A 71,743-nucleotide genomic window follows, 5' to 3' on the forward strand; every position below is an offset into this window, starting at 1 on the left:
AGTGATAGAGCACTTGCCTCGAATGCACTGGGTTTAATCCTCAGCACCACATAAAAATAAATAAAGATATTGGGTCCATCTACAACTAAAAAAAAAAATACTAAAAAAGAAAATAGCTCAGTGTGGAAAGGGAAACCCACAGAGCACAGAACAAGATGCCCAAAACACTGAACCCTAGGGACTGTGACTCCAACGACTGGAAAGGAAAATCTCAGAAGCAGGAAAAACACAATAACTGCAGCTGCCTCACAGAGGGCTAGTGTCTCTCCCTAGATGGTCAAGGACAGCTGTTTTTCTACTCTCCCTATCACCTGCAAAGCCACTCCAAGAGGAGGAGCCATGTGATGGGAACAGAAGGGAGCACATCCTAGGTGACCCAGAGGACACAATCAGGGGAAAGCTCCTGAGGAGGGACTAGAGGAGCTGGACAGAGGACAGAAGATGACCAGCTGCACTGAAGACCCCCACACCTGCTCTACACAGGCCTCCCCAAGGCTGTGCAGGCTGGGCTCTCCCACTCCAGGCCTCATGGGTCGTTTTCCTGGTTTCTTCATGATGGCTGGAGTGTCTTGGGGAGAGGACATAGTCAGGAAGGGTCCAGAGGCATCACCTCCCGTGGGGTTCCACTCCAGTTTCTAAGCCTCCCAGCCCCAGATCATAGATGTTGTTATGATTTAAATATGAGGGATCCCCAAAAAGATCCTGTGGTAAACAATACTAGAACATTCAGAGGTACAATGACTGGCTCCTAAGAGCCTTAAAATAATCACTGCATTCATCCACTGATAGGAATTAACTGGGTGGTAACTGTGGGCAGGTGGAGTGTGGGTGGAGGAGGAGGGTCCCTAGGGGTGAATATTTTTGTCCCTGGTGAAGGGAAAGCTCTCTCTGCTTCCTGTTGGCTGTGTCCTAAGCTGCTTTTCTTCTCCACACCCTTCTTCCCTTATGTTCTGCCTCATCTCAGGCCCAGAGCAACACAGTCAGCCATCTATGGGCTGAAACCTCTGAAACCATGAGCTCCAGATAAACTTTTCCTCCTCTAAAGTTATTCTTGTCAGGTCTTTGGGTCACAGCTGTGGAAAAACTGACTAAAACAGATGCTTTTACTGTGAGGTCCCCCAAGGCTATGATCCCCCAATTTGCAGATGTTTTTAATGTGTGTCCCTCTGAGGCCATGATAATCTAGCCCACACTAATCAGCCCACCATTCCCAACACAGACCCCTGGTCAAGCCTGTGGAGCCTGAGAGAGGAGCAGAAGCCACAGCCCCTGCAGCCAGAAGATCTGCAACTAGACCTTCAAGGGAATTCCCTACCCTGGCTTTTGGCAGGGCTAAGGGGAGTACCTGGAGACATGGCTCCCATCACTTCACAAATACACAAACCTCCATTCCCCTCCATTTCAGAAGTCTGGTCACCTCCAATGCTCTCTGTGCAGTGGGAGGCATGAAGGACACTACAGCCAAGACAGACCCAGCAATCTCCAGCCAGTGACCACTTTTCTCACCTGGACCCTCTGCAGCTGATGTTGTCCCCCTCTCCTTGCACCAAAGGAGCCAAAAGAAGAACACAGCACCAACAACAGCAGCCACAATGGTGGGCCATCGGCTCCAAAGGAGCAGTGCAGTGCCTGAAAGAAGGCTTGTTACACTCTGGGACTGGGGCTCAAGGCTTTCCCCCTCTTACCACCCTGGTCACTGACTCACCTGGTTGGGAACCCCTGCTGGGACCCCCAGGCTCACCACAAGACACAGTGCCATTAATGTGATTCCCGCTGTGTCCCAATTGACAGCTGAACCTCTGCTCCTGTCCTTGGGGAATCCTGGTGGACACTCAGGTCTGGTAGGTCCCATTCCCATAGGACTGGATACTCCCAGACTTCTGTGTGTCCTGGCTCAGGGGTTCCCCATCCTGAAGCCAGGTCAGAGAAATATTCTAGGGATAGAAGCCCCAAGCCCAACAGGTCACAAAGATGGTGTCTTCCAAGACCTCATCACAGGTTACATTCACTGTTGGGGACACTGGAGAAGAAAAGGCAGAAAAATAGAACAAGTCAGGGATGTTTTCAAACCTCTCTCCCCTCTAATAAAGGAAGAGGGAACAGGGCTAGTTCTCTCCACTCTTCTTCTGTCTATGGCCAAAGTTCTCATTGACTCCTGACCTTCTGCAAGTCTATTCTCAGTCTAGGGCCTCAATCCTTTGACTGGCAGGAAGATAGGCCTTGGCTTGTGGCCTCAATTCTCACTCCCAAATGTTGATGCTGAAGAAGGGGTGCTGGGGGTTCTCCTGGGTCATGGGTCCAAGAGGGAGCTCTACATGATAAACAGGCTGGTAGGCAGACAGGTAGGTGAGGATTCTATTCCTGCCTAAACCCCTGCTTCCTAAGGTTCAGGTTGCTTCCTGCTCATGGCCCAGATAGTTCATTTGCTGCCAAACCCTCCTGTCTTTATCCAGAAGCTTATCATGACAGGACAATCAGACTACAACACACTACAGGGAACACACGTGTCCCATAGTACAAAGGGTCCCCTGGAGCTTCAGGAATGGGAGGTACCTGTAGTTTCATTGAAGGCTATCCAGGAGTTCAGATGTCTCCGGAGTCTTCCACAAACTGTTCCCTGCACATGGGCCCATTGAGCCTTGCTTTGAATGCCGTCTGCATCCAAGGAATTCTTGACTTTCATAGCCAAGATCTCAGCTGAGGATGGTTGTACCATCCAGCTGCGCGTCTCTGGGTGATAGGAGAGGAAGGGCTCCCCATCATAGTAGAAATTCCAGAAGCCCCTGGTGCGGTTGTCCTCTCGGATTTCACAGCCCCAACTCTCCTGGAGGGAATGAGACCCTGTCCCGGCCCAGTAGTCACTTTTCCATTCCCTGGTTACTCTGCCTTCCCTGCCCAAGTATGAAACTTCAGCCCTCAGGGGACCCCTTCCTGGCTCCCCTCGATGTCTTCCTGTGCTGAGCTTCATGGAGAACACTGCTTGCCTCCCCAACCAAATGCAGTGAGAATAGATTAAAATGGACAGACAGGAAAGTTGGGCTCCTTCAGGCTCTAGTCCCTGTATAGGAGGGCTGAGAAATTATAAGACACCAGCCAGGCGTCACCAAAGTCAGGCCACTCCTGTGCAAGCAGAGAGAGGAAAAGTAAAATAAAAGAAAGAAAGAACTAGCTGATAGTGAGACATCTATTTCCTGGTACCTAGACCCCCACCAAGAAAGGCACAGCAATCTGATTGGACCAAAGAGTTTATGAAAAGCTTGTGGTCACTGAGTTCCTTATCCAGGACTGGGTAGAGGGATAGCTCTCTTAACCCCGCAGAGGCATATAAACCCCTAGATAATAATCATTCTTGGGTATCCTACTCTTGGAATTCCTCCTCTTGGGGAGCTCCACTTTCTTTCTATGACACTAAAAAATTCTGTTATTTGCTCTCACTCTTGTGTCTGAGGATTTCATTCTTCAAATTTGCAAAACAAAGAACCCAATCCCATGCTCTATGCTACAAAAAGGGACAGATCTCTGCTCTCTGTTCTCATCCTTCATGGAGAAATCCTCATATCACCCTTGCCCCTGCCCACACTCACCTCCTTTCTCCTCTTTCAGGAAGTTAATATCTGCTAGGGTCCTTTTAAGATTCTTGCCACTCTCTGTCAAGTCCTGGGTCTCTGTGTCCCAAGTCTCTGGTCCCAGGACTGTTTCTGCCCATAGTGCACAGGGCACTGCGCTGCCTCTCTCACTGTCATAGCTCAGGAAGGGCTGATCATCCAAGCGACCCTGAGCAAAGGACCTTGGGAGCACAGATCCACCTTGACATCTCACTGTGAGGCTGTAATGAAGACTGTGGGCTCCTGGGGAAGAAACAACAATGAATGACACTTCTTCCTGGAAATGACTGCACCATCCATGTTCAACCCAAAGCTTCTGCTCTCCTGACCACCCTGCGGATTCAGAAAATACACATAGACAGCTGGACCTGGTGGTGCCCACCTGTAATCCCAGCGACTCAGGAGGCTGAGGCAGGAGGATCACAAACTCAAAATCAGTCTCGGCAATTTAGGGAGGCCCTAAGCAATATAGTGAGTCTTGGTCTCAACATAAAAAATAAAAAGGGTGTGCTGGGGATGTGGCTCAAGCAGTAGCACGCTCGCCTGGCATGCGGTGCGGCCCGGGTTGGATCCTCAGCACCACATACAAACAAAGATGTTGTGTCTGCAGAAAACTAAAAAATAAATATTAAAAAATTCTCTCTCTTTCTCTCTCTCTCACTCTCTCTTTAAAAAAAAATAAATAAATAAAAAATAAAAATAAAAAGGGCTTAGGATGTAGCTCAGTGGTAAAGCACTCCTGGGTTTAATCCCCAGTGCCAAAAAAGAAAAGAAAAAAGAAAAAGAAAGAATAAAAATGCACATGGACAAAAAATAAGAAGAAGAATTTCTTTTTTTTTTTTTTCCTGCTGACACAACATCTTTGTTGGTATGTGGATCGAACCCAGGCTGCAGGCATGCCAGGCGAGTGCGCTACCGCTTGAGCCACATTCCTAGCCCCAAGAATTTCTAATACAACAAAACTAGGACACTAGAGAGAAAGGAGAGAAAAGTGAGGGGTGAAGGGAGGGGAAATGGAGATGGGCAGGCATGTAGGCCAGGGCTCAAGGCAGGGGACACAGGCTCCCTAAGAGTACCTGAGGGAATCCAGGGCAGAGGCTGGCCTGCAGGGGAAAGGCAGGAGTAGGAGAGCCAGAGGTGCAGAGCAGAGCTTGCCAGAGGCAGGCGAGGGCCCAGGAGGAACCCAGCATGGAAGGACTCATGGCCAGAGGGGCTGCGGAGCTCAGGCAGTTGCAGGGGAGATGAGAGGAGATTCTGCCTCTGTGCAGGCCCCTCATGGACAAGGTAGAGCTGGAGGGGCCAGAGGGGCTGAAGTTAGTAACCAGAAAGGAGTCTAGAGTAGGATTGTTACCTAGAGAGAAGTGAAAGGTCTTGAGTCTAAAAGCAAGAGTGGCATAATGAGGCTGCAGGTAGAAAAGTTGGACCTTCTACTAAAACCATACAAAAATATTAACTCGGGGCTGGGATGTAGCCCAGCGGTAGAGTGCTTGCCTAGCATGCACAAAGACAAAGTCCTGGGTTCCATCTCCAGCACTGAAAAAGGAAAAAAGAAAGGCCAAAAGCCAAGCATGGTGGCACACATCTGTAATTCGAGTTATTTGGGAGGATGAGGTAAGAGGATCACACGTTTGAGGCCAGCCTCAGCAATTAATTTAGCTAGACCTTGTCTCAAAATATAAAATAAAAAAAGGGCTGGGGATATAGCTCAATGGTAAAGAGACCTGGTTTCTATCCCCAGTACCACCACCACCACCATCAGCACACACACACACACACACACACACACACACATAAAGAAAGAAAAAATTTAGTGCAATGTGACTCTAAAACCTAAACTTAAAAACTAAAACTAAAAATTCTTAGAAGAAAACATTGGGAATAATCTCCATGACTTAAGAGTTTGACCATGCTTTCATAGATAGAAAAATGCACAGACTACAAAGAAAAAAATTTTGATAAATTGGACTCACCAAAATGAAATATGTCTGTACACAAAGAAGACTCATGCCCAGGTGCAGTGGCACACACCTGTAATCCCAGTGGCTCTCGAGACTGAGACAGGAGGATAGCAACTTCAAAGCCAGCCTTAGCAAAAGTGAGGCCTAAGCAACTCAGTGAGACCCTGTCTCTAAATAAAATACAAAATAGGGCTGGGTTGTGGCTCAGTGATTGACCAGTCCTGAGATCAATCCCCAGTACCCCCAAAAAAAACAAGACCCACAAAAAAATGTTCTATTGGGCATGGCTGTAATCCCAGCTACTTGGGAGGCTGAGGCTGGAGGATTCCAGGTTGGACATAAGCCTCAGCAACTTAGTGAGACCCTGTCTCAAAATAAAATTTAAAAAAGCATTGAGGATATAACTCAGTTGTAGTGTCCCTGGGTTCAACCTCCAGCACCATACACACACAAAAAGCACCCCCCATGGAAATGGTAACCCCTAAAATGGGAACAACTATTGGCAAATCACATATCTAATGAGAAACTAATGTCCAGAATATACAAAGATCTGGGGGTGTAGCTTGGTGGTAGAGTGTGTGCTTATCAAGCACAAGACCCCAGGTTCAGGGCTGGGGAGATAGCTCAGTTGGTAGAGTGCTTGCCTCACATGCACAAGGCCCTGGGTTCAATCCCCAGCACCTGCAGGCTGCAGTGTGGAGGGCTCTCAAGGGTGAGGTTTAGGCCACTGAGATAGAGGGCCAAGAGCAGATGCCAGCACTGGAGCGGGGAAGGAGGATGCCATGCTGACAACAGCAGGGAGGTCGCGGTGCCCTGCACTGTGCCAGTGGCTGTCAGCATTAGGGCCCCTGCAATGGGGATGGAGAGAAGACTGACTGGAGCTCAAGCTCCATCAGAAACTTAGGGCAATCTGGCTGGGAGTGCAGCTCAATGGTAGAGCACTTTCCTAGCATGTGTGAGGCCCTGGGCTCCATCCAGCACCACAAAAGGAAAAGAAGGGGGGTAAAGGGAAGGAAAGAATTATCACAATTTCAATGTTATTCCACACAGAAAAATTTTTAAAAGTCCTAAAATTCATATGAAACCACAAAACACCCCAAATAACCAAAGTAATCTTCACCAAAAAGAACAAAGCTGGCTGGGTGCGGTGCCACATGCCTGTAATCCCAGTGGCTGAGGAAGCTGTGGCAGGAGGATCCTGAGTTCAAAGCCAGCCTCAGCAATTTAGCAAGGCCCTAAGCAACTTAGCGAGACCCTGTCTCAAAAAGGACTGAGAATGTGGCTCAGTGGTTGAGTGCCCCTGGGTTCAATCCCCAATACCAAAAAAGTAAAACAACAAAACTGGAGGTGTCACAATACCAGATTTCAAAATGGTTACAAATCAGCCAGGCATGGTGGTGCATGCTCATAATCACAGTGGCTCAGGAGCCTGAAGCAGGAGAATCACAAGTTCAATGCCAGTCTCAGCAACTTCTCCAGGCCCTAAATGGGCCCTTAGTGAGGCCCTATCTCAAAATAAAAATAAAATTAGAAGGGTTAGGGACGTTGCTCAGTAGCTAAGCACCTCTGGGTTCAATCCTCAGTACCAAAAAAAAAAAAAAAAAAAAAAAAAAAAAAGACATACAAGTGACCAACAGATATATGAATAAATGCAAATACAAACTAAAACAAGATACCACTGCACACCTATAGATTGGTTATTGTCAAAACATGAAAAATGATAAGTGTCAGCAAGAATGAGGAGAAAAGAGATCACTATTGGTGGTGTAATTTAGTAAGTCATTTTGGAAAACAGTACAGGAGGTTCCTCAAAAAGCTAAAAACAGCTGGGCAGAGTGGCACACACCTGTAATCTCATAGATTTGAGAGGCTAAGGCAGGAGAATTGCAATTTCAAGGCCTGTCTGGGCAATTTAGGGAGACTTTGTCTCAAAATAAAAAATAAAAATAAATTTAAAAAAAAAGGAGAGGAGGGTAGTAATGTCATTCAGTAGTAGAGTACTTCTGGCTTCAATCCTCAGTACCCACACTCTACACACACATACACACACAAATCTAAAAACAGAATTACTCTATGATCCAGCAATCCCACTACTTCTACTACTGCATGTATACCCAAAGGAATTAAGATCAGCATTCATTGCAACATTATTCACAATAATCAAGACATGGAAACAATCTAAGTGTCCATCAACAGGTGAATAGATTTTTAAACTTTGGCATTAACCAAGCATGGTGGCAGGCACCTGTAACCCCAGCTATGTAGGAGGTTGAGATGGGAAGATCACAAGAGCCCAGAATTTCAAGACCAGTCCAGGCAAAATAGTAGAATAGTAGAACCTAGTCTCAAAAGCAAACAAACAAAAAAAAAAAGCAAAACTGATACACATACAAGAGAATACTATTCAGCCTATAAAAACGGGTAATTTTCCCTTGGGATAACATGGACAAACCTAGAGGAATTAAGTAAAATAAACCAAGCAAGGAAAGAAAAATGCTTTAACCTAAATGTAAAATATTAAAAAGTTGAAACTCAGAAGAAGAAAGTACATAGTGGTTAACAGAGGCTGGATTTGGAGTGTGAGAGTAAATAGAAAAGGAGAGACATTGATCAAAGGACACAAAGTTTGTTAGATAGGAGAAGTAAGTTCTGATGTTCTTTCTATAGCACAGCAAGGTGACTCCATTTAAAAATGTGTTCTACTGAGCTATATCCCTAGCTATTTTTATTATTTTATTTTATTTTTAAGACATGGCAATACTTAGTTGCCTAGGCTGACCTCGAACTTGCCAACCTCCTTCCTCTGCCTCCTAAGTAGCTGGGATTAGGGGCCTGAGGCACAGTGCCCTGCTGGGAGAAAAGTTTTTAACTGGGAAGCTCACAGAGGCAAGAGGAAAATGTCCTTTATAATTCCGGTTTAAAGGCTGACCATGTGCTTGCCTAGGGTATACAAGGACCTAGGTCCAATTCCTAGCACCATCTATATGCACAAATGCTGTGGGGACTTCTCTCTCTCCCCATTGCTTCCTTACTATAGGCTAAGGAGGGAGAGCTGGAACCAAGGAATTTCTGGTAGCCAACAAGCTACAGGGGGTGCAAGAGGGGAGAAGACCCCCCTCCCCCCAGGCAGCAGGAGTCCAGGGGACAATGAGGTGGAACTGAGAGAAATCACAGGAAGAATCTCTTGACCCAGAAAGTCTTCAGCCTCTAATCTCCCGAGCATTGGGTGAAGCCACAGTCCCCACAGCGGCTGTGGCCATGTCCCTACCAGCTCCTGGCAGGAGGAAAGGAAGACCCCCAACTCCAGGTACTGAGGACTCCAGGACTTCGGATGCCTGTAAACTGTTCCCCAACACGGGTGGGAAGCGATCCCCATGAATATTGCTCAAAGGAGCAACCTGGGGGACAGCCCCGGGAGCTCGCAGCGTCAGAAGTAAAAAATAAAAAAATAAAAGTGCGAAAAGCAACCACAGGGCAAAGAAGCGGCAAGGTGCAGCACGGATCTAGGTCGCCGGACAAGGTGGCTGGGGGAAACCTTGAAAAGCGGAGTTGAGATTCGGTGGCAAAGTGGCTGCGTCCAGTCCAGCACCACACCCCTCCTCCACCCAGGGATCGTGCACCTGAGCGCGTCAGCCCCGGAGACGCTCAGCTCTCGCTGGAACCAGCCCGCAGCCCTGGAGTCTCACCGCTCTGAAGGTCCGCAAGGAGCCTACTCACCAACTGCGGCACTCACGGGAGCACAGAGGACAACCAAGGCCGGGAGCAGCCGGACTCCACTGAGCCCCATACTGCGCGAGTCTGCCACCCCTTCAGCAAACCGGACTGGTGGCGAAGAACACAAAAGTGCTCGGAAAACCGCGTGAGCAGAGCCTGTGGTTGAGCGGAGGAACACTGACTGCCGCAGTCTGGCTGGGCACAGAATCAGGAGCCACTGAAGCAGGAATAAAACTTTATTTTGAAAATGCCGCCATTTTGAAAATGCCGCCATTATTTTGAAAATGCGTCAGGGAAGCAAGCCGGTCCACCCAGGGGTTGGTTCTACCGGGACTGGGCGCCGGCACCTCCCCCGGAATTCCCTCCTATTGTCCTTCCCCAACCAATGGGAACTCTCCAGGAGTCCCATAACCTGAATCCCGTAGCAGGCCAAGGTGAACAGCAGGAGTCCAATATCCATATGAATGTATATCTTAACATAATCATATCATCTCAATGGTTAGCTGGAGTCACCTTACAACCAAAAGTGCCATGCAATTTTACTTGGCTGTAGCTCCTAGCAACTGACCTCACTCTGTCACTCTGTTACTTAAGTAGCAACTGCGCAGAGAAGAGTGTCTGATGCGTTGGGCTTCCCCTCTCACGTACTTTTTAAAGCATTTTTTTTTCTTAAAGAGAGAGATAATTTTTTAATATTTTTTTTTAACTTTTCGATGGACACAACAACTTTGTTTTATTTTTATGTGGTGTTAAGGATCAAACCTAGCGCCCCGCGCATGCCAGAGGAGCGCGCTACAGCTTGAGCCACATCCCCAGCCCCATGTCTTTTCTTGACAGGATTCCTGTACATCCTTAGAGGTACTTGAGGAACAATGGAGGTGTAGCTCAGTGAGTAGAATGATTAATTACCTCGTATGCACAAGGTCCTGAGTTCAATCCCCATGACACCACAAGAGAAAAAAACAAAGTGCTAAGGAAGAGGGATGAGGGTAGGCAATCTCACATCTTCATTCATAGTTGTTGTTTAAAAACCTACCTAATCTTTTTTTCCTTTTTTTCACAAATAAGTATCTTAAGTCTACTGATGGAGCCTTTAGGCAATATCTGGACCTTGATCCTGGAGGACCCTGATCCTGGAGGCAAATTCTGAGATACAAAGTTCTGAAAGTAGACAGAATCAGAGCAAGTTATCTAAAATGGCCCATATGCTTTGGAGAACATGAATGCAATTGGCCAAGGCTTGAAGCATCTCTTTCAGCACCACTGCACAAGGTCATCAGTGTCCACACATGAAGCTGAGAAAATCTGGGCAGATGGAGGACCTGAAACGGATCTGGAAAGTCAGACCACATGTGCTGAGATTGATGGTGTTCCTGTCCATCCTACAGCTCTGAATCTGTCCTGCAGCAGATCCAAGTGCCACCAAAGATGAAGAGGGCAAGGAGTTTGCATAGTAATGGGGGGCCAGAAGCCTCAAAAACTAATCTCCTTAAATTATCAAATTAACAGGAAATCTGGGCAGGAGATGGCAGCAGCTATACATTCAAGCCCACCCAGGTCTTCATCCATAACTGATGCTCCTACCAACTCCACTGTGATGGAAATAGCTTGTGAGGCTGCTGCATGTCTACCAGGACAGGAGGCAACTGCCTAAAGAATCAAGAGATTCAAAGTAAGCAACCTCGCCAGACTTTTAGTCTGGTGGCCTCTACCACAGATGGCAGCCTCCACACAGACTCTATAAATGAAACCAGACCAGCACAAGAAGGTTGCCATTGCTGATCTGTAGCAGAAAATTCTGAAGCTCACAGAACAAGTCAAGATTACACAAACAAGCTGAGTGCAGTAGTGCACAACTGTACTCTCGGCAGCTTGAGAGGCTGAAGCAGGAGGATCATAAGTTCAAAGCCAGCCTCTGCAGAAAGGTGCTAAGCAACTTAATTTTGAGGCACTGTCTCACCAAGTTGTCCAGACTGCCCTTGAATTTACCATGTCTCTGCCTCCCAAGTAGTTAGAACTACAGGGGTGGGCCACCATGCCTGGCTATTATTAATTATTTTGATCAAGATAATTTATTTTGCACAGGAGGCACTGGAGTCCAGGCCCATTCTTGGAGAGTTTATTTTCATTAATGGAGGTCACAAGAAAGACCTTTGCTGCAGAGTGGGAGAGAAAACCCAACTCCCCTGATACCTGGTCCCAAACCCTTTCCTCTGTGATATCTACCCTCCTTCCAGGGCTTCCCAGGTGAGCCAGCTGCAGCACACTCTTATTCTGCTTATCCCCCACACCCCTCCCCCCCCAAAAAAAAGACTTTTACTGCTTTAATAATTACATACAAGAGCTGGGGTTGTGGCTCTGTGGTAGAGCACTTGCCTTGCATTCATGTTCAATTCTCAGCACCAATATAAATAAATGAATAAGATAAAGGCCCAATAACAACTAAAAAAAAAAAAAACAGGTTGGTTCCAGGGCATTGAGGTGACTGCCAGAGAGAAAAAGCTTCAGAGGAGGCCCTGCAGGTTTGGGGCCCCTGATGTGGGCCACTGCCCAAGAACTGGGACTCTATTAAGCTTAAAACAAATGTAAGGAAATGAAGCAAAGTTCTATATTTCCCATGATGACAACTCCAGACAGTTTTATTTTTGTTGTTTCTCTTTTATTCTTCTTACTGGGGATGGAACCTAGGCAGGCTCTACCACTGAGTTTTAATTTTGAGACAATTTTACTAAGTTGCCCAGGCTGGCCTTGAACTTGTGATCCTCCTGCATACTCCAAAATTGCTGAAATTACAGGTATCTGCCACCAGGCCTGGCTTCCTAAGGTTTAAAATATATATATATATATATTTGGCATATATATATATATGTATATATATATATATTTGGCATATATATATTTGGCATATATATATATATATATATATATATATATATATATATATATATATATATATATATATGCCAGGCATATGCATGTAATCCTAGGAGGTGGAGGCAGGAGAATTGTGAGTTCAAAGTCAGCCTCAGTAACTTAGGGAGACCCTGTCTCAAAATAAATCATAAAAAGGGGCTGGGGGTGTGGCTTAATGGTTAAGCACCCCTAGGTTCAATCCCTGATACCAAAAATTTAAAAATAATTTTAAAAATATATTTAGCTGAAGTGGTGCATGCCAGTAATTTCAACTACTCCAGAGGCTGTGGCAGGAGGATAGCAAGTTTGAGGCCAGCTAGGCAGCTCAGCTAGACCTTGTGTCAAAATAAAAACTAAAAGAACTGGGGATGTAGCTCAGTGGTAGAACGCATTGGGTTTTGAGTCTCAGCCCAGATGTACCACTGAAGGGTCCCCAGGTCCCCCCTCCAGTTCTCTCATGATAGCACCTGCTTTATCAGTGCTCTGTGCTCCCCAGTTGCTGAACTCCTGGTCACCTTCTCCAGAAATTGAACATGACAATGGACCAGATGGTTGTTCCTGATTTTTCCTCAAAACCCAATTCAAGCTCATCAACAGTGCCAACATTAGGCTGACAATCATGACATGGAAAATCAATCAGGTGGCCATTGCAGAGATCCTAGAGCTCAAGGCATCAGACAGTTCAGCATCACTATTACCCACTTAAAAACATGCACTGGCTGGCAGCTGTTTGGTTTGCCTCAGGGCTGTGACCTTCTCCAGAACCTGCAGAAGATTTCCCTGGGAACTTCAGTGCAGAGCCAACTGAAGTGGTCCACAAACACTTCTCTTTCTCCAGCCTCAATATCCATAGTCCCTACAAGCCTCTGAGTGATGATGGACAGTACACTACCTAGAAGATTCAGACCTCAGAGTGTCTGCACACCCTGGATTTTATGGTATTCCAAAAAAGAGCTGACAGTAGGGTTGGCTGTCAATTTACTTAGTTAATAACAGATTGGACCCAATGGGTTTCTGTCCTTCAATTATTCTTCAGATCACCTCTGTCTAGTGTGTGACTTCAGCTTTAATAATGAACTTGATGGACTTTTATAAAAGCTTGTCTGGACTTTTTCATCACAAGAGACTTAACCAGGGATGTTTCAGGAAACTGAAATAGGATGAGAATTTGCTTGAGAAAAGATTGTCAGATCTGTCATGTTATTTTTCAGTGTTCCCAGCCTGCCCTTGGAAAAGAATCCCATTAGTTCACAAACCTTTTCAATTAAAACCTGTGTTGAAAAGATGTTTGCACTCATTTCAGCTTGTGTTGTTTCCTTTTTCTTAGCATTACTTTTTTTTTTGGTGGTGATGCTCGAGATTGAACCCAGAGCCTTGTGCATGCAAGGCAAGCACTCTACCAACTAAATTACAATCCCAGCCCTAGTGTTACATTTTCAATCAGCATTTAAGGACATTCAATTAGGCTTCTTGGCCAGCCACAGTGGTGCAGGCCTGTAATCCCAGTGACTTGGAAGACTGAGGTAGGAGGATGAAAAGTTCAAAGCCAATCTCAGCAATTTAGTGAGGCCCTAAGTAACTCAGTGAGACCATGTCTCTAAATAAAATACAAAAATGGGCTCAGGATTGTGGCTCAGTGGTTAAGTGCCCCTGAGTTCAGTCCCTGATACCAAAATAGATAAATATGGCTTGTTTTGAAGTGTTTTGTTGTTTGTTTGTTTTGGTGTTTTTTGTTTTGTTTTGTTTTGTTTTTTGCTTTGAAGATACTTTAAAAACTCAGATATCATGGCATGGGACTGGGGTTGTGACTCAGTGTCAGAGAGCTTGCCTAGTATGTGTGAGGCACTGAGTTCCATCCTTAGCACCCACTTCATAAAAGTAAATGAATTATAATAATAATAATAATAATAATAATAATAAACCTCAAGACATGCTTGAGTCCTCCATAGTTAAACATTAAGTATTTAGGAACAATTTCTCTAGACAGGATTTCAGATCATTTGTTTGTGGATTTTTAAAATGTCAACAAGATATGCATGGCAATATTTTTTATATATTTTCATTACCTAAGCAACTGAAGAAGACTATTTCAATAAAACATATAAAAAGGCTGGGGATGTAGCTTCATGGTTAAATGGCTAAATGCCCCTGGGTTAAATCCCTGGTACCAAAAAAAAAAAAAAAAGGAAATAGATTGTAGCATTGTAAACACTTTAGAAACATGTTGAAATATTATAAAGTAACATAGTAATTTTCTTAAAGCATTCAAATGTTTCACTTGGTAACCTAATAAAATGTATACAAAGAAACTACTTAGCATGGAAGAAATTTTGTTACTTAAATGTAAATATCAAGACTCTGATACATTCTTCATAAATATCCCTTGCTGTACATCCATGTTCCTTATTATTCTGTTTCTTAAAGAAATTTCAATTGTTTTCTGTTATTTAATCATTGCTACGTATTTGCACTTTTTCCATTGGAATGATATTGGCATACATTTGAAACTTAGTCAGTGCCATCATTATTTGTATTGGAATGTGGCAGCGGCTAAGAAAGCCAGTGGGACCTTCCTTTTGGAGATGGGAAACTTTTTTCTGGTGATACTGGGGATTGAGCCCAGAGTCATTTTATCACTGAACTACATCTTTTTGGTTTGCTGTTGTTGTTTGAAATGGAGTCTCACAAAGTTGCCCAGGCAGGCCTCAAACTTGTGATCATCTGCCTCAGCCTCCCAAATTGCAGAGATAACAAATCCCACCCCAGTAAGACAGAGATGGAAAATTTTGTGGGAAGTCTATAAATGGGTGATCATTATAATTTCCTAGAACAGCGAGATGACTTGATCCAAAATATTTAGAAAGGAGAATGCAAAAAACTAGAAAAATTACCTGGACCTCTCAGCTATCAAAAATAAAAGTGGTGAAGATGACAGGGAAAGGCTGGGGTTGTGGCTCAGAGGTAGAGTGCTAGCTGAGCATGCAAGAGGCACTAGGGTTCAATCCTTAGCACCACATAAAAATAAAATAAAGGTATTGTTTCCACCTATAACAGAAATATATATAGATAGATGATAGGGGAAGCCTCCTTCAAACAAAATAGTCCACTGGTAATAAACGGATACGTATTTTCTTTCTTCCTTTCTTTTTTAAAAAATCTTCCATTTATTTATTTATTTATTTATTTATTTATTTATTATGTGGTACTGAGGAACAAACCCAGTACCTCACACATGAGAAGCAAGAGCTCTTCCACTGAGCCACAATCCCAGCCGCTAAACTGGTAAGTATTTTTATACATGAGTTGCAAATATTTAAGATTAATAAATGGCATTTAAAGCCTAAATGAAAAAAGAGGATATCCCTGAAGCTCAATCCCCAGTACTCCCCAACACACACACACACACACACACACACACACACACACACACACTGAAGCTTCTGTTTCAGCAGGTGTGAATAGGACCTGAAAATTATATTTTTAAGAAGTTCTCATGGTTGTGTGTTACGTGTGCTGCTAGCAGATGGAACCCAGCACTCCATGCAAGCTAGGTAAACACTTAGCCACTGAGCTACATCCCCAGCCCTGGTAGATGCATTTCTAATAACTCCTGGGACCACACATTGAGAGCCACTGCCCTAAACCCATCAGACTTGGTTTTGGATGTCAGAAGAGGACTGGAAGCCTGTGTTGGTGCATACCTGTAATCCTGACCACTAGGGAATCTGAAGCAGGAAGACCTCCAGTTGAGGCCAACCTGGGCAACTTAGCGAGACCCTATCTCAAAACTTAAAAAAAAAAAAATGAAAGGGCTGAAGCTGTACCTCATAGTAGAGTGGTTGACCAGTGTAGGGAGACCAAGCTATCAGTTTCCAGAGCCACAACAAGAGCTAGAAGAAGGCTATGAGGCAAAGAAATAGGACAAGCTATATTGGACTTGGCGCATCCTAAATAATGCTGCAAGGATAAAGTGTTGGCTTCCTGGGGGTCCAGGAATGGCAGAATACCCAAAAGGGAACACCCTCGGAAAGTGACCCAGGAACAGAGCTTTTCACACAGCCACTTGAGCTCCTGCAGCTCCATAGACTGAATGCTTTATCCTCAGGTCCTCCCACCTTTTGTGACATTGACTTTCAGGTCTTGCTATACTGCCTCTCTACTGTTTGGGGGAGCTGTGGTATTACCAGAGGAGCTTTGAGAGTTTCTGTTTATTTCTTGGTTTGTTTTGTGGTGTGCTCTACCAATGAGCTACATCTCTAGCACTTTTTATTTTTTACTTTGAGACAAGGTCTTACTAAGTTGCTCAGGTTGTCCTTGATCTTGTCATTCTTGTGCTTCAGCCTCCTGAATCATTGGAGATATAAGTATGTGCCACCACAACCAGTTTGAGAGTCCTTTTGACACAGAGATGGAGTGCCAGTCTGATGAGGATGAGCAAACTTATAGGAATAATATCATGGGCTCATGGCAGCTGGCTTCAATCACTTGTTCTAGCTGCATGTGGTAGTGCACACCTGTAAGCCCAACTACTCAGGAGGCTGAGGCAGGATGATAGCAAGTTCAAGGCCAGTCTCAGAAACTTAGCAAGGCCCTAAGCAACTTAGTGAGATCCTGTCTCAAAATAAAAAAAGGGCTGAGGATGTGGTTCAGTGGTAAAGCATCTCTGAGTCAATCCCCAGAACCAGGCAGGTAACAACCAGGTATCCTAAAGGAGCACACCTAGGGCTCTTTTCTGCATTTCACAGGCACTAGAGGGCGCCCTGAGCTTATTGAAATCACAAGCTCTGTGGGAAAGCACCCAGAGTGCCTTGCAGACCACACTTTTAAGGTTTGCTCAAAATTTCCTTCTGTAAAAAAACTGCATTCATTTAATAAATTTTTAAAAATTATTCTATCTTATAGTGAGTAAAAGATTTGTAAAGAAAGCAAATTCAATTAAAAAGAAAAGCTGAGGGCTGGGGATGTGGCTCAAGCAGTAGCGTGCTTGCCTGGCATGCGTGCGGCCCGGGTTGGATCCTCAGCACCACATACCAACAAAGATGTTGTGTCCGCCAAGAACTAGAAAATAAATATTAAAAAAAGATTCTCCCTCTCTCTCTCTCTCTCTCTCTCTCTCTCTCTCTCTCCCCTCTCAAAAAAAAAAAAAAAGAAAAGCTGAGTAAAAATATTAGTAAACATCCTTGTTTAAGGAATGCTCATTCTTAAACAAATTTCTTTTATCATAATGAAGTTAAAAGAATTCTTTATATCCAAGTTTTGTTTTGTTTTTGGTGCTGGGAATTGATCCCAGTGCTCAACAACTGACTACACCCCAGTTTTAAATATTTTAATTTGGGTTTTTTGGTTTTGTCTTCCTTGGAATTATCTTTTATTTTCACTTTGTTCAAAATTCAACAGATTCAAAAAGAAATTCTCTCTCACCCTTGTCCCATCCCTGACAAGCAGCCACTGATACCAATTTATTTTTGTGACTTCCAAAGGCACTTTATGTATATGTAAACAAATATAAATAATAGTGTAACATGGAAACCATCCCAGGAGGGAATATTAAGAACTGCCTGTTTTTTGTTTGTTTGTTTATTTTCTTTTGTTTTTGTTTTTTATATACTGGGGTTTGAACCCAGGGACTTGTGCATGAGAGGCAAGCACTCTACCAACTGAGCTATATCTCCAGCCCCTACACAATGTTTTTAAACCCATTTGAATTACTTCTTTTTCTTTCTCTATTTCTCCCCCATGCTGCTTTTTCAATGCTGGGGATGAACACAAAGCCTCACACTTGCTTGACAAACACTCTACCACAAAGATATACTCCCAGCCCCAACTTCTTTTTTCTTTTATAAATCATGCTACAACATATAATTTTACATACAGTCATTTTGAAGGTGTGCAAGTATATGTTTAACACATTCCTAGAAGTGGGATGGCTGTCTCAACTATAATATATGAAAGTATCAGCTGGGAGTGGTGGCAAGTGCCTATAATTCCAGTGGCTCAGGAGGCTGAGCAAGGAGGATCATGAGTTCAAAGTCAGCCTCAGCAACTTAGCAAGGATCTAGTCAACTCAGTGAGACCCTGTTTCTAAATAAAATACATAAAAGGGCTGGGGATGTGATTCAGTGGTCGAGTGCCCCTGGATTCAATCCCCAATACAAAAAAAGATAAAAAGAAAGTGCCTGTATTGGTTTAAGTTTTTAAAGTATAAAATTATGTAGAGATACCCTTTGGGAGTCATCTGTATGTAGATATTTAAAATCCTGAAAGTGAAGCCAAGCATGAAAATGCACACCTGTAACTCCAACTACTCTACAGGGTATGGCAAGAGGATGTCAAGTTCTAGAACAGCCTAGGCAATTCAGAGAGACCCTGTCTCAAAATATGCTGAAGATGTGTTCATTCTTAGCATACCCCTGGGCTCAATCCCTACTACTGGGGGGAAAAAAAGAAACTTAGGGGGACAGGAGGTGGTGTAGCTCAATGGTAGAGGACATTTTTAGCATATTTGAGGGCCTAGGTTTAATCCCCAGAATGAAAACAAAGCAAAGAAATAAATGACAACCACACACACACAAAAAAAAAAAAAACAATGAGAGTGAAAAAACAACTCATGCAATGGGAGAAAGTATTTACAAATCATACTTCAGACAAAGGTTACTGTCCAATATATACAAGAATTCTAACTTTCCCTTCACAAAACAAGTAACCGTATTTAAAAGTTACCAAGGAGGAGAGATTCAAGATGGTGCATTAGAAGATATCTGCATTTCCAGCTGCTCAATGGATCAGGATTCAAGAAGTAACAGTACTGCTTCTCAGTGAGGTGGGTGAAAGAGGAAATTCACTCAAATTCAATATCAGTCAGGCTCTTAGAGACTCAGAAAATTTTGTGCAACACAACGTACAAATACATTGGAACCAAACTGCTTGTGTCAGTGGCCCTGGTTCACCACAGCAGGGAGGAAAAACACAGAGAAAAACATTTGGCACAGAAATACTGGAGATCAGAAAAGCAGTATATATTTAGTTGACCTAGAAGTTGCCCAGTGAACAGGTGTTTGAAAAGAATTCTCTGTTTCTCAACTGGCAAGCAGACTGTTGAGGTGGGAAGCACTTTGAGGAGGCCATGCTACAGCTTGCTGCTGCCAGAGCCCAGGAGATCCTAACAATTATCTCTATACTGTCCAGATGAGTACCCACAGTGTGCCCTGGGTTCTACCTAGAACAATGAGTGAAATAGGCATAGAGAATACTGTACCTAGTGGGATTCAAGTCATAAATACAGAGAGATGTGCAACTCACTGTGCCATTGAGTCTGGTGGATCATGTGACCAGCTGAAGAGGGTTGGGAACCTGAACAGGTGGGCATGAGCACACTCAGGGACTAATCCTGGAAAGGCCATATTTGTGGGCAGCTGAGTGTGTGTAGGGTTGGCTCTCCTGCCCCACAAGTAGAGATCTTGGGAGGCTCCAGAGATCCAGACTCCCAGGAGAAATCCACATCTTCCTGGCCATAGAGTGTGTTGATCTAATCTCTCCAGAGCAGATAACATCCAACCAAGTTCCTGAACAGACCCAAGCCACAGACACCAGATCTCCCCAAATGTAACTCTGTAGCAGGCTCAACTCTGGGAATGTATTAATCTGGTCTGTGAGAGAAAGTTCCAAGCAACAGTCCTTCCCATTCCAAAACCCCCTATACTGATAAGAAGCTGAGAGCTATTTCAACCAGCTTCAGTTTTAGACCACTCCTGTTGGCAACTTTGAGAGCAATTGAAAAAGAGGAAGGGGTTAACAACACCCAGAGCTTGGTCTCTGTCTCTTCATATAGCATCAGAAGAAATGAAAAGAATGACACTTGGTCATTGGTCACAAAGGCAGTGACCTTCCATACTCATCAACTGTTTTGACCACCTCAGTGGAGAAAATTCTTTCAGTTTTCATTAAGTTCTATCTTTTTGGGGGTGATCTTGCTGTTCTGATTATTTTGTGAATATATTTCCCCATACATACTTGTTTCCTTTATTCTTAGTTTTAGCATTTTTAACACTATTTATTTTCCCTTGACTTTTGAGGGTTAGGGGTTTTTTTATTTTAGTTTTGATTTATTTTCATTTGTTTATGTCTCTTGTTTCTCTTTTTTCTCCCCTCTTCTCTAACAGGCAAATTCTCTTGTTCTCTTTCTCTGTCCTTTTACTATTTTCTAATTTATTTTTTCTCATCCTTCTTTATAACCATCACTTGCTACATCTCTTCTATATTCCCTCTGTTCACATTTTGAGCATTCTAAACTTTTCTTTACTATCCTCTTATATTTTCTTCTCATACTGAACAGCATTTTCACCATCTCTTACAATATCTTATTTATACAACTCCTGCTCACACCATTCACCTTGTTGCCTTACTTAGTACTGTGGATGGCATGGTCAACACTTGTTGTTGATTTAATGCCAGACCTATTTATATTTCTGCTGTTGTCAATTCAATTGCAATATTCCCTTTTTTTTTTTTTTTTTTTTTTTTTTTTGGTAATTAGAGTTGTAGATGTCATAGGAGGCACCAGGTATTGATTTTAATGCTTGTTTAAGTTGATGAGATACTTGTTTTCCCTTTTTCTCTGAGGGACTGGGAATCTACAGGGACACTACAGTTCACAGGGTAGATGTTCTGCTGCTGAAATAAACACAGCAAAGAGACAGCACACCTTGGTACACACAAATGAATCACACTAACTTTAGCAATATTTAGAGCAAAGAATATAAGAGGAAACAATCCAGTTAAACACCAGATGCCATGTGTGAATACGTAGGGGTATGCTATGGGGCATTCCCTATAGCAAAAAGAGAGAGAATGAACACAAAGCTGTGGGTGCCACATTGATGAGGGTTCTCAAGCTAGAGCACTCTAGGACACTGTGGCAAGAGAGGTTGTGGCCTAAAAAGGCCCACGCATAAGAGTGAAAGAGAAATCCATCCCAACACATGCATAAAACCCAATTAAGAAATAAAATAAACATGAAAACCAAGCTAACACAACACCTGCTAAAGTTCATAATTCACCAGAAAATAGCACTAAAGATATTCAGGTGGATGAAATATCAGACAAAGAATTCAAACGAATGATTATAAAAATGATGAATGAATTCAAGACAACAAAGGAAAACCACTGAATGAATTAAGGAAGTCAGTGAAGGGTATGAAAGAGAAGTTCAACAGGAGATAGAGATATTAAAAAAGAACCAAACAGAAATCTTGGAAATGAGACAAATTAAGTCAATAAAATCTTCTGTTGAAAGTCTAAGACAGTAGACCCCTCTGAAGACAGAATCTCAGAGCTCGATGACAAGGTGGCAGGCCTCAAACATTCAGACAATATTACAGAATAGAAAGGTGACCAGAATATACAAGAACTCTGGGACAGGGCTGGAGTTGTAGCTCAGTGGAACAGTGCTGGCCTAGCATGGATGAGGCACTGGGTTCGATTCTCAGCACCACATATAAATAAATAAAGGTCCAGGGGCCAGAGTTGTGGCTCAGGGGTAGAGAGTTTGCCTAGCAAGTTGAGGCCCTGGGTTCGATAGTGGTCGATTTAGTTGTCAGTGGAGATATATATATATATATATATATATATAGAGAGAGAGAGAGAGAGAGAGAGAGAGAGAAAGAGAGAGAGAGAGAGAGAGAGAGAGAGACAGACAGACAGAGAGACAGAGAGACAGAGAGAGACACAGAACACACAATCTGGGACAACATTGAGAGACAAAATTTAAGAATCTTTGGAATTGAAGAGGGTTAGGAGAGGCAGGCTAATGGTGTGGATAACCTCTTCAGGAAATAACATAAAAAATTTTAAAACATGAGAATGAGAAAGACATCCAATACAGGAGGCGATGAAAACTCAAAAAGGACCATCAGAAAGGAAACTCTACAGAACACATTATAAATAAAATGCCTAACATACAGAGCAAGGATAAAATGGTAAAAGCCTCTGGGAAAAATGCCACATTCAATGTAACATTTAAGGGCAGGTCTATCAGAATTATACCTGATTTCTCAGCACAAACTCTAAAGCCCAGGAGGCTTTGAATGATGTGCTCCAAATCCTGAAAGAAAATACCTGTCAGCCAAAATGGTAAAGCTCTCCTTCAGAATTTAAGTGGAAATAAAATCTTTCCAAGATAAGCAGAGACAAAAAGAATTCATGAGTATTCAGCTGGTGGTATAGATGCTTATTGACCTTTCCCACAAACAGACCATATATGAGCCCACAAAGCAACCCATACCAAATAAAAAAAAAAAAAAACTTGATATAATTTCTTGCAACTTATTTTATCATAATGGAATGAAATTAGCAATCAACACCAAAAAAAGACCTTCAGAACCTATAAAAACATGTGGAGATTGAACATTACACTTTTGAATGATGATGAGTAATAGAAGAAAGAAATTTAAAAATTCTTAGAGTCAAACAAGAATAGTGATACAACATACCAGAACTTTCGCAAAACTGTGAACTCATTCTACAAGACAAGTTTATAACTAAAAGTGCCTATATTAGAAAATCAGAAAGATCCCAGATAAACAATCAAAGGATGCATCTCAAGACCCTTGAAAAACAAAAACAAATCAATTCCATAACCAGTAGAAGGGAATAAATAATTAAGAACAGAGGTGAAATTGATGAAATAGAGAATACAAAAACAATAAAAAGGATCAATGACATGAAAAGTTGTTCTTTGAAAAGAAAAACAAGATTGATAAGCCCTTAGCTAAAAAACCAAAAGAAAAGATAGAAGACCTAAATTAATCAAACTTGAAATGAAAAAGGAGAAATGACTACAAATATCACAGAAATCCAGAGGATTATTAGGGAGCAGTTTTGAATTGGGTATTCCAATACATTGGAAAACCTAGAAGAAATGGATACATTTCTAGACACATATAACCTGCCAAAATCAAATCAAGAAGACATAGAAAACTTACATGGATCAATAACTAGCAAGGAGATAGAAGCAGTAATTAAAAACAAACAAAACAAAACACCTGGGGGCTGGGGTTGTAGCTCAGTGGTAGAACACTTGTCTCAAGTGTGAGGCACTGAGTTCCATCCTCAGCACCACATAAAAATAAATAAATATATAAAAATAAATTAGTAAGTAATTTTTTTTTAGTAAATAAATTTATTGTGTCCATCTATAACTAAAAAAATATTTTTAAAAAACCCCACTTGTTATGATTTAGATATGAGGTATCCCCAAAAGCTCATATGTGAGACAATGCAATGATTTTCAGAGGTGAAGTGATTAGAGGGGTATGAGCTAAGCAGTGGATTAATCCAGAGGTAAATGTAAGCAGTGACTACCTGATTTAGGGCACAGGGGATGAACCTTAGGTACCTACATTGTATAAATGAATCTTTCTCTCTCTCTCTCTCTCTCTCTCTCTCTCTCTCTCTCTCTCTCTCTCTCTATCTTTATCTCTCTCTCTCCCCCCTCACTCCCTCCCTCCCTCCCTCCCTCTCTGGTGCACTCTCACTACCTTGCTCTCTTGCTCTCACTCTCACTCTAGCTCTCTTGCTCTCATTCTCTGGCTCTCACTCTCACTCTCACCCTCTTTCCACTTCCTGGTCTCTGTGTCCTGAGCTGTTTTCCTCTTCTGCAGGATGCCACCTGTGAATTACTTGAGGGTCTTCACTAGGAATGGAAGCCAAGGAAATTTAGGTTTAACTTTGGGAACTATCTGTGGCTCCTCCCACTCAACAGATTGCCCAAGGCACAGAATCTTATCTCTGCTCTACTAGAGAGATCCCTCACAGTAGCTCTGGAGATGGGCATTACCTGTTCGGAACTGAATAGACCTTGTACCTTTTTCAGCAAGAAACGTTCCATGGAAAACCTTTGATATTCTGCAAGCTGTATACGGGGTAAAATTGGAGTTCATAACCCACTAGAATCAAAATGTGAAATACGATATATCAAGAACTATGTAATGGAGGGGTAAGACAAGATAATACAAATGGAAGAAATGATTTACAGTAGAAGGGGTAGAGAGAGAAAAGGGGAGGGGAGGGGAGGGGGGATAGTAGAGAATAGGACTGACAGCAGAATACATCAGACACTAGAATGGCAATATGTCAATCAATGGAAGGGTAACTGATGTGATACAGCAATCTGTATACGGGATAAAGTTGGGAGTTCATAACCTGCTTGAATCAAACTGTGAAATATGATGTATTAAGAATTGTGTAAGGTTTTGAACGACCAACAAGAAAAAAAAAGAAAAGAAAAGAAAAAAAAAAAAGAAAACCTTTGATATTCCCTGATATATAAATAAAGAAAGCATGGGCTCCATTTTACTTTTTTTTTTTTTTTTAAGTATGGAATCAGCTAGCCCATCCTGACTCCCCTCCTCCCGCTTAAAAAAAATTATATATCTATATATCTATATCTATATATATCTATATATCTATCTATCTATCTAAGATAGATAGATAGATAGTGTTCTGTGGTGTTTTCCCTTGCTCTATTTTTCTTAGCCTTTATTCTACATCTAGGCCATTCCACCTAGAGGAACCCCATTTCCACCCCCACCCCCAACCCCACGCAGGTCTTGGACAGGCTCCTCCATGCCCTTCCACCATGATGTTCTGCCACATCTAGGTCCCATAACAATGGAGTGGGCCATCTATGGACTGAAATCTCTAAAATCATGAGTAACAAATAAACTTTTCCTCCTCAAAATTGTTCTTGTTAGAACTTTTTGCCACAGTAACAAAAAGGCCAACTAAAACATTATCCAACAGAAAAAAAAAAAAAAACAGGAACACAACGATTCTAAGCTGAATTCTACCAGAATTTTAAAGGTTTACTCATGCCAACTCTCCTCAAATAATTCCAAAAATGGAATGGGAATAAACACTTCAAATCCATAGTATGAATCCAGTGTCATCATCGACCAAAGCCAGTATCACTACAGATCAATATCTCTGATGAACTTAGATGAAAAATTCTTAATAAAATATTAGCAAAAGTGAGGGGGCAGGGGATTAGCATGGATGGTGGAATGTGATGGACATCATTATACAAAGTACATGTATAAAGACTTGAATTGGGAGTCAACATACTTTATATACAGAGATGCAAAAATTGTGGTATATATGTGTATTAAGACTTGTAATGCGAAACAACAACAACAACAAAAAAAAAAAAACAAAACAATAGCCTTACATTAGATTAGGTAGAGGGAAGTGAAAGGAGAGGAAGGCAGGGGATGTGGGGATAAGAAAGATAGTAGAATATAACAGACATTATTACTGTATATATGTATGCATGTATGTGATTCTACAATATGTATATTCAGAAAAATAAGAAATTATATCCTATCTATGCATGATACATCAAAGTACATAAGTGCATTCTACTGACATGAATAATTAATTTTTTAAAAAGACAAAAAAATCAATAACAAAAAGTAAAATATTAGCAAATTGTATTCAACAACATATTAAGATGATTGTACATTATAACTAAGAAGGATTTATCCAAGTGATGGCACTAGTTCATTGGTCTCAAAACCTATGACTGATGGTTTAGATAATGTTAAAAGGAAATATACTAAGAACACTGAGTAAATTTACTTCAGCTCTAGAAGGCAAAAAAAATTATTTTCTACCTTTCAGATTGTGATAAATATTTCTATGCAGATGATGTGAAATTACGATTATATATAAGGAATGGAGGTGACAAAAAGAAATAAATTCTATATTAGGGTGACTACCACTTTCTTGATTTTAATTCTTGAGTGTCATGAGTATATCATGTGAATTTTTTTTCTGATATAAAATTTCTCTTGTGGGTATTTAAATATTTTTCATTGATAAAAAAATTATCAAAATTTTAAAGATTGGGTATTTTCATACATTTAAAATTTGAATCTATTTGAGTGTTATTTCAGCAGAATTAAACTTTTATTTTACATTGCCATCATAATTCATAGGTATGAAAAATTAATTGATTAAAAAATTAAAATTCCTATTTAATTTTGAGTACTGAAGACTGTAAACTTTTCCTAAAATACTTTATAAGTGAAAATAAATTGCTAGTTTATTACAATGTAATTTGTAAATAAATTGCTAGTTTATTACAATGTAAACATTGTAATTTTGCCCACATTAAATGGAAAGTATCTGAAATTTAACTTGATTTTATCTCTAATAGTATTTTTCAGTAAAAAACACAATACTGTTAGTATGAGTTAGCATGAGTTTGAAGTCTATTTCATGCCCTTGTTTCATTTTTTTATTAGTTACACATGACAGTACAATAATTTTGACATATCATACATTTGAATCAAATGGGGTATAATTTCTCATTTTTCGGAGTGTACAGGTTGCAGAATCACATTGGTCATCCAATCATATATAATACAGCAATATTAGTGTCTATTTTATTCTGCTGCCCTTCCTATCCCCCTTCCCGTCCCCTCCCCTCCCATCACTTCTCTCTACCCAACCTAATGTGACACACTTCTTTTTCCCCCCCTCACATCATCATACATGTATTTTGTATAACAATGAGGGTCTCCTTCCATCCTCCATGCAGTTCCCCTTCTCCCTCTCTTTCCCTCCCACCTCTCTTCCCTATTTAGTGGTAATCTTCTTCTCATGCTCTTCCTCCCTATCCCATTTTGAGTCACCCCAGCCCTTATTTTAGAGAAGACATTCGCCATTTGTTTTTTTGGTATTGGCTAACTTCACTTAGCATAATCTGCTCTAATGCCATCCATTTCCCTTCAAATGCCATGATCTTGTTATTTTTTAGTGCTGAGTAATATTCCATTATGTATAAATGCCACATTTTTTTTTATCCATTCATCTATTGAAGGGCATCTAAGTTTGTTCTATAGTCTGCCATAAACATTGATGTAGCTGTGTCCCTGTAGTATGCTCTTTTTAGGTCTTTTGGGTATAGTCCGAGAAGGGGAATAGCTAGGTCAAATAATGGTTCCATTCCCAGCTTTCCAAGGAATCTCCATACTACTTTCCAAATTGGCTGCACCAATTTGCAGTTCCACCAGCAATGTATGAGTGTACCTTTTTCCCCCACATCCTCGCCAACACTTGTTGTTGTTTGACTTCATAATGGCTGCCATTCTTACTGGAGTGAGATGAAATCTAACCCTAATCCTCAAAAGAAAATTGGGGGTGTGGTTGTTTTATAAATTACTAATTCCATGTTCGATAATTTTCAGTGTTCCAAAATTACAAAACATGCTTGTTTTTTTGTTCCCCCTTTCTCTCTCTTTAAAACACACTTATTTCAACTGGAGAGAAAAACTTTCACATTTTCACATGTTTTCTCTGACTTTGGTTGTTCTGAATATATTGCTAGCAGTTGTCTTAATGATTAAAAAAAATATTATCTCCATTTAATTTTTTTCTTCCATGTCTCCTTTCTAGTGGCTACTTTCTTAGTTTTTTGTTTGAATATCCCATGTTAGATTACAAATGGTTATGTTTAGTTTTAATTTACATGCACATGTATTATTAATTTTAAGTGAAAACTGATTAGCTTCAAGTGAAAATGCTCAGCTCTGATGAGAACTATCCATGTACAATTGATAGTAATCAGCTAAGAAACAGATCAACAGAAATCTCATTGATTGAAGAATGGTGGCATTAAATCTGGTTTCTTACTAGCAAAATAAAAAACAAACAAGAAATAGTATTAAATTGTGCTAGAGTTTCTTTAACTTATAACCAAAAGTACACTTCCAATATTCAAACTCTGTGACATGACTTCTTATGCCAAGACTATGAACCTACCTACTCCCTGTAACAGGTAGAAATTTTAGATGGCTTAGAAGTACTCACATCATATTCAAGTTGAAAGTTCAGGTTCAGGTGGAGTTTAGCAGCCATTGGGTGTTGCTCAATAAGCACTCACTCAATGGGGACAGACCAAACTGGAGCAGAGAGGGAGGGGCTATGCTTAATGGAAGAGCCAAGCCTTGATACTTTCCCAGCACACTGCCCTCATTCAAGTACAGCCTTGCTGGCAATGTCACCAGTAACCAGATTAGATGAGCTCTTTGCGGATTTCAGCCACTTCTGCTCTCAGAAGCAACTTCTACACTAAAATCTCTCAGGATCCAAACACCCTCACACATTTCAGCCATTCTAATCTGCTCTTTTTCCTGCCATTGACTCCAAGATCCAGCAGGTCTCCTTTCTTCTGGCCATATCCCATAACTGCCCTAGCTCTCCCAGGGCAACTCAGGAGCCCCATCAGGCTGCCCCCCATGGGCCAATCAAACACCAACCAGTCTCCCTTAGGGCATCTGCATCTCTGGGCCCATTTGACCCTCATATCAGACAGGTCTATAAGTGCACTCTACACCTTTCCAACCACTATAGACCACTCCCCCCCACACACACACAGACACACTTGCCCTACTTCTATTAACTGCATCACCACCCTTGGTCATGTCTCACTGACCCTTTCCCCTGCTCCTCTGGCTTCTCCAGGCAGCTCCTAAAACCATTTTTACAGCTTAACAGTCACTACCTTGGTACCAACTTTCAACTACCTTTATCCTAGAATCCTGCAAAGACTTCTTCCTAAATACTGTCTCTATCTCCTGTTGTCACCATAATGCTCCAAGCCAAGCCACAGCAGCTGCATTGTTGACTTTAACGTAGGATACCTCTACTCTCCCATCCAAGCCCACAGGTGCCACAACCTGCTGTTTAGCATCACCCTCTCCCCCATTTCTCTGGTCACATCTCTCCTAGGCTGGGGTCAAAGCAGGCTGCCCTGTCTCCTTACCCTGACTCAACAGGATATTACTGCAAAGCAATCTCCCTGGGGACTGCTCCTGCCTCTGCCTTCCAACCATCAGACCTCCTCTCCACATCCTTTAAACAATCCAAAGAAGGTAATAGTGGTGGTGGCACAACCTCATGATTGTACTAAAACCACTGATTACACACTTTCAAAGTCTGACTTCTGATAAATGAATTACATCTCAATAGTAATAGTAATAACCATGCTTACCAGAAAGCTCCTTGTGCTGAAGTTTGCCTTGTCATTAAACACCCTTTCTCCCTCCACTCTCCCTCTGGACTCCTGGACTCACAAGAATACCAGGGCCTTTCTCTGAGTTCACCTTGGGCGCCAATGCCGAGTTCCTGAATATAAAGCGAAACCACTGTTCAGCGTGGTTTGAAGTTTTTGGCGCCAAACTTTACCGAATTGCTGAAGATCACGTCATCCCCACTTGGATGAAAGAAAATCAAAACTATTGGTTGTCATAAAAGCAGAGTGAAGGCGCTTGTGGGTGCCTGGGGGTGGGCGAGCTGCATCTGGGTTTCAGTTCTGGGGCTGCTTGGCAGTTAGGGGAGTCTGCGGGCTGCGAGAATCAGACCCCGCGGCTGGGGATATCCGCAGTCCTGAGCGGGATGTGGAGTCCCACACACTTCAACTAGCATCCGCCTGGATTGTGGTGGGTGGATCTGAAAAGCTGAGGAGCCCTCCCACTCCCACCCCCCTTTGGGTTCTAGGATCAGATCACTTCCAGGGCTCCGTTTCCCGCCAGGAGCAGAATTCCCTCCTCAGGGCGGGACTGATTGAAAACCCCCAGATTCAAAGGAAAACAAAGACTGATTTCAAGGAAAATCCTCTCAATGTTCGGACCCTTCAGTGAGGATCCTAATCCGGACCCCACGGTGTGCTCTCGGGGAAGACTGAAGTGACTTTCACTGAACCTTCCCAGGAAGAGCGAAGACAGCGCCTCAGCGCCTCAGCACCCTGGTGAGGAGCCCAGCCCTGTGTCTCTTTATTTTGGCTTGTCCCAGGTGGACACAGTCCTGTGTCTTGGCAACCAGCTTTCAAAAAAACAAGATGAAAAGGAACAGGGAGAGTAAAGAAAAGAGGGTCCTGGATAGAAAAGTTGAAATGCTGAAGAAAGGAGAGGAGAGGAAGAAAGGCGGGGGAGGGGAGGAGGATTTAAAAAGCAAGGACAGCAGGAAGGGGAAAGAGATCAGAGATGAGGGCTGTCAGGTCCCGCCCTTACCTGCCTTCCCCCAGGATCAAGCCTCTGCTTCCAAATCAACCCCTTTAAGATTCCAGAACAGGATGCAGACCCTGAGCCTTAGGGACACCCCCCAACCCCCCCTGCAGAAAGGGCCACAGCCCTCCTCCATTTATCATATTTAAAATGAAAACCAGCTGGTAGTGATGGCACAAGCCTGTAATCCCAATGATTTGGGAGTTGAGGCAGAAGGATTGCCAAGTTCAAGGCCAGCCTCAGCAATTTGAGAGGCCTTAAGCAACTTAATGAGACACTGTCTCAAAATAAAAAACTAAAACGGGCTGAGGATGTACTCCATGGTAAAGGACCTCTTGGGTTAATCCCCATTGTGTGTGTGTGTGTGTGTGTGTGTGTGTGTGTGTGTGTGTGTGTATGCCTATCCAAAAAGAAATATAAGGAAGGGTAACAGAGTTCTATTTTCCCATGATTATGTTTCTTTAAAATGTCATATTTGAAATGTATTTATTTGGTGGTTAAGAACACAGCACAGCCTGAACCAGGCCCTGGGTTCAATGCTGAGCTCCTCCCAAAACAAGTAACAACAACAACAAAATAAATAAAAAAATAAACCTCCCAAATCCAGAAATTATGTGGAGCTTTCTATCAGTTGACCTTGGGCCCCAATGCTGAGTTCCTGACTACAAACTGAAACCACAGTTAGGCGTGGTTTGGAGTTTTGGCACCAAACTTTACTGGATCACTGAAGATCATGCAGACTTCAAGCATGCAGACTTTTCCTACTCAAGTGTAGAGGGCTGGGGATGTAACCCAATGGTAACATGCTTGCCTAGCATGTATGAAGCCTGGGCTTAATCCTTAGCACTTCAAAAACAAGTATCTTCAAAAGTTCTTTATGTGTCAAGCCCTGTTGCTAAGCTACATCTTTTTAAAAACTGAGTTTAATTCTGATATCAATAATCACAATAAACTTTGAGTTTGGATTTAAGATATGATGCCCTCCAAAAGCAATAAATGAATAAAAACATAATAAATGATTGAAAATTCTAAAATATATTATTTTGTTTCTTAACACATTAAATATCAGAACTGGATACAGGTTTAAAGAGTACCAAAGAGTATAAAGGATGTGTTGAGCTCCCTGCTACACTGCAATGAGAGATGCAAACTTCTCTGAATTTAATGGTCAAAGTAGGAGGTATGGCTCCTACTGCCTTGGTATTCTGTTCATAATGGAAGAATATGCTAATTGTCAGATAGAAAGAAAACATGTGTTTTATTATTTCCAGCTTTTATTTTTACCCTTAGTCCAGGGTCATCTGTTGTGAACACTTTGTCACAGCTGTTCTCACTCTCCCACCCCCATATAAACATGGCTGTTAATAAGATTGCTGCACCTTTGGACAATAAGTTACAAACACCATAGTTTTTTTTCTTTTTTTTAACTTGGGATTGAACCCCAGGGCATTTAACAACTGAGCCACATCACCAAGCCCTTTTTAATATTTTTATTTAAAGACACGATCTCACTAAATTGCTTAGGGCCTCTCTAAGTTGCTCATGCTGGCTTCGAACCTGTGATTCTCCCGCCTCAGCCTTCTGAGCTGCTGAGATTGTTCAGGTGTTCACCACCAGGCCCAGCCCACCATAACTCTTTACCTCCAGATTTGTATGGGTCTATCTCTTAAGAACATAGGTTTGTTTTATTTTCTTTATACAGAACCAAAATACAAATTTCAAGGGGGTGCCAACCTTCTTAAATCAACGTTACTAAACCATAGTTTGCATGCAGTAAAATGCATGTATTTGAAATGTACAGCTTCTTGAGTTTGGGTACTCATACATTCTTGTAACACCACCAGGGAATGAAGATGAAGAACATCCCCATCATCTCCCAAAGAAAATCTATGCAATAAAAATCTAGGTAGCCATTAAAATGAGCAAAACATTAAAATATCTGACTCATCGGTAGCAATACATAGTAGCAATACATTAAAATACATTAAAATATGTGACAAAATAGAGCACCCTTTTATATTCAAAACACTAAAAAAATTAGGTGTAAAAGGAACATATCTCAACATCATAAAGGCTATCTATGCTAAGCCTCAGGCCAACATCATTCTAAATGGAGAAAAATTGAAGGCATTCCCTCTAAAAACTGGAGCGAGACAACTATGCCCTCTTTTACCACTTCTATTCAACATAGTTCTTGAAACACTGGCCAGAGCAATTAGACAGATGAAAGAAATCAAAGGGATATGCATATAAAAAGAAGAACTTAAATTAGCACTATTTGCTGACGATATGACTCTATACCAAGAAGACCCAAAAAACTCCACCAGAAAACTTCTAGAATTAGTAAATGAATTCAGCAACGGAGCAGGATATATAATCAACACCCATAAATCAAATGCATTTCTGTATTTCAGTGACAAAGCCTTGGAGAAGGAAATGAGGAAAACTACCCCATTCACTATAACCTTAAAAAAAAAAAAAGATACTTGGGAATCAGCTGAACAAAAGAGGTGAAAGATCTATACAATGAAAACTACAGAACCCTAGAGAGAGAAATCAGAAAAGACCTTAGAAGATGGAAAGATCTACCTTGCTGTTGTATAGGCAGAATTAATATTATCAAAATGACCATACTACCAAAAGCACTATACAGATTTAATGCAATTCTTATAATAATCCCAATGGCATTCCTCATAGAAATAGTAAAAGCAATCATGAAATTCATCTGGAAAAATAAGAGACCCAGAATAGCTATATCAATCCTTACCAGGAAGAGTTAAGCAGGTGGCATCGCTATTCCAGACCTTACACTATACTACAGAGCAATAGTAACAAGAACAGCATGGTGTTGGCACCAAAACAGACTGGTAGACCAATGGTACAGAATAGAGAAAAGCAGTATGGAGATTCCTTGGAAATTGGGGAATGGAACCACCATTTGACCTAGCTATCCCTCTCCTCGGACTATGTCCAAAGGACTTAAAAACAGCATACTACAGACACACAGCCACATCAATCTTTATAGCAGCACAATTCACAATAGCTAAATTTGGAGCCAACCTAGATGCCCTTCAGTGGATGAATGAATAAAAAAAATGTGACACATTCACACAATGGAATTTTACTCAGCAATAAAAGAGAATAAAGTCATGGTATTTGCAGGTAAATGGATGGTGTTGGAGAAGATTATGATAAGTGAAGTAAGTCAATCCGAAGAAAACAAATGTCGAATGTTTTCTCTGATATTTAGAGGCTGACTCTTAATGGGGTAGGGAGGAGGAACATGGGAGGAATAGATGAATTCTAGATAGGGAAGAGCAGAGGGAGGGAAAGGGAGGAGGCAGGGGATTAGCAAGGATGGTGGAATGTGATGGACATCGTTATCCAAAGCACATGTGTGAAGAAACAAATTGGTGCCAACCTACTTTATATCAAACAGAGATATGAAAAATTGTGGTATATATGTGTAATAAGAATTGTAATGTGAAAAAAGTACATATATAAAGACAAATTGGCGTCAACATACTTTATACAAAGTTATGAAAAACTGTGCTCTATATGTATAATACATTCCATTGTTGTGTATTTACAAAAATAAAATCAATTACAAAAAGATATGATCCTACCATTAGAAGATCCAAAAAGCTCTACCATATGACTTCTCGAGTAGTTAACAAATTAAGTAGCAGGATACAAAATCAATATACAAAAATTGATAGCTTTCCATACATCAATAATGAATTCACTGAAAAAGAAATCAGGAGAACAATTCTACTCCCAGTAGCCTCAGGAAAAAAATATTAAATACCTTAGAATAAATCTAACCAAGGAGATGAAGGACCTCTACATTGAAAAATTATAAAGCAATGAAAGACAGTAAGAAGATGGAAAGCCTTCCCATGTTCATAGATACACAGAATCAATATTGTTGAAATGGCTATATTACCAAAAGCAACCTACTGAGTCAACACAGTCCCCATCAAAATTCAATGACATTATTCACAGAACTAGAAAAAACAGTCCCAAAGCTCATCTAAGAAAAAAATGCTGGAAGTATCATAATACCTGATACTACAGAGCTATAGTAACAAAAACTGCATGTTATTGGCATTAAAACAGAAACATAGACAGAGAGACAAACCCACAGATGTAGTCATATGATCCTTGGCAAAACATCATTTCAACAAGATAAGCATCAGTATATGTAAAGACTTCAAAAAACTTAACCACAAAGCAAATAACTTCATCAATAAATGGGTAAATGAACTAAGTAGATACTTCTCAAAAGAAGAAAAACAAATGGCCAACAAATATATGGGGAAAAAAGGTCCAACATCATTTGCTACAGGGATTTTGCTAAGTGCAAAATGCAAATTGAAATGATACTGAGGTTTCATCTTACTCAAGTAAGAATAGTAGTCATCAAGAATACAAGTAATAAATACTGGTGTGGATGTGAGGGGGAAGGACCCTTATACTGTGTGGCTGGGACTGTAAATCACTGTGGAAATCAGCATGGAAATTCCTCAAAAGGCTAGGAATGAACCACCATATACCTGGCTATGCCACTCCTCACTGTTTATCAAAAGATAAATAAAATAAAGGCAGCAGACTATAGTCACACATGCATATCACTGTTTATTACAGCCCAATTCACAATAGCTAAATTATGGAAACAACTTAGGGGCCCATTATCAGATGAATGGATGAACAAAGTGTGGTCTATACAGAGTGAAGTTTTACTTAGTCACCAAGAAGAATAAAATAATGCCACTTGCAAGGAAATGAATGGAACTTAAGAATGTTAAGTAAAAATGCCACACTCAGAAAGTCAAGGGTTGAATATTTTCTCCCATATGTGGAAATTAGGGAGAAAAAAATGGGATGGGGAACATCATTAAATTAGAAAAAAGACAAGTTGAGGAAAGGGACCAATGTGAGGGAAAGAGGAGGTATTGGAGAATGAAATTGACCAAATGATATTGTGCACATGTATGAATACGCAATAAAGAATCCCACTAATTGTATAATTATACTGCTCCAATAAATTTTAAAATAAATAAAGTTTGCATTCAAGGAAATGCAAATCAAAATTGTGTGTGTGTGTGTGTGTGTGTGTGTGTGCGCGCGCGCGCGCGCGCTCACGCATAACACTGAAGGACAATTTCATATGGGGAGGGCCACAGGATTACACTTAAGGTTACACGAGTGCATGGGTCAGCACAAACTTAGCAACCACTGCTTCTGCTGCTGGACACCGGGCCTGCCACTATCTCTCCTGACAACTGTGCATTGTTATTGCCATTCGTGCAGCCTTTGCACAAGCACCAGTTTGTCTGTGTCACCACCACATCCTAGTCAGAGTGTCTGGGGAAACTGAAACCTCATCCAGTATCAGCTGCATGAAAGACTGTGGGAATTTTCCTCTTCCAGGGAGTAGAGGCAGTTTCTGCTTCCCACCAAGGAATTCAGTGATATAATAATAGGGCTCAGGTGCTGGGGACTGAGATGGAGAAAGAATGACAAAGTTCAATGATTGAGCAATCATCTGATATAAAACTTCAACAATTTGTAGGCACATGGTTTTGGCTCAAGAACAAGAGACTGATAAATGACATCTTTCCACTCATTCCCTTGAGAATATGTTTGATGGAGCTTTTATACCAGTTGATCTCATAGATAACTGAACTGGCATTATGTGATGGTGAATTGATTACTCAAAACACCTTTTTATTAGCTTTTACGTGGCCAATGATTTTTTTTAATCTTACATTTCTAACCTCATTATGTAACCATTTATTCATTTCTTTACTGAAAACTGCTATTCTCCCTTGTCTTCATTTATATGACTGCTTTCACCTGCAGAAAGGTGAAAGGCCATTGTGCTGCTCTAGATGATAGGTTGCTCTTCTAGCATTGCAAGTGTCTTCATCAGACTGTTTTCATTCACAGAGGTTGAGCTTTCACAGGTGCAGAACACATGGGTCCTTTTCACTACCAGGTGATAGAGTTGCAATCACTATTCATTCAAATTAGCCAGACAGGGGCTGGGGATGTGACTCAAGCGGTAGCATGCTCGCCTAGCGTGGGTGCGGCCCAGGTTCGATCCTCAGCACCACATACAAATAAAGATGTTGTGTCCCGCCGAGAACTAAGAAAAAATAAATAAATGTTAAAATTCTCTCTCTCTCTCTCTCTCTCTCTCTCTCTCTCTCTCTCTCTCTCTCTCTCTCTCTCCCCCCCCCCTCTCCCCCTCTCTCTCTCACTCTCTCTTAAAAAAAAAAAAAAAATTAGCCAGACAGGGTAAAGGCACAGCACACTCCCTCAAGCTCTTAGAAATTCTCACACAAATGTTTTAAAATAGGTTTACAGGGACTGGTGTGTAGCTCAGAGACAGAGTGCTTGCCTAGCATACACAAACTGAGTTCAATCTCCAACACTGAGAAATATATTAATATTTACACTCTCTTGTGTAGGATCAGATAGGAAAAAAGAAAGCTGATGTGAAGTGGTCATCACACCAGTGTCTCCCGTCTCTGGAACAATTGCATAGTAACACCAGCATCCCCCCCACTCCTCTTCTTCAGAGCCACCAGGAACAGAGAGCACATTCTCTAGTGGGGACACTCTTTTCATCCCATTCATATGGCATGTGAGATACCCTCCATGCCTATGTATCACCCCCACCCCCTTTTACACAAGGAATGTGTTATTGTCTGTGGCAATCCCCTATCCAACTATTCCTGTGGTGGACATAGGTTTCTGCTCATCCTTGGTCAATATGAACTGGATAATGTGTCTCTTGGTTGAAGAAACATGACTCCGTGTCCAACTTGGTGCAGCGTCTTTTGCTCTGGTTCTTCTGAAGCACTCTGAGCATTTGCATCTCCTGCTGGGTAAGCAAAGCCCCCTACACTAGGGCTGCCAATATCCTTTTAAATTTTTCAGTTATGTTTTTATCCCAGAAAATCTGTTACATAGACATCTATCATCTGTCTCTATTTTCTTAGCCAATAGAACAGTTATTATTTTGTGCCAAGAGGTTGCGTGCAAAAATTCCTAGATGCAGTCCATCTCTTCATTTCAGTACCTACTAATGTTTACTTATGTCAGGGACTCAGTTGGCTGTCTCAAGTAAGATCACCAGGGTAACCACTCATTGATTCCAATCACCTTTTTTTGTATCAGGGATTGAACCCAGGGGTACTTAACCACCAAGTCACATCCCAGAACTTTTTTATACTTTGTTTAGAGACAGGGTCTCATTGAGTTGCTTAGGGCCTCATGAAGTTGCTGAGGCCCTCATGAACTTGTGACCCTCCTACCTCAGCATCCCAAGCCACTGGGATTACAGGTGAGCTGCACCACACCCAGCTTACCTTACGTTTTAGTCAGATTTTTTGCTGCTGTGACCAACAGACCTGATGAGAACAACTTAGAAGAGGAAAAGTTTATCTTTGGCTCAGAGTTTCAGAGATTAAGTCCTTGTTCGGCTAATGCTGCAGCTCTGGCTCTAGGGTGAGGTAGAATATCCTGGCAGAGGAAAGGACTTCAGGACTTGGCAACAGGAAACAGAATGTTTCACTCAGGAGAGACAAAATATAAACCCCAAAGGCATGCTCCCAGTGACCTATGTCCTCCACCCACACTCTACTTGCCTACAGTTACCACTCATTTAATCCCTATCTGTACAGTAACACACTGATTAGATTAAGGTTGAGGTTCTCATAACCAAATTGTTGAACCTCTAAACTTTCTTGCACTATCTCACCTCTTTGGAGGACACCTCATATCTAAACCACAACACCATACAAACCTGGAAGGGAGTTCTTGTGATCATTGTCCTGTTCTATTGCACACATCAGGGCACAATAGTGCTTTCAATGGAACTAGGTCCCTGGGGGCAATGCTTTAATAAGCTCGTTTCCACTGTAATTTTTCTATACCATGTAGCCAGGTCTTTGACCACCAACCATGAATTTTTAAGAACCAAACACCCTCCAACTCTGAGTCATCACATGAGGGCTCCAGCTCTTCAAGGCAGAAGAAGCCACAGAGTCAGCTCTGAATATTGGCCCCAGGTGGGCCTGCCCCTCAGTTCCAGCCCTCTCTTGTTGTGAATCTTTTGGTCACAGAAAACTTTGAGAATTGGGTGGATTTTTTTTTTTTTTATGCTCTGTCAGACATGGAGACAAACATGTGCTTTTCCCTAACTCCTTTACTGTCTCTTCCCAGAGACATGAAATAAAAAAGATGAGACACACACACACACACACACACACAAATACATATAAGATATATATATAAAATTTTATGGTATAAAATTATAAAGACATGAAGTAATGCATAGTCAGATGGGGATTGAGGGGTCCTATACAGTCAAGGAAAGCCAGTATTTTAGTCTTCTTGGGAGGAGGCAAACAAGGACACTTACAAATAAAATTCATTCACAATAATTTATATGTACAATATGTAGTATGGCAGAGCTGCAAGCAGCTCACCTGTATTAAATCCTTCAACCCCAACAGTTGATGAATATGTCCTTCCAAATGGTAGAGAAGAGGAACCTAAGGCTCCAAGGGAGAAAGTGCTAGTCAGAGGAGGGTAGGAAGCCGAGTCCAGGCCTAGCCAGGGGCACCAGAGTCTAAGCTCCCTGATGCATCAGGAGAGCCAGGAACTGACAGCAGAAGCAGAAATCCCAGCTTCAAGGTTCCAGTGTGGTAACTTCTTTTTTTTTAATTAGGGTGTGAACCAAGAGCACTTTACTACTGAGCTACATGCCCAGTCCTTTAATTTTTGTTTTGAGATGTAGTCTCACCAAGTTGCTTAGGACTTCACTAAATTGCAATCCTCCTGCCTCAGTCTGCCCAGTCTCTGGGATTATAGGCCTGCGCCTGGTCCACTGTGGTCAGTTGGTGCCCTCTGCTGCTGATCCAGGAATGTGCAGACTCTCGGCCTGTGGGGAAGAAGGAACCAGACAGTGTTCAATTGGTTGCACAATATTGTTCTTTATTCCCTCAGGACCTCTCTCTCCTCAGTTCCTCAAAACTCTGTTTGGGCCTTTCTCTGAGAAAAGTAAATTCCCTGAGTTTTTTCTCCCTCTCATCCCATTTTCCTTCCCTCATAGGCTCCTCTGGGTCTCCATCAGCAGAACCACCTGTCTCTGTTTCCACCATGGAAAGGGTGAAAGAGCTGCAGTATTTGAGGACAAAATCTGGGAGGGAAGCTCAGTGCCCCCTCCTTTCAAGCCCAATCAATCATGATAGAGTAGGGGCCTCACAGAGAGGGCAGCACCTAATCCTGCCAGGTCTGGGCATGGGGATCACTCACACACAGCACTTCAACCCCTTAGTTCACAGACCTCCTCCCCTGCAGAGACAGGTGCTCACCCAGCAGGGCCTGCCTCACTGCAGCTCAGCATCCCTCCCTCCCAGCCCTGAGTTAGTAGCTCTAACTGAGAGCCCACCAGGAAGCCCAGGGGTACCAGCAGACATACCTACCATGGAAAAACATATGTGACACATGATCTTTGCTCAACTGACCCTGGAGCAGCCAGTGCATAAGAGACTAAGTATCTTTGACCCTCTGCAACTGCCCAGGATCTCAATCTGCACTTTTCCCACCTTCTGCCCCCTATTATACCTATCTCTGGGAATTCAGCTCCTCCCCAAGAGCCAGTGCTTTCTGAGGTGGCCCTGGTCTTCCTGCCCCAGTCTTAGCAGGAACTTACCCAGGCCACAGTCCTCACAGCCCACAGGGTCTTCTTTCCAATGCAGACTAGGGGCTTTCCTGAGACCCTTAGCCAGAGGCTGTCTGCCCACTCTGCACTCTGGGACTGCCACAGCCACAATCCAGATATCCTACATGGGGCACTCATATGATTTCTATAACATGAGCACTAGAGGACTATTATTCATATCCATGCAACTGAAACTAGAAACATCCTTATAGAGACCCAACATTTAAAGCAGAAATATGCAGAAATGAGAAACTGACCTTCTGAACTCTTTTCCCTGGCAATGCCCTAGTGACATTCCAGGCAATCATTTTTGCCTACAGGAAATCAACATTAATACTCCCCCTGGGTTGGGGTTATAGCTCAGTTGATAGAGTGCTTGCCTTGTATACACAAGGCCCTGGGTTCAATCCCCAGCACCACAAACACACACACACACACACACACACACACACACACACACACACACACATACACACAAATACTCCCTCTGTTTGCCCTACTGGAGAAGCTGATGTAGAGAGAAAGAGCAAGCAGAAAGCTTATTTCCCTATTGGGGGAGTCACCTTCATTGGGTCCATGCTCTGGGGCAGTCTCCTCAGGCTTGAGAAGCCAAGAGACAGTGAAATCAGGTTAAGGACAAGAAACCATCTACTGCCCCCATGCCAGCCATACAGAAGGGGCAGAAACAAGATTTGAGCTTCTGTCCACCCTCCACCCTGTCACTGTTCACCCATCACCTTGGCTCTCTGCTAAAACCTGAACTTCCTGTTTTCTTTTCCTGTCCTCTCAAGCAATTTAATTATGGAGGAATCATTCTGACCATCCCTCACACCAAATTCACAGAGCAGTGAGCATCTTGAGAAAAGAAAATTGCTCAGGATGGGGCTGACGTTGTAGCTCAGTGGTAGAGCACTTGCCTCGCATGCGTCAGGCACTGGGTTTGATCCTCAGCACCACATAAAAATAAATAAAGATATTGGGTCCATCTACAACTAAAAAAAAAAAATACTAAAAAAGAAAATAGCTCAGTGTGGAAAGGGAAACCCACAGAGCACAGAACAAGATGCCCAAAACACTGTACCCTAGGGACTGTGACTCCAAGGACTAGAAAGGAAAATCTCAGAAGCAGGAAAAACACAATAACTGCAGCTGCCTCACAGAGGGCTAGTGTCTCTCCCTAGATGGTCAAGGACAGCTGTTTTTCTACTCTCCCAATCACCTGCAAAGCCACTCCAAGAGGAGGAGCCATGTGATGGGAACAGAAGGGAGCACATATTAGGTGACCCAGAGGACACAATCAGGGGAAAGCTCCTGAGGAGGGACTAGAGGAGCTGGACAGAGGACAGAAGATGACCAGCTGCACTGAAGACCCCCACACCTGCTCTACACAGGCCTCCCCAAGGCTGTGCAGGCTGGGCTCTCCCACTCCAGGCCTCATGGGTCGTTTTCCTGGTTTCTTCATGATGGCTGGAGTGTCTTGGGGAGAGGACATAGTCAGGAAGGGTCCAGAGGCATCACCTCCCGTGGGGTTCCACTCCAGTTTCTAAGCCTCCCAGCCCCAGATCATAGATGTTGTTATGATTTAAATATGAGGGATCCCCAAAAAGATCCTGTGGTAAACAATACTAGAACATTCAGAGGTACAATGACTGGCTCCTAAGAGCCTTAAAATAATCACTGCATTCATCCACTGATAGGAATTAACTGGGTGGTAACTGTGGGCAGGTGGAGTGTGGGTGGAGGAGGAGGGTCCCTAGGGGTGAATATTTTTGTCCCTGGTGAAGGGAAAGCTCTCTCTGCTTCCTGTTGGCTGTGTCCTAAGCTGCTTTTCTTCTCCACACCCTTCTTCCCTTATGTTCTGCCTCATCTCAGGCCCAGAGCAACACAGTCAGCCATCTATGGGCTGAAACCTCTGAAACCATGAGCTCCAGATAAACTTTTCCTCCTCTAAAATTATTCTTGTCAGGTCTTTGGGTCACAGCTGTGGAAAAACTGACTAAAACAGATGCTTTTACTGTGAGGTCCCCCAAGGCTATGATCCCCCAGATTGCAGATGTTTTTAATGTGTGTCCCTCTGAGGCCATGATAATCTAGCCCACACTAATCAGCCCACCATTCCCAACACAGACCCCTGGTCAAGCCTGTGGAGCCTGAGAGAGGAGCAGAAGCCACAGCCCCTGCAGCCAGAAGATCTGCAGCTAGAACTTCAAGAGAATTCCCTACCCTGGGTGTGGCAGGGCTAAGGGGAGTAGCTGGAGAGATGGCTCCCATCACTTCACAAATCCGCAGACCTCCATCCTCCTCCATTCCAGAAGTCTGGTCACCTCCACTGCTCTCTGTGCAGTGGGAGGCTTCAGGGACATTACAGCCAAGACAGGCTCTGCAATCTCCAGCCAGTGACCACTTTTCTCACCTGGACCCTCTGTAGCTGATGTTGTTCTCCTCTCCTTGCACCAAAGGAGCCAAAAGTAGAAGGCAGCACTAACAACAGCAGCCACAATGGTGGGCCATCGGCTCCGAAGCGGCAGTGCAGTGCCTGAAAGAAGGCTTGTTACACTCTGGGACTGGGGCTCAAGGCTTCCCCCCTCTTACCACCCTGGTCACTTCCCCCCTCTTACCAACCTCTTCTGGGACTCCCAGGCTCACCACAAGACACAGTGCCAGTAATGTGATTCCCAATGTGTCCCACGTGACAGCTGAACCTCTGCTCCTGTCCTTGGGGAATCCTGGTGGACACGCAGGTCTGGTAGGTTCCATTCCCATAGGACAGGATACTCCCAGACTTCTGTGTGTCCTGGCTCAGGGGTTCCCCATCCTGAAGCCAGGTCAGAGAGATATTCTGAGGATAGAAGCCCCAAGCCCAACATGTCACAAAGATGGTGTCTTCCAAGACCTCATGACAGGTTACATTCACTGTTGGGGACACTGGAGAAGAAAAAGCAGAACAAGTCAGGGATGTTTTCAAACCTCTCTCCCCTCTAATAAAGGAAGAGGGAACAGGGCTAGTTCTCTCCACTCTTCTTCTGTCTATGGCCAAAGTCCTCATTGACTCCTGACCTTCTGCAAGTCTATTCTCAGTCTAGGGCCTCAATCCTTTGACTGGCAGGAAGATAGGCCTTGGCTTGTGGCCTCACATTGTCTCTCCCAAACGTTGATGCTGAAGAAGGGGTGTTGGGGGTTCTCCTGGGTCATGGGTCCAAGAGGGAGCTCTACATGATAAACAGGCTGGTAGGCAGACAGGTAGGTGAGGATTCCAGTCCTGCCTAAACCCCTGCTTCCTAAGGTTCAGGTTGCTTCCTGCTCATGGCCCAGATAGTTCATTTGCTGCCAAACCCTCCTGTCTTTATCCAGAAGCTTATCAGGACAGGGCAATCAGACTACAACACACTCACAGGAAACACACGTGTCCCATAGTACAAAGGGTACCCTGGAGCTCCAGGAATGGGGGGTACCTGTAGTTTCATTGAAGGCTATCCAGGAGTTCAGATGTCTCCGGAGTCTTCCACAAACTGTTCCCTGCACATGGGCCCATTGAGCCTTGCTTTGAATGCCGTCTGCATCCAAGGAATTCTTGACTTTCGTAGCCAAGATCTGAGCGGAGGATGGCTGCACCGTCCAGCTGCGCGTCTCTGGGTGATAGGAGAGGAAGGGCTCCCCATCATAGTAGAAATTCCAGAAGCCCCTGGTGCGGTTGTCCTCTCGGATTTCACAGCCCCAATTCTCCTGGAGGGAATGAGACCCTGTCCCGGCCCAGTAGTCACTTCTCCATCCCCTGGTTACTCTGCCTTCCCTGCCCAAGTATGAAACTTCAGCCCTCAGGGGACCCCTTCCTGGCTCCCCTCGATATCTTCCTGTGCTGAGCTTCATGGAGAACACTGCTTGCCTCCCCAACCAAATGCAGTTCAAATAGATTAAAATGGACAGACAGGCTCCTTCAGGCTCAAGTCTCCTATAGGAGGGCTGAGAAATTATAAGACACCAGCCAGGCCTCACCAAGGTCAGGCCAACTCCTGTGCAAGCAGAGAGAAAAAGTAAAATAAAAGAAAAAAAAGAACTAGCTGATAGTGAGACATCTATTTCCTGGTACCTAGACCCCCACCAAGAAAGGCACAGCAATCTGATTGGGCCAAAGAGTTCATGAAAAGCTTGTGGTCACTGAGTTCCTTATCCAGGACTGGGTAGGGGGCTAGCTCTTTTAACCCCACAGAGGCATATAAACCCCTAGATAATAATCATTCTTGGGTATCCCACTCTTGGGATTCCTCCTCTTGGGGAGCTCCACTTTCTTTCTATGACACTAAAAAATTCTGTTACTTGCTCTCACTCTTGTGTCTGAGGATTTCATTCTTCAAATTTGCAAAACAAAGAACCCAATCCCATGCTCTATGCTACAAAAAGGGACAGATCTCTGCTCTCTGTTCTCATCCTTCATGGAGAAATCCTCATATCACCCTTGCCCCTGCCCACACTCACCTCCTTTCTCCTCTTTCAGGAAGTTAATATCTGCTAGGGTCCTTTTAAGATTCTTGCCACTCTCTGCCAAGTCCTGGGTCTCTTGTGTCCCAAGTCTCTGGTCCCAGGACTGTTTCTGCCCATAGTGCACAGGGCACTGCGCTGCCTCTCTCACTGTCATAGCTCAGGAAGGGCTGATCATCCAAGCGACCCTGAGCAAAGGACCTTGGGAGCACAGATCCACCTTGACATCTCACTGTGAGGCTGTAATGAAGACTGTGGGCTCCTGGGGAAGAAACAACAATGAATGACACTTCTTCCTGGAAATGACTGCACCATCCATGTTCAACTCAAAGCTTCTGCTCTCCTGACCACCCTGCGGATTCAGAAAATACACATAGACAGCTGGACCTGGTGGTGCCCACCTGTAATCCCAGCGACTCAGGAGGCTGAGGCAGGAGGATCACAAACTCAAAATCAGTCTCGGCAATTTAGGGAGGCCCTAAGCAATATAGTGAGTCTTGGTCTCAACATAAAAAATAAAAAGGGTGTGCTGGGGATGTGGCTCAAGCAGTAGCACGCTCGCCTGGCATGCGGTGCGGCCCGGGTTGGATCCTCAGCACCACATACAAACAAAGATGTTGTGTCTGCAGAAAACTAAAAAATAAATATTAAAAAATTCTCTCTCTTTCTCTCTCTCTCACTCTCTCTTTAAAAAAAAAATAAATAAATAAAAAATAAAAATAAAAAGGGCTTAGGATGTAGCTCAGTGGTAAAGCACTCCTGGGTTTAATCCCCAGTGCCAAAAAAGAAAAGAAAAAAGAAAAAGAAAGAATAAAAATGCACATGGACAAAAAATAAGAAGAAGAATTTCTTTTTTTTTTTTTTCCTGCTGACACAACATCTTTGTTGGTATGTGGATCGAACCCAGGCTGCAGGCATGCCAGGCGAGTGCGCTACCGCTTGAGCCACATTCCTAGCCCCAAGAATTTCTAATACAACAAAACTAGGACACTAGAGAGAAAGGAGAGAAAAGTGAGGGGTGAAGGGAGGGGAAATGGAGATGGGCAGGCATGTAGGCCAGGGCTCAAGGCAGGGGACACAGGCTCCCTAAGAGTACCTGAGGGAATCCAGGGCAGAGGCTGGCCTGCAGGGGAAAGGCAGGAGTAGGAGAGCCAGAGGTGCAGAGCAGAGCTTGCCAGAGGCAGGCGAGGGCCCAGGAGGAACCCAGCATGGAAGGACTCATGGCCAGAGGGGCTGCGGAGCTCAGGCAGTTGCAGGGGAGATGAGAGGAGATTCTGCCTCTGTGCAGGCCCCTCATGGACAAGGTAGAGCTGGAGGGGCCAGAGGGGCTGAAGTTAGTAACCAGAAAGGAGTCTAGAGTAGGATTGTTACCTAGAGAGAAGTGAAAGGTCTTGAGTCTAAAAGCAAGAGTGGCATAATGAGGCTGCAGGTAGAAAAGTTGGACCTTCTACTAAAACCATACAAAAATATTAACTCGGGGCTGGGATGTAGCCCAGCGGTAGAGTGCTTGCCTAGCATGCACAAAGACAAAGTCCTGGGTTCCATCTCCAGCACTGAAAAAGGAAAAAAGAAAGGCCAAAAGCCAAGCATGGTGGCACACATCTGTAATTCGAGTTATTTGGGAGGATGAGGTAAGAGGATCACACGTTTGAGGCCAGCCTCAGCAATTAATTTAGCTAGACCTTGTCTCAAAATATAAAATAAAAAAAGGGCTGGGGATATAGCTCAATGGTAAAGAGACCTGGTTTCTATCCCCAGTACCACCACCACCACCATCAGCACACACACACACACACACACACACACACACACATAAAGAAAGAAAAAATTTAGTGCAATGTGACTCTAAAACCTAAACTTAAAAACTAAAACTAAAAATTCTTAGAAGAAAACATTGGGAATAATCTCCATGACTTAAGAGTTTGACCATGCTTTCATAGATAGAAAAATGCACAGACTACAAAGAAAAAAATTTTGATAAATTGGACTCACCAAAATGAAATATGTCTGTACACAAAGAAGACTCATGCCCAGGTGCAGTGGCACACACCTGTAATCCCAGTGGCTCTCGAGACTGAGACAGGAGGATAGCAACTTCAAAGCCAGCCTTAGCAAAAGTGAGGCCTAAGCAACTCAGTGAGACCCTGTCTCTAAATAAAATACAAAATAGGGCTGGGTTGTGGCTCAGTGATTGACCAGTCCTGAGATCAATCCCCAGTACCCCCAAAAAAAACAAGACCCACAAAAAAATGTTCTATTGGGCATGGCTGTAATCCCAGCTACTTGGGAGGCTGAGGCTGGAGGATTCCAGGTTGGACATAAGCCTCAGCAACTTAGTGAGACCCTGTCTCAAAATAAAATTTAAAAAAGCATTGAGGATATAACTCAGTTGTAGTGTCCCTGGGTTCAACCTCCAGCACCATACACACACAAAAAGCACCCCCCATGGAAATGGTAACCCCTAAAATGGGAACAACTATTGGCAAATCACATATCTAATGAGAAACTAATGTCCAGAATATACAAAGATCTGGGGGTGTAGCTTGGTGGTAGAGTGTGTGCTTATCAAGCACAAGACCCCAGGTTCAGGGCTGGGGAGATAGCTCAGTTGGTAGAGTGCTTGCCTCACATGCACAAGGCCCTGGGTTCAATCCCCAGCACCTGCAGGCTGCAGTGTGGAGGGCTCTCAAGGGTGAGGTTTAGGCCACTGAGATAGAGGGCCAAGAGCAGGTGCCAGCACTGGAGCGGGGAAGGAGGATGCCATGCTGACAACAGCAGGGAGGTCGCGGTGCCCTGCACTGTGCCAGTGGCTGTCAGCATTAGGGCCCCTGCAATGGGGATGGAGAGAAGACTGACTGGAGCTCAAGCTCCATCAGAAACTTAGGGCCATCTGGCTGGGAGTGCAGCTCAATGGTAGAGCACTTTCCTAGCATGTGTGAGGCCCTGGGCTCCATCCAGCACCACAAAAGGAAAAGAAGGGGGGTAAAGGGAAGGAAAGAATTATCACAATTTCAATGTTATTCCACACAGAAAAATTTTTAAAAGTCCTAAAATTCATATGAAACCACAAAACACCCCAAATAACCAAAGTAATCTTCACCAAAAAGAACAAAGCTGGCTGGGTGCGGTGCCACATGCCTGTAATCCCAGTGGCTGAGGAAGCTGTGGCAGGAGGATCCTGAGTTCAAAGCCAGCCTCAGCAATTTAGCAAGGCCCTAAGCAACTTAGCGAGACCCTGTCTCAAAAAGGACTGAGAATGTGGCTCAGTGGTTGAGTGCCCCTGGGTTCAATCCCCAATACCAAAAAAGTAAAACAACAAAACTGGAGGTGTCACAATACCAGATTTCAAAATGGTTACAAATCAGCCAGGCATGGTGGTGCATGCTCATAATCACAGTGGCTCAGGAGCCTGAAGCAGGAGAATCACAAGTTCAATGCCAGTCTCAGCAACTTCTCCAGGCCCTAAATGGGCCCTTAGTGAGGCCCTATCTCAAAATAAAAATAAAATTAGAAGGGTTAGGGACGTTGCTCAGTAGCTAAGCACCTCTGGGTTCAATCCTCAGTACCAAAAAAAAAAAAAAAAAAAAAAAAAGACATACAAGTGACCAACAGATATATGAATAAATGCAAATACAAACTAAAACAAGATACCACTGCACACCTATAGATTGGTTATTGTCAAAACATGAAAAATGATAAGTGTCAGCAAGAATGAGGAGAAAAGAGATCACTATTGGTGGTGTAATTTAGTAAGTCATTTTGGAAAACAGTACAGGAGGTTCCTCAAAAAGCTAAAAACAGCTGGGCAGAGTGGCACACACCTGTAATCTCATAGATTTGAGAGGCTAAGGCAGGAGAATTGCAATTTCAAGGCCTGTCTGGGCAATTTAGGGAGACTTTGTCTCAAAATAAAAAATAAAAATAAATTTAAAAAAAAAGGAGAGGAGGGTAGTAATGTCATTCAGTAGTAGAGTACTTCTGGCTTCAATCCTCAGTACCCACACTCTACACACACATACACACACAAATCTAAAAACAGAATTACTCTATGATCCAGCAATCCCACTACTTCTACTACTGCATGTATACCCAAAGGAATTAAGATCAGCATTCATTGCAACATTATTCACAATAATCAAGACATGGAAACAATCTAAGTGTCCATCAACAGGTGAATAGATTTTTAAACTTTGGCATTAACCAAGCATGGTGGCAGGCACCTGTAACCCCAGCTATGTAGGAGGTTGAGATGGGAAGATCACAAGAGCCCAGAATTTCAAGACCAGTCCAGGCAAAATAGTAGAATAGTAGAACCTAGTCTCAAAAGCAAACAAACAAAAAAAAAAAAGCAAAACTGATACACATACAAGAGAATACTATTCAGCCTATAAAAACGGGTAATTTTCCCTTGGGATAACATGGACAAACCTAGAGGAATTAAGTAAAATAAACCAAGCAAGGAAAGAAAAATGCTTTAACCTAAATGTAAAATATTAAAAAGTTGAAACTCAGAAGAAGAAAGTACATAGTGGTTAACAGAGGCTGGATTTGGAGTGTGAGAGTAAATAGAAAAGGAGAGACATTGATCAAAGGACACAAAGTTTGTTAGATAGGAGAAGTAAGTTCTGATGTTCTTTCTATAGCACAGCAAGGTGACTCCATTTAAAAATGTGTTCTACTGAGCTATATCCCTAGCTATTTTTATTATTTTATTTTATTTTTAAGACATGGCAATACTTAGTTGCCTAGGCTGACCTCGAACTTGCCAACCTCCTTCCTCTGCCTCCTAAGTAGCTGGGATTAGGGGCCTGAGGCACAGTGCCCTGCTGGGAGAAAAGTTTTTAACTGGGAAGCTCACAGAGGCAAGAGGAAAATGTCCTTTATAATTCCGGTTTAAAGGCTGACCATGTGCTTGCCTAGGGTATACAAGGACCTAGGTCCAATTCCTAGCACCATCTATATGCACAAATGCTGTGGGGACTTCTCTCTCTCCCCATTGCTTCCTTACTATAGGCTAAGGAGGGAGAGCTGGAACCAAGGAATTTCTGGTAGCCAACAAGCTACAGGGGGTGCAAGAGGGGAGAAGACCCCCCTCCCCCCAGGCAGCAGGAGTCCAGGGGACAATGAGGTGGAACTGAGAGAAATCACAGGAAGAATCTCTTGGCCCAGAAAGTCTTCAGCCTCTAATCTCCCGAGCATTGGGTGAAGCCACAGTCCCCACAGCGGCTGTGGCCATGTCCCTACCAGCTCCTGGCAGGAGGAAAGGAAGACCCCCAACTCCAGGTACTGAGGACTCCAGGACTTTGGATGCCTGTAAACTGTTCCCCAACACGGGTGGGAAGCGATCCCCATGAATATTGCTCAAAGGAGCAACCTGGGGGACAGCCCCGGGAGCTCGCAGCGTCAGAAGTAAAAAATAAAAAAATAAAAGGGCGAAAACCAACCACAGGGCAAAGAAGCGGCAAGGTGCAGCACAGATCTAGGTCGCCGGACAAGGAGGCTGGGGGAAACCTTGAAAAGCGGAGTTGAGATTCGGTGGCAAAGTGGCTGCGTCCAGTCCAGCACCACACCCCTCCTCCACCCAGGGATCGTGCACCTGAGCGCGCCAGCCCCGGAGACGCTCAGCTCTCGCTGGAACCAGCCCGCAGCCCTGGAGTCTCACCGCTCTGAAGGTCCGCAAGGAGCCTACTCACCAACTGCGGCACTCACGGGAGCAGAGAGGACAACCAAGGCCGGGAGCAGCCGGACACCGCCGAGCCCCATACTGCGCGAGTCTGCCACCCCTTCAGCAAACCGGACTGGTGGCGAAAAACTCAAAAGTGCTCGGAAAACCGCGTGAGCAGAGCCTGTGGTTGAGCGGAGGAACACTGACCTCACTCTGTCACTCTGTTGCTTAAGTAGCAGCTGCGCAGCTGCGCAGGGAGGAGTGTCTGATGTGTAGGGCTCGCCCTCTCACGTTTAAAAAGCATTCTTTTTTTTCCTTAAAGAGAGAGAGGGGCGGGGCGGGCGCCTCCGCAGCGGTCCGCGCCGCCGCCACCAAGTCGGACCGGGCGCCAGAAGTTCCCGAGGAGATGTTCAGAGAAGTCAAGTACTACGCCGTGGGCGACATCGACCCGCAGGTTATTCAGCTTCTTAAGGCTGGAAAAGCCAAGGAGGTCTCTTACAATGCCCTAGCCTCACACATAATTTCAGAGGACGGGGATAATCCCGAGGTTGGAGAAGCTCGAGAAGTCTTTGACTTACCTGTTGTAAAGCCTTCGTGGGTGACTTTGTCCGTATAGCGTGGAGCTCTTCTGCCAGTCAATGGATTTTCTCCAGAGTCATGTCAGATTTTTTTTGGAATCACTGCCTGCCTTTCTCAGGTGTCATCTGAAGACAGAGGCACCCTGTGGGCTTTGCTCACGTTCCCTGGCGGGAGCTGTCAACTGAACCTCAACAGGAAATGCACACACTTGGTCGTGCCAGAGCCAAAGGGGAGTCCTCAGTGTAGAAAGGAATCGTGTGGCAGAGGGCTGAGGTGAGGCCCGTGTCCTGCCAAGCCTCCGGCCACAGAATCTGAAAGCGAGCCCAGGAGTCGTAGGTGTGTGCTGTGCATCATGCCAGCTTCCTGACGCAGGTGGCCTTGAGCTGGCGAGGCTAGTTGGAGCTCAGCGTTATTAGTAAGCCTCTAACCAAGAAGAAACCCTCTCTGAAACCTGGGGTGGGATTCTTAAGGATTATTTAAGGGGCTGGGGATGTGGCTCAAGCGGTATCGCGCTCGCCTGGCATGCGTGCGGCCCGGGTTAGATCCTCAGCACCACATACCAACAAAGATGTTGTGTCCACCGAGAACTAAAAAATAAATATTAAAAATTTTCTCTCTCTCTCTCTCTCTCTCTCTCTCTCTCTCTCTCTCTCTCTCTCTCTCTCCTCTCTCACTCTCTCTTTTTAAAAAAGGATTATTTAAATCAAAATTCACATGTTGTGTAATAATCTGATAATGTGCTTTGTTTAAGTAATTATTGTAGATGTTCTTTTTACATCAATATTGATGTATAGCTACAAAAAAAAACACTTGAATTTAAATAGTTTGAAGGAGAAATGAGCTCTTTATAACTTTTGTAACTGAATGAATACTTCTGAGGAGTCAGTTATAATGTAAGGAAATGTATGAAGAGTAGGTTTGTCAAAGAAGTTCATAGTTTGACTTTTAATTTCAGAGCCTTAAATCACTTCCTTCCTTCCAACATGTTTTGAAAATGTATTGTTGTAAATCCTTATAAACTCCTTAAGTTTCCAGATGTAATGTATATTTTTAATTAATAATTCTTATGTATTTTTTGCAGTGCTGGGGATTGAACCCAAGGCCTAGAGCATGCTAGGCAAACAGTACCACTGAGCTACACCCCAGCCCTGGATGTAATATATATTTTAAAATATTTATTGACTTTAATTTTTTAAAGTATAACTAAAAGTGAAATTTTTAAAAAAATTTTATTTGGAGGAAAGCCATATCTAAGATCTTGTGTGTGTGTAGTGTGGGATTTTATTCATCTCACCAAAGAGGCACTTTAAACATAACTTTTTATTTGACTTAACGTGTGCTTGTGAATGAAACAACAAATGTGCTAGCGTAATTATTTTTAGAGAAAGCAAATACTCTGAATTTTAAAGGATTGATTAATACCTAAGATATTATATGTACACATGCACTCTGCATATATTTAGGGATTATCTTATTAAAGTCTGTAATGGAATTATAAAAAAAAAAAAGGAGAGAGAATTTTTTTAGTATTTATTTTTTTAATTTTTCGGTGGACACAACAACTTTGTTTTATTTTTATGTGGTGCTGAGGATCAAACCCAGCGCCCTGCACATGCCAGACAAGTGTGCTACAGCTTGAGCCTCATCCACAGCCCTATGTCTTTTCTTGACAGGATTCCTGTACATCCTTAGAGGTACTTGAGGAACAATGGAGGTGTAGTTCAGTGAGTAGAATGATTACCTCATATGCACAAGGTCCTGAGTTCAATCCCCATGACACCACAAGAGAAAAAAACAAAGTGCTAAGGAAGAGTGATGAGGGTAGGCAATATCACAGCTTCATGCATAGTTGTTGTTTAAAAACCTACCTAATCTTTTTTTCCTTTTTTTCACAAATAAGTATCTTAAGTTTACTGATGGAGCCTTTAGGCAATATCTGGACCTTGATCCTAGAGGACCCTGATCCTGGAGGCAAATTCTGAGATACAAAGTTCTGAAAGTAGACAGAATCAGAGCAAGTTATCTAAAATGGCCCATATGCTTTGGAGAACATGAATGCAATTGGCCAAGGCTTGAAGCATCTCTTTCAGCACCACTGCACAAGGTCATCAGTGTCCACACATGAAGCTGAGAAAATCTGGGCAGATGGAGAACCTGAAACGGATCTGGAAAGTCAGACCACATGTGCTGAGATTGATGGTGTTCCTGCCCATCCTACAGCTCTGAATCTGTCATGCAGCAGATCCAAGTGCCACCAAAGATGAAGAGGGCAAAGAGTTTGCATAGTAATGGGGGGGGCAAGACAAAAGCCTCAAAAACTAATCTCCTTAAATTATCAAATTAACAGGAAATCTGGGCAGGAGATGGCAGCAGCTATACATTCAAGCCCACCCAGGTCTTCATCCATAACTGATGCTCCTACCAACTCCACTGTGATGGAAATAGCTTGTGAGGCTGCTGCATGTCTATCAGGACAGGAGGCAACTGCCTAAAGAATCAAGAGATTCAAAGTAAGCAACCTCGCCAGACTTTTAGTCTGGTGGCCTCTACCACAGATGGCGGCCTCCACACAGACTCTGTGAATGAAACCAGACCAGCACAAGAAGGTTGCCATTGCTGATCTGTAGCAGAAAATTCTGAAGCTCACAGAACAAGTCAAGATTACACAAACAAGCTGAGTGCAGTAGTGCACAACTGTACTCCCGGCAGCTTGAGAGGCTGAAGCAGGAGGATCATAAGTTCAAAGCCAGCCTCTGCAGAAAGCAAGGTGCTAAGCAACTTAATTTTGAGGCACTGTCTCACCAAGTTGTCCAGACTGCCCTTGAATTTACCATGTCTCTGCCTCCCAAGTAGTTAGGACTACAGGGGTGGGCCACCATGCTATTATTAATTATTTTAATCAAGATAATTTATTTTGCACAGGAGGCACTGGAGTCCAGGCCCATTCTTAGAGAGTTTATTTTCATTAATATATATTTTCATTAATATATATATTTTCATATATATATATATATATATATATATATATATATATATATATATATATAGTATATTACATGCATATGCCAGGCATATGCATGTAATCCTAGGAGGTGGAGGCAGGAGAATTGTGAGTTCAAAGTCAGCCTCAGTAACTTAGGGAGACCCTGTCTCAAAATAAATCATAAAAAGGGGCTGGGGTGTGGCTTAATGGTTAAGCACCCCTAGGTTCAATCCCTGATACCAAAAATTTAAAAGTAATTTAAAAAATATATTTAGCTGAAGTGGTGCATGCCAGTAATTTCAACTACTCCAGAGGCTGAGGCAGGAGAATAGCAAGTTTGAGGCCAGCTAGGCAGCTCAGCTAGACCTTGTGTCAAAATAAAAACTAAAAAGAACTGGGGATGTAGCTCAGTGGTAGAACGCATTGGGTTTTGAGTCTCAGCCTAGCTGTACCACTGAAGGGTCCCCAGGTCCCCCCTCCAGTTCCCTCATGATAGCACCTGCTTTATCAGTGCTCTGTGCTTCCCAGCTGCTGAACTCCTGGTCACCTTCTCCAGAAATTGAACATGACAATGGACCAGATGGTTGTTCCTGATTTTTTCTCCAAACCCAATTCAAGCTCATCAACAGTGCCAACATTAGGCTGACAATCATGACATGGAAAATCAATCAGGTGACCATTGCAGAGATCTTAGAGCTCAAGGCATCAGACAGTTCAGCATCACTATTACCCACTTAAAAACATGCACTGGCTGGGAGCTGTTTGGTTTGCCTCAGGGCTGTGACCTTCTCCAGAACCTGCAGAAGATTTCCCTGGGAACTTCAGTGCAGAGCCAAGAAGTGGTCCACAAACATTTCTCTTCCTCCAGCCTCAATATTAATAGCACTGAAAGCTTCTGAGTGATGATGGACAGTACACTACCTAGAAGATTCATACCTCAGAGTGCCTGCACACCTTGGATTATTGGTATTTCAAAAAAAAAAAAAAAAAGAGCTGACAGTAGAGTTGGCTCTCAATTTACTTAAGGAATAACAGATTGGACCCAATGGGCTTCCGTCCTTCAATTACTCTTCAGATCACCTCTGTCTAGTGTGTGACTTCAGCTTTAATGATGAACCTGATGGACTTTTATAAAAGCTTGTCTGGACTTTTTCATCACAAGAGACTTAACCAGGGATGTTTCAGGAAACTGAAATAGGATGAGAAGTTGCCTGAGAAAAGATTGCCAGATCTCTCATGTTATTTTTCAGTGTTTCCAGCATGCCCTTGGAAAAGAATCCCATTAGTTCACAAACCTTTTCAATTAAAACCTGTGTTGAAAAGATGTTTGGGGCTGGGTACGTGGCTCAAGCGGTAGCGCGCTCTGGCATGCGTGTAGCCCGGGTTCGATCCTCAGTACTACATATAAACAAAGATGTTGTGTCCCCGGAAAATAAAAAATAAATATTAAAAAATTCTCTCTCGGGGCTGGGGATGTGGCTCAAGCGGTAGCGCGCTCGCCTAGCATGCGTGCGGCCCGGGTTCGATCCTCAGCAGCACCACATACCAACAAAGATGTTGTGTCCGCCGAGAACTAAGAAAAAATAAATAAATGTTAAAATTCTCTCTCTCTCTCTCTGTCCCCCCCTCTCTCTCACTCTCTCTTTAAAAAAAAAAAAAAAAAAAAAAAAAAAAAAAAAAAAAAAAATTCTCTCTCTCTCTTAAAAAAAAAAAAAAATGTTTGCACTCATTTCAGCCTGTATTGTTTCCATTCCCTTAGCATAACTTTTTTTTTTTTTTTTTTTTGTGTGTGGGGGTGGTGATGCTGGGGATTGAACCCAGGGCCTTATGCATGCAAGGCAAGCACTCTACCAACTAAGCTACAACCCCAGCCCTAATATCACATTTTCAAACAGCATTTAAGGACATTCAATTAGGCTTGTTGGCCAGGCACAGTGGTGCAGACCTGTAATCCCAGCGATTTAGAAGACTGAGGAAAGAGGATGAAAAGTTCAAAGCCAGTCTCAGCAATTTAGTGAGGCCCTAAGCAACTCAGTGAGACTATGTCTCTAAATAAAATACAAAAAAGGGCTCAGGATTGTGGCTCAGTGGTTAAGTGCCCCTGAGTTCAGTCCCTAATACCAAAATAAATAAATAAGTCTTGTTTTGAAGTGGTTTTTTTGTTTGTTTGGTTGGTTTGTTTGCTTTGCTTTGCTTTGAAGACACTTTAAAAACTCAGACATCGGGGGCTGGGGATGTGGCTCAAGCGGTAGCGCGCTCGCCTAGCATGCGTGCGGCCCGGGTTCGATCCCCAGCAGCACCACATACCAACAATGATGTTGTGTCCGCCGAGAATTAAGAAAAAATAAATAAATGTTAAAATTTAAAAAAAAAAAAAAAAAAAAAACAAAACTCAGACATCATGGCATGGGACTGGGGTTGTGGCTCAGTGGTAGAGAGCTTGCCTAGCATGTGTGAGGCACTGAGTTCCATCCTTAGCCCCCACTGCATAAAAGTATATAAAATATAATAATAATAATAATAATAGTAAACCTCAAGACATGCTTGAGTCCTCCATAGTTAAACATTAAGTATTTAGGAACAATTTCTCTAGACAAGATTTCAGATCATTTGTTTGTGGATTTTTTAAAATGTCAACAAGATATGCACCGCAATATTTTTTTTATATCTTCATTACTTAAGCAACTAAGCAAGAGTATCTCAATAAAAAGTATAAAAAGGCTGGGGATATAGCTTCATGGTTAAATGGCTAAATGCCCCTGGATTCAATCCCTGGTACCAAAAAAAAAAAAAAAAAGGAAATAAATTGTAGCATTGTGAACACTTTAGAACCATGTTGAAATTTGTTATAAAGTAACAGTAATTTTCTTAAAGCATTCAAATGTTTCATTTGGTGGCCTAATAAAATGTATACAAAGAAACTACTTAGCAAAGAGGAGATTTTGTCACTTAAATGTAAATATCAAGACTCTGATACATTCTTCATAAATATCCCTTGCTGTACTTCCATGTTCCCTATTATTGTGTTTCTTAAAGAAATTTCAATTGTATTCTGTTATTTAATCATTGCTATATATTTGCACTTTTTCTATTGCAATAATATATGCCAATATTATTGAAGCTTAGTGTCATCATTATTTGTATTGGAATGTGGCAGTGGCTAAGAAAGCCAATGGGACCTTCCTTCTGTAGATGAGAAACTTCTTTCCGATGATACTGGGGATTGAGCCCAGAGTCATTTTACCATTGAACTACATCCCCAGCTCTTTTTGGTTTGTTGTGGTTGTTTGAATGGAGTCTCGCAGAGTTACCCAGGCAGGCCTCAAACTTGTGATCATCCTGCCTCAGCCTCCTAAATTTCGGAGATTACAAATCCCACCCCAGTAAGACAGAGATGGAAAATTTTGTGGGAAGTCTATAAATGGGCGGTAATTATAATTTTCTAGAACACCGAGATGACTTGATCCAAAATATTTAGAAAGGGGAATGTAAAAAATTAGAAAAATAACCTGGACCTCTCAGCCATCAAAAATAAAAGTGGTAAAGATGGCAGGGGAAGGGGGTTGTGGCTCAGAAGTAGAGCGCTTGCCTAGCATGCAAGAGGCACTGGGTTCAATCCTTAGCACCACATAAAAATAAAATAAAGGTATTGTTTCTACCTATAACATATATATATATGAATGACAGGGGAAGTCTCTTTCAAACAAAATAGTCCATTGGTAATAAACGGATAAGTATTTTCTTTCTTCCTTCCTTTTTTTAAAAAAATATCTTTGTTTTAGTTATTTATTTATTTTTTATGTGGTGCTGAGGATTAAACCCAGTGCCTCACATATGAAAGGCAAGAGCTGTACCACTGAGCCACAACCCCAGCCCCTAAGCTGGTAAGTATTTTCATACATGAGTTGCAAATATTTAAGATTAATAAATGGCCTTTTAACCTAAAAGAAAAACAGGATATCCCTGGGGCTCAATCCCCAGTACCCCCAACACACACACATACACACACACACACACACACACACACACACACACACTCCAGTTTCTGTTTCGGCAGGTGTGAATAGGACCTGAAAATTACATTTCTAAGTTCTGATGGTTGTGTGTGTACGTGTGTTGCTAGCAGATGGAACCCAGCACTCCACGAAAGTTAGGTAAACCTTAGCCACTGAGCTCATCCCCAGCCCTGGGCGATGCATTTCTAATAACTTCTGGGACCACACATTGAGAGCCACTGGCCCAAACCCATCAGGCTTGGTTTTGGATGTCAGAAGAGGACTGGAAGCCTGTGTGGTGGTGCATACCTGTAATCCTGACCACTAGGAAATCTGAAGCAGGAAGACCTCCAGTTGAGGCCAAACTGGGCAACTTAGTGGGACCCTATCTCAAATTTTAAAAAATGAAAGGGCTGAAGCTGTACCTTGTAGTAGAGTGGTTGACCAGTGTAGGGAGACCAAACTATCAGTTTCCAGAACCACAAAAAGAGCTAAAAGAAGGCTATGAGGCAAAGAAATAAGACAAGGTATATTGCACCTGGTGTATCCTAAAGAATGCTGCAAGGAGGCAGAATACCCAAAAGGGAACACCCTCGGAAGGTGATCCAGAAACAGAGCTTTTCACTCAGCCACTTGAGCTCCTGCAGCTCCATAGTCTGGATGCTTTATCCTCAGGTCCTCGCTCCTTTTGTGACATTGACTTTCAGGTCTTGCTATACTGCCTCTCTACTGTTTGGGGGAGCTGTGGTATTACCAGAGGAGCTCTGAGAGTTTCTGTTTGTTTGTTTGTTTGTTTGTTTGTTTGTTTGTTTGTTTTGTGGTATGCTCTACCAATGAGCTACATCTCCAGGACTTTTTATTTTTTACTTTGAGACAAGGTCTTACTAAGTTGCTCAGGTTGTCCTTGATCTTGTCATTCTTCTGCTTCAGCTTCCTGAATCACTGGAATTACAAGTATGTGCCACCACACCCAGTTTGAGAGTCCTTTTGACACAGAGATGGAGTGCCAGTCTGATGAGTTTGAGCAAACTTATAGGAATAATATCATGGGCTCATGGCAGCTGGCTTCAATCACTTGTTCTAGCTGCGTGTGGTAGTGCACACCTGTAAGCCCAGCTACTCAGGAGGCTGAGGCAGGACCATAGCAAGTTGAAGGCCAATCTCAGAAACCTAGCAAGGCCCAAAGCAACTTAGTGAGATCCTGTCTCAAAATAAAAAGTGCTGAGGATGTAGCTCGTGGTGAAGCACCTCTGAGTTCAATCCCCAGAACCAGGGAGGTAACAACCAGGGAGGTTAACAACCAGGTATCCTAAAGGAGCACAGCTAGGGCTCTTTTCTGCATTTCACAGGCACTAGAGGGCGCCCTGAGCTTATTGAAGTCACAAGCTCTGTGAGTTTGCTCAAAATTTCCTTCTCTGAACAAACTGCATTCATTTAATAAATTTTTAAAAATTATTCTATCTTATAGTGAGTAAAAGATATGTAAAGAAAGCAAATTCAATTAAAAAGAAAAGTTGAGTAAAAATGTTAGTAAACATCCTTGTTTAAGGAATGCTTATTCTTAAATTTCTTTTATCATAATGAAGTTAAAAGAATTCTTTCTATCCAAGTTTTGTTGTTTTTGGTGCTGGGAATTGATCCCAGTATTCAACAACTGACTACACCCCAAGTTTTAAAGATTTTAATTTGGGATTGTTTTGGTTTTGTCTTCCTTGGAATTATCTATTGTTTTATTTTCTCTTTATTCAAAATTCAACAGATTCAAAAAGAAAGTCTCTCTCACCCTTGTTCCATCCCTGACAAGCAGCCACTGATACCAATTTATTCTTGAGTCTTCCAAAGGCACTTTATGTATATGTAAACAAATATAAATGTTTTTGCCTTTTCACACAAACTACAGCAAACTGCATATGCTTTCTTGTACCTTGCTTTTTTTCCCCTTACAGGGTAACATGGAAACCATCCCAGGAGGGAATATTAAAAACTGCCTTTGGGGCTGGGGATGTGGCTCAAGCGGTAGAGCGCTCGCCTGGCATGTGTGTGGCCTGGGTTCGATCCTTAGCACCACATACAAACAAATTTTTGTGTCTGCCGAAAACTAAAAAATAAACATTAAAAAATTCTCCCTCTCTCTCTCTTTAAAAAAAAAAAAAAAAATGCCTGTGCCCATTTTTTTGTTTGTTGATGCTGGGGACTGAACCCAGGGACTTGTGCATGAGAGGCAAGCACTCTACCAACTGAGCTATATCTCCAGCCCCTACACAATGTTTTTTAACCCCTTTGAATTACTTCTTTTTCTTTCTCTATTTCTCCCACATCCTGCTTTTTCAATGCTGGGGATGAATCCAAAGCCTCACATGCTAGACAAACACTCTACCACAAAGATACACCCCCAGCCCCAACTTTTTTTTTCTTTTATAAATAATACTACAACATATAATTTTACATAGAGTCATTTTGAAGGTGTGCAAGTATATTTTTTAACACATTCCTGAAGTGGGATGGCTCTCTCACCTATAATATATGAAAGTACCAGCTGGGAGTGGTGGCAAATGCCTATAATCCCAGTGGCTCAGGAGGCTGAGGCTGGAGGATCCTGAGTTCAAAGTCAACCTCAGCAACCCAGCAAGGACCTAACTCAATGAGACCCTATTTCTAAATAAAATACAAAAAGGGCTGGGGACGTGGCTCAGTGGTTGTTGAGTGCTCCTGGATTCAATCTCTGGTACAAAAAAAAAAAAAAAAAAAAAAAAAAGATAAAAAGAAAGGGCCTATATGGGTACAATTTTTTAAAGTATAAAATTATGTAGAGATACACTTTTTGGATTCATTTGTATGCAGATATTTAAAATCCTGGAAGTGAAGCCAAGCATGAAGATGCACACCTGTAATCCCAGTTACTCTAGAGGCTGAAGCAGGAGAATGTCAAGTTCAAGACAGCCTGGGCAATTCAGGGAAACTTTGTCTCAAAATAGGCTGAAGATGTGTTTAGTCTTAGAGCACCCCTGGGTTCAATCCCTATTACTGAGGAAATTTTTAAAAAAGAAATTTAGGGGAACTGGTGGTGGGAAAGCTCAGTGGTAGAGGACATTTTTAGCATATTTGAGGCCCTAGGTTTAATCCCCAGAACCAAAAGAAAGCCAACAAATAAATGACATACACACACACACACACACACACACACACACACACCTGTAAAAATATATATAAAGGCATATGAGGTTCAATACATACCCTCAGGGCTGGGGATATAACTTAGTAGTAGAGCACTTGCTTAGCATGCATGTGTGAGGCAATAGGTTCAGCCCAATAAAAAACATCTTGGGGCTGGGTTTGTGGTTCAGTGGTAGAGCACTTGACTCCAATGTGTGAGGCACTGGGTTCGATTCTTAGTACCACATATAAATAAAAAATAAAGGCCCATCAACAATTAAAATGAATACATAATCAGATTTTAGAAAAAGGATACATCTTCCACATACATTTTTTTGTAGTTTTTTTTTTTTTTTGGGGGGGTGGGTACTGGGGTTTTAACCTAGGAGCACTTTACTACCAAGCCATACCCCCACCCCTTTCTATTTTTTAAAATCTTGAGACAGGGTCTTGCTAAGCTGCTGAGGCTAGACTGCAACTTGCAATCCTCTGTCAGCTTCCCAAGTCTTCCAGGTGTGTGCCGCTGCACGGAGCTCCACAGGCAATACTTTCCTGGCTCAGTACAGTATTACTTGAAATGCTCATATATTAGAACTGTGCAAAATGAGGGCTGTCTGCATATGTTTCTATTATTTGCTATGTATAATGCATATGGACATTAGTAATAAAAAATGCTATGAATTGATAAATGCGGGTGGTGGCTTCGTAAGCTTTCTTATAATTCTCTATTCTTTTCTTCCTGAGAGAACTACTTCCTAATAAAATTTGTTTAACAAATTCTAGAAATACAGCAAATTATATAGATTGTGGGGAAAGCTGCTGAGAGGTTTAAAAAAAAAAAAAAATGAAGAGTTGACAATTCTGAGATTTCTGGGAGGAATGTGAGCTGGAGCCAGAACCAAAACAAAGTAGATAGAGAACCATGAGAGAGGATATACAAGTGTGGGCTTCAGGGGCAAAGAGGCCTAAGGTGACAAACTTCAAGGGTGGGGGGTGGGGTAGGAGAGGTAGGACTGGATTCTGAGCATTCTTCTTTAGCTCCAGTACTTAGAGAATTCCTGAATTCCTGTTTATTTCATTCTTTCCACCATCCTCAGAGAAACCATCTGAATAGGTATTACAAACCAAAAAATGAATTTTGTCCCAAGAGTTCTTGGTGCTTCAGAGAAATCACTTTGGCCTAGTTTCTCACAAAAAGACAATCCTATGAAATTCCTAGGGATTAGCCCTCACAATTTAGATCGCAAATTTGTTTTTTAAATTTTTTTTAGATGTCGATGGCCCTTTATTTTATTTATTTTATGTGGTGCTGAAAATCAAACCCAGTGCCTCACACATGCTAGGCAAGTGTTCTGCCACTGAGCCACGAGACGACCCCAGCCCTAGACAACATTTTGGATAATGTGTGAAAGAAAATAAGTAGATTTGACCTTGTAAAGCTTTTTTTTTCCTTTTCTTCTTTGGGTTATGGAGATCAAACACAGGACCTCATGCATGAAACGGCTCTATCACTGAGCCACATCTCCAGCTCCAAAAGGGGATTTTTTTTTTTTTTTAACCAAGAGTTCTTTTAAGGCTGGAGACAGCTCAGTTGGTAGAGTGCCTACCTCCCATGCAAGGACCTGGGTTTAATCCCCAGCCCCACCAAAAAAAAAAAAAAAAATCATGTAAAAAACATTGGTAATAAAGGCTGGGAATGCAGCTCAGTGGTAGACCCCTTGGCCAGCATGCAAAAAAAGCTCTGGGTTCAATCCCCAGTACCTCCCCCACCCCAAACACACACAAACACATACACCAGCCAGACACAAAGGAAGTCATATGTACTCTGAAAGTGCATTTATATGAACTACTACTTTATAGCAATAGTCATCAAATCAGTGGCTGCTGCAGGGGGGCTGAATGGCAGTGTGCAAAAGGAACTTTCTAGAAAACATTCTAAGCCCATCTTGAAGGAGCACACCTACAATCCCTGAGGCTAGGGAGGCTGAGACAGGAGGATCAGCTGGTTTAAAGCTAGCTTCAGCAAAAGAAGCAAGTTGCTAAGCAACTCAGTGAGATCTTGTCTCTAAATAAAATACAAAATAAGGCTGGGGGTGTGGCTCAGTGGCTGAGTGCCCCTGAGTTCAATCCCTGGCACCCCACCACTACCAAAAAAAAAAAAAAAAAAATAGGTTCATTCTGGTCACTGCAGGGAAAGCAGGGGTAATTCAGGGAAGGGGACCAGAAAGAGCTGGTACATAAGGGTATGTCAGTCCCAGACCTCCCTTTATTTGAATTCAAGTCTAAACACAAGTAAGCAATGTCATTTTGACAAAATTCTTTTCAGTCTTCCTGAGGGCTAGGAAAAAACACCTAGGGTGAATAAGAATAGTCCCCAGGAGTAGACTGGCCCAGGACACAAGTTCAGTGAGTTACCATTGTGTACCCAGACTTCCCCCAGACCAAAGCTTCTCGAAGCTTCTCACAGTCCTTGCCTGGTTTCCTGTGATCCTGGCTGTGGATGGCAGAACTGCAGGCAGCCTCAGAGCCTGACTGTTGACAAGTGAAGTGATGAATTACCTCCCAGAGGTCCAAATAAACTTGGCACTTCAGCCTCAGAATTATAAATCCCAATGGACTACAAACCTTATGAGGTCATTCAATTAGTCTTAACACCTAGGATTGGTAAGAATACAGAGAAAGGGGCATTCTGTTGGTGAGGAGGTGAGAAAGGAAACTGTGGAGATTGGAAACTGCTTCCATTGTTTGTAAAGGTAATCTGATAACTAAATGAGAATACTTCCCACCCCATGGCAATCCGCAGTAGGATGTGGCTCCAGAAATAAAAATAGCTGAGGCTAAAATCATGTAAGACTGATTATTATAGTTTTATTTGTACTTTTCTGGTACTGGAGATCAAACCCAGGGGGTTTGTGCATACTAGGTAAGTACTCTACCAATGAGTTACACCCCAACCCTATTGTTTCAATTACAAAATAAAATGTACATCAAGAGTACAAAGACTGGGGGAGGGAAGGGGAGGGGGGATAGTAGAGGATAGGAAGGGCAGCAGAATACAACAGACACTAGTATGGCAGTATGTAAAAAAGTGGATGTGTAACCGATGTGAATCTGTAATATGTATACGAGGTAAAAATGGGAGTTCATAATCTGCTTGAATCAAATGTATGAAATATGATATGTCAAGAGCTTTGTATTGTTTTGAGCAACTAATAATAACAAAAGAAACAAAAAAAAAGAAAAAAGTACAAAGACTGAATAAATTATGATACACCTGCTCTGTGGAATATTATATAGTTATTAAAAAGTAGAGCCAGGAATAGTGGCACATGCCTGTAATCACAGTGGCTCAGGAGGCTGACACAGGAGGATTGCTAATCTGAAGCCAGCCTCAGCAATTTAGCAAGGCCCTAAGCAACTTAATGAGACCTTGTTTAAATAAAATATTAAAAAGGAATTGGGGTGTGGTTCAGTGGTTAAGGCCCCTGGGTTCAATTCCCTCCTAAAAAAAAAAAAAAAAACAGTAGAGGGCTGGGGATGTCACTCACAGTAGACTACCTGCCTAGTATGTGCAAGGCTTTGGAACTGATCCACAGAATTGAGAAATAAAACAGGGAGAGAGAAGAGAGAAGGGATACTCACCTGTAGCCCCAGCTACTTGAGAGGCCGAGGCAGTACCCCTTGAGCCCAAGAGCTTCTGGCCAGCCTGAGCAACATAGCAAGATCCTGTCTCACAAATGAACAAAAAAACAAATTCAGTTAAACTTTAAAAATCAAATAAACAGGCAGCTGATGCATCTTTAAAGGATATATTTTTTTAATTTTTTAATATTTATTTTTTAGTTCTCGGCGGACACAACATCTTTGTTTGTATGTGGTGCTGAGGATCGAACCTGGGCCGCACACATGCCAGGCGAGCGCACTACCGCTTGAGCCACATCCCCAGCCCGGCTGATGCATCTTTAAACAATTATGTGACTGGAATGGAAGTTGGGGCTACTTAGAAAATAGGAAATCAGGGCTGGGGATGTGGCTCAAGCAGTAACATACTCACCTGGCATGCGCGAGGCGCTGGGTTCGATCCTCAGCACCACATAAAAATAAAATAAAGATGTTGTGTCCACCGAAAACTGAAAAATAAATATTAAAAAATTATCTCTCTGGGCTGAGGATGTGGCTCAAGCGGTAGCGCTCTCGACTGGCATGCGTGCGGCCCGGGTTCGATCCTCAGCACCACATACAAACAAAGATGTTGTGTCTGCCGAAAACTAAAATAAATAAATAAATATTAAAAATTAAAAAAAAAAATAAAATAAAAAATTATCTCTCTCTCTCTCTCTAAAAAAAAAAAATAGGAAATCAGGGGAGGGTGCACGGGGCAGGAAAGACGGTGGAATGAGATGCACATCATTACACTAGATACATGTAAGACTGTACATAGGGTGTGACACTATATCATGTGCAGCCAGAGAAATAAAAAGTTGTGCTGCAATTGTGTACAATGACTCAAAATGCATTTTGCTGTCATGTATACCTAATTAAAATAAATGAATAAATCAAAGAAAATAGAAATCAGGCATGAAAGCAGATTTTTATTTTTATTTTTATGGTACTAGGGATCAAACGGGGGGTGGGGGAAGAGCTTTACCACTGAACTACACCACCAACTCTTTTTTCTATTTTATATTTTTGAGACGGGGTCTCCCCAAATTGTCCAAGCTGGCCTTGAACTTGGGATCCTCATGCCTCAGCCTCCAGGGCCGCTGAGATTACATATAAGATTACAGATGTGTGTGCCACTGTGTCAAGCAAAAGCAGGTTTAAGAAAACAAAAGCAAGGGGCTGGGGATGTGGCTCAAGCGGTAGCGCGCTCGCCGGGCATGCGTGAGGCCCGGGTTAGATCCTCAGCACCACATACAGACAAAGATGTTGTGTCCGCCGAGAACTAAAAAATAAATATTAAAAATTCAAACAAAAAAAAGAAAACAAAAGCAAGACTAGGCTCAGTGGCACACAACTGTCATCCCAGAAGCTCTCAAAGCTGAGGCAGGAGAATCTCAACTTCAAAGCCAGCCTCAGCAATTTAGCAAGGCGCTAGGCAACTTAAGACTCTGCCTCTAAATAAAATACAAAAAACAGTTGAGGATGAGGGGATGATTTAATTATTAATTGTTGGGAAAGTCTCCACTCTCAGCACAGAAGGGGAAAAAAACATAATATTTAATTGTTTAATCGGTGCAAAGGAGTCTGCACATAAAACAAACACTCCATCATTCCACAGTGATAGAGGAAAAACCTAAACCTGAAGCTGCGGAGTATACCAGGACCAAATCATTTATCTGTCTGCAGAAGAGAGAATATTGTCTCTGACCAAATTTAACCAGATGTCATTGGAGGAAAAGGGAAAGTCCCTCATCTCAAGCAGCTGTGGCCTGCCTGGTGGGAGCCTTCCCAGACGCTGTTCTGGGGCAGAGTCCAGTTGCACGGGTGGAAAACTGCACATTTAGTGGTGGTGGGCAGCAAGGCAGGGGGCTAGGCCCTGGCTAGGTGTGCGCACAGGTGCCTGCCCTCCCTTGCGTTTGCCCTAGTGCTTGCTAGGGGTGGCTTTTTCAGGAAGTCAGGCCAGTGAGTGCAAGATGTCAAGTATGGGAGGGGGTGAGGCGGGGGTGGGGTGAGGGGGGTTAAACCTTCCAAATCTGCTGAATGCCCCAGCCCTGCCAACGCCCAACCTCCATCTTCACAAGAGAGGCCTTGCTTCTAGGGAGACTGAGGCCAGGTGACACCCTCAACCTAGGATGTAGGGGTAGGGCTGGGGAGTTCTCAATTGTGTAGAATCCTTTCCTTCCCTGGAACAGTACCTTTCCCCAAACTCTAATGGTGTGTTTTATGTGCATTACCTGGAGCCCAGACAGGGAAGACAGGGGAAATGGAAGTTGAGTCTGAGATGATAAGGTAGGGTTTCTCTGAGACTGGTTGCCTCTTATAAGTAGATTGCCCTGAATCCTCTTCCCCATCCATACTTGAAACTTAAATTCAACTCTACCTTCAATTAGTTCAGTATGGCAGGACATGAACAGAGAAAAAGTGAATTTTATATTCAATTGATTATTTTGACATCTACTTAGTGATCAACTACTTTCTCCTTGGCACCAGGGATGCAAAGATGGTTAAGGTCTGATCTTAAAAGATATCCATTCTGGTAAAAGAGAAATATTAATCATATCTATAAAATGAGTGCAGTGGTGCATGCCTATGAATCCTAACTGCTTCAGAAGCTGAGGCAGGAGGATCTCAAGTTTGAGGTCAGCCTGAAAATTTAGACCCTGTCTCAAAATAAAAATGTAAAGGGGCTGGGGAGATAGCTCAGTGGTAGAGCACTGGCCTAGGATGTGCAAGACCCTGAATTCCATCCCTACCACCACACATATACACAAAGTTATAGCTGGCTATTGCATCCCAAAGGAAGGGATGAATTCCACCTTGGGAGGTGCAGGAAAAACTAAGACAGATGGCTGACATTCAGTGTTGAAAGATAAGCAAACCAGAGTTGAGAGGTCTATCCAGACAACTGGAACAGCCAGTAAATTCTGGGAACCACACAGAGATATATAAAACTGAGGGTTGAAGGGAGCACAAATTGATTGGTAGAGCACTCGTGTATATTGTTGTTTTCTAGTTATTTACTACTAACCTATTGAATCAGTAATATCCACCCAAGGAGTTTTAATTTTCCTGGATTACAGATGAGAAAAAGAAGCTTAAATGTTTGTAATTGCCCTAAATTCCCACTACTGATATATTACAGAGTGAGGGATGTCAATCTAGTTCTTTCTGATAACAAACCCTAGGCCAGTGACATTTCCCACATAAGCCAGGCAAAGGGATTTATAGTTTGGGGAGGCAAAGGGGAGGGTCTCATTGAAGAATCCCTGGCTGGGCAGTAAAGTGATTGGACTTGTCTTTGAGAAAGACCACTTGAACATCTGTGTGGAGGGAGGCCTCAAGAGAAAGAAGAGAGTACTGAAGGAGTCCAGAGGTACATAGGCTTCTCCAGGTGATACTTTTTTTTTTTTTTTTTTTTTTTGGTACCAGGGATTAAACCCAGGGGCAGTTCAGCACTGAGCAATATCCCCAGTTCTTTTATTTTTTATTTTGAGACAGGGTCTCACTAAATTGCTGGGGCTAGCTTTGAGCTTGTAATCCTGCTCAGCCTCCCAAGTCCCATGCCTGGTTCAGGCAATACTTGCAGAGTAAGCAGAAAGAAGGGCTGAGGAAGGACTCCTTAAATCCCATATAGTCACTGTTCACACACTGGAACCAGTCAAGGAGACCAGGAGTGCAGTCAGTTTTAAAGCAGGAGGGTGACAAGAAGAAGAGAAATCTTGGGTCATGGTACCTCACACCACCTCACAAAGGCTGAAAAGAGCTAGCAGTGGCTTTGGCCATTAGGAAATAGCTGTGGGCCTCAGCCAGATGAGCAAGCACACTGAGGTGGGGGCAAAAGCAAGATTAGGTGAGACATAAATGTACTAAGTGAAGCCAGGTGCAGTGGCACATGTCTATAATCCCAGTGACTTGGAGAGGCTCAGGCAGGAGAATCATGGGTTCAAAGCCAGCCTCAGCAACAGTGAGGTGCTGAGCAACTCATTGAGACCCTCTTTCAATAAAAATACAAAAAAACAAAAAAAAAAGGATGGGGATGTGGCTCAGTGGTTTAATATCCCTGAGATCAATCCCCAATACAAAAAAAAAAATTTACTAAGTGAATAAAAAGTTGCATAACAATAAATTTTCATTCTTGTTTAAAGCAAGTCATTAAATTTATGAAAATAATCTAGAAGAACATTCACCAAGCTGATCTTGAAGTAGGCCAGTGTGGGATGGCCTACAGTTTATAGTTTTCTTTACAATAATATTCTGAGATAGTTCATGTTACCTTTTTTTTTTTTTTTCCTTTGGTACTAGGGATTAAACTCAGGGGCACTAGGCCACTGAGCCACATCCCCAGCCCTATTTTATATTTTATTTAGTGACAGGGTCTCACTGAGTTGCTTCACACCTTGCTTTTGCTGAGGCTGGCTTTGAACTAGCTGATCCTCCTGTCTCAGCTTTCTGAGCTACTGGGATTACAGTTGTACCTCTGCGCCTGGCTCATACTACTTTTATCTGAAAAGAATCAATCAAGCTGGGTGCAATAGCACACAACTGTAATCCTGATGGCTCAGGAGGCTCAGACAGAACTTGTGGCAATTTAGTGAGGTCCTAAGCAACTTAGTGAGACCCTGTCTTAAAATAAAAAACAAAAAAGGGCTGGGGATGTAGTTCAGTGATAAAGCACCCCTGGGTTAAATCTCCGGTAACAAAACAAACAAACAAAAGGAAGCACAGGTTCTTGGGCTGATCCCAACCCTCCAGAGTCAGGCTCTCAAGAGGAGGGACTGGTAAACAACCACCCAAGTGACTCTTGGGCTCTGGCAAGCTCAGGGAACAAGGAGCAGAGTGAGCAGAGCTATAGCTCCTACCTCTACCTCCTACCTCCTACCTCTCTCAAGAGCTGACATTCAGGAGAGGACTTCTCTGCTGGGCAGAGGGGAACATCTAAATTTTTTTTTTTTAGCATTTCTTTGAGCATCTAAATTTGGTCTATGGACATTTACTCCTCTCTCCCCTATACTGGGATCAAGGGACTCTAGAGGAATTTTGAACAGTAAAAGGGATGCAGAGTACAATCATTGAGAGAGGGGCAGGTATATGTGTTGGGGGTAAGCCCACCATTCTCTGAGTAAGTCAGAGGTCATCTCTGAAATAAAGAGGCACTGGTTGAAGGTCAGGATAAGGGTTTAATGAAAGGATTATCTAGTATATGGAGAAGAAAAAAAAGGATGGACCTTCTTCCCTCAAGAATAGATGGTCTGGGCTGGGGATGTGGCTCAAGCGGTAGCGCTCACCTGGCATGCATGCGACCCGGGTTCAATCCTCAGCACCACATACAAAGAAAGATGTTGTGTCCGCCGAAAACTAAAAAATAAATAAATATTAAAAAAAAAAAAAAAAGAATAGATAGTCTCCAGGAGCCTGAGGCAGGAGGATCACAGGTTTGAGGTCTGACTCAGCAACTTAGCGAGACTCTGTCTCAAAAGATAAAACAGGATCGGAGATGTACCTTAGTTGTAAAGTGTCCTAGTTAAATCCTCAGTACAAAAAAAAAAAAAGCCTCAGGAAGGCCAGGGTTGTGGGTTGTGGAATAACAACACAAGGAATTCAGAGATGCTTAAACATTCCATTCTTCAAGGGCCCATGGGGATGGTGGGAGGTGAGGGTTCAGATGGCAGGCTTTGAGGGGTCTTTGGCCAGCTAAGTCAGCTATCCTAAGGGTTAGTTTGGTGGGGGTAGAGAAATGTCCAGGTTCAAGAAATAAGTAGTAGGGCTGGGGATGTGGCTCAAGCGGTAGTGCGCTCGCCTGGCATGCGTGCGGCTGGGGTTCGATCCTCCAGCACCACATACAAACAAAGATGTTGTGTCCGCCAATAACTAATAAATAAATAAATATTAAAAAAAAAAAAAAGAAATAAGTAGTAAAAAATGAGCAGGGCTTGGTGATTGCTTGAAACTGGGGGATATTGAGGGAGGCAACATTCCAGGATAAACATCCTTGTAAATCACACTTGGTGGCTGTTTGTTTGGTATTATCCAAACAAATGGGATGATTAGAATACAAAAGTAGTTTTGCACATAGACAACTTCGATAAATAGAATGTTTGTATAAAAAGAGAAATAGAAAAACCAAGAAGTTACTAAAATATTCCAGATACCTTATGTGGTATAGAGCATTCATAACGTCTCAATTTGACAGGACAGATGGACATTGTATATCCAGAATTCAGTTCTGTAATCCTTCTACCCAACTTGTACCCCATCCTAAATGCATCAGCTCGCCCCAGCACTTTCTTTTTCTTTCTTTCTTTCTTTTTTTTTTTTTTTTTTTGTGTGTGTGTGTGTGTTATCCAGGGCCTTGTACATGCAAGGTAAGCACTCCACCAACTGAGCTATATCCCCAGTCCCCCAGCACTTCCTTTTATCTCCTCAATATTTTCCATTTACTTAATAAATTATATTGTTTGTGTTTGCATATCTGGAGATCAAACCCAGGGCCTCATGCATACTAACCATGGCATTCTATCCCCAGCCTCTAAACCATGTTTTTTTTTTTTTTTTAAGAGAGAGAGAGAGAATTTTTTAATATTTATTTTTTAGTCTTTGGCGGACCTTTATTTGTATGTGGTGCTGAGGATCGAACCCGGGCCGCACGAATGCCAGGTGAGCACGCTACCACTTGAGCCACATCTCCAGCCCATGTTTTTTTTTTTTTTTAATATTTTTTTTAGTTGTCAGTGGATCTTTATTGTATTTATTTATATGCAGTGCTGAGAATCAAACCCAATGCCTCACACATGAAGGCAAGAACTCGACCCCTGAGCCACATACCCAGCCCCATTTTCTATTTTATTTAGAGACAGGGTCTCATTGAGTAGCTTAGTGCCTCACCTTTGCTGACGCTGGCTTTGAACTTACTATCCTCCTGCCTCAGTCTCCTGAGCCGCTGGGATTACAGGCATGTGCCACTGCACCCAGCCCTAAACCATGTTTTTTGAGCTTCTAAATTTGGTCTATGGACATTTACTCCCCTCTCCCCTATACTGGGGACTGACTGGAATTGTAGGCATGTGCTATGGTGACCAGTAATCATTACTATTTAAAATAATAAGCCTGCCTTTTATCCCAAACTGAGGCTGAGGCAGGATTGCAAGCTGGAGTCCAGTCTGAGCAATATAGTCAGGTCCTGTCTCAAAATTTAAAAAAAGACTGGAAGTGTAACTCAATGACAAATCATGCCCCTGGGT

At 42.7% G+C, this 71,743-nt stretch overlaps 1 protein-coding gene and 4 non-coding genes across 8 annotated transcripts in view; 2 read left to right on the plus strand and 3 right to left on the minus strand.

Annotated features, from left to right (window-relative positions):
- The window catches only part of LOC120889262 (uncharacterized), a 6,847-nt gene extending 2,406 nt beyond the window's left edge, over window positions 1–4,441 (minus strand). Inside the window, exons 1-4 of one of the 3 annotated variants that reach the window (XR_013425295.1) lie at window positions 3,585–4,441; window positions 2,554–2,841; window positions 1,706–2,020; window positions 1,507–1,629 (exon numbers count right to left, since the gene is read on the minus strand). This is a non-coding gene — a transcript (uncharacterized LOC120889262). Of the gene's footprint in view, window positions 1–1,506; window positions 2,021–2,553; window positions 2,842–3,584 lie in introns of all 3 variants that reach the window. The other 2 variants (XR_013425294.1, XR_013425296.1) reach the window with 2 other exon arrangements.
- Window positions 4,442–6,173: 1,732 nt separating this feature from the next.
- On the plus strand, window positions 6,174–6,249 carry Trnav-cac (transfer RNA valine (anticodon CAC)). Its single transcript has one exon. It is a non-coding gene; the product is annotated as a tRNA-Val (tRNA).
- Window positions 6,250–38,555: 32,306 nt separating this feature from the next.
- On the minus strand, window positions 38,556–50,373 carry LOC120888998 (MHC class I polypeptide-related sequence A-like). Of its 2 annotated transcripts, none has more exons than XM_078020326.1 (6): window positions 50,161–50,373; window positions 44,465–44,729; window positions 43,444–43,731; window positions 42,638–42,916; window positions 42,405–42,527; window positions 38,556–39,208 (listed from the first exon to the last, which is right to left on the minus strand). In XM_078020326.1, the coding sequence occupies exons 2-6, from the start codon at window positions 44,622–44,624 to the stop codon at window positions 39,111–39,113; spliced, it is 948 nt and encodes a 315-aa protein (XP_077876452.1). In that variant the 5' UTR covers window positions 44,625–44,729; window positions 50,161–50,373; the 3' UTR covers window positions 38,556–39,110. The 2 variants fall into 2 exon arrangements, with proteins under 2 accessions (XP_077876452.1, XP_077876451.1); XM_078020325.1 differs by having other exon boundaries at window positions 42,614–42,916.
- Trnav-cac (transfer RNA valine (anticodon CAC)) lies at window positions 47,058–47,133 on the plus strand. The gene has a single exon. It is a non-coding gene; the product is annotated as a tRNA-Val (tRNA).
- A 5,117-nt stretch (window positions 50,374–55,490) lies between the features above and the next one.
- Window positions 55,491–55,563, minus strand: Trnaa-ugc (transfer RNA alanine (anticodon UGC)). The gene has a single exon. It is a non-coding gene; the product is annotated as a tRNA-Ala (tRNA).
- Between the last annotated feature and the right edge of the window lie 16,180 nt (window positions 55,564–71,743).

The sequence above is a fragment of the Ictidomys tridecemlineatus genome, chromosome 8, assembly GCF_052094955.1.
Source record: "Ictidomys tridecemlineatus isolate mIctTri1 chromosome 8, mIctTri1.hap1, whole genome shotgun sequence".
In the NCBI taxonomy this organism is placed as follows: domain Eukaryota; kingdom Metazoa; phylum Chordata; class Mammalia; order Rodentia; family Sciuridae; genus Ictidomys; species Ictidomys tridecemlineatus.

Bases quoted from the DNA above. Each gene is read 5' to 3' on its own strand.
- LOC120888998 (XM_078020325.1), bottom strand. From the start codon at position 44,624: ATGACAGTGAGAGAGGCAGCGCAGTGCCCTGTGCACTATGGGCAGAAA. The intron at 42,528-42,613 runs GTTGGTAAGAGG...GCCTTCTTTCAG, and splicing joins GCCTGGGAGTCCCAGAAGAG to GCACTGCACTGCCGCTTCGG. The intron at 39,209-42,404 runs GTGAGAAAAGTG...TCTTCCCCACAG, and splicing joins ATCAGCTACAGAGGGTCCAG to GCCGAGAGTCTGCACATTCC.